The sequence below is a fragment of the Vigna unguiculata genome, chromosome 9 (assembly GCF_004118075.2).
Source record: "Vigna unguiculata cultivar IT97K-499-35 chromosome 9, ASM411807v1, whole genome shotgun sequence".
Classification (NCBI taxonomy): Eukaryota; Viridiplantae; Streptophyta; class Magnoliopsida; order Fabales; family Fabaceae; genus Vigna; species Vigna unguiculata.
In genome coordinates this window covers 6,093,824-6,165,264 of record NC_040287.1, presented here as the reverse complement: position 1 = coordinate 6,165,264, position 71,441 = coordinate 6,093,824, and the positions used below count along the sequence as shown (strand labels likewise).

The window sequence follows — 71,441 nt, the reverse complement described above, 5'->3', positions numbered from 1 at the left end:
ATTTGGTTTGTCATGAAATTTATTTGCATCTCCAATATATTTTTCATCTTATCATAACCTTTATGTAATTATTTTAAAATTATGTATGTCAATTAAAAAAATTTTATGTCTCATATTTGAATATTTCTACTATTTTTTAATATTTTAATTTATTGTATATTTTCCTTTCACATGAGAATGTTTAATACTCTCAATTTAAGTATTTAATAGCATAAACCTTTCATTTACTAGGTAATATAAAAAAATTACTTATTATTATTAATTTTTGTTTCATTTGAATAACTGTTTTGTTTTGTTAAAACAATTTTCGTTAGTTCTCAACCATTGAGTATATACGTTGATATTTGAAATGTTTTCTTAGATCTCTAAGGTATTTTTCATCTTAGCATACCCTTAATTATACATTTGTTTTCCTTTCTCTGATTTCTTTCAATAGTCTCTCAAATTATTTCAAAGACACACATTTGTAAATTTTTTAAAATTTTTATTTGTTGTTTATTTTTATCATGTAAAATACTATTTTGATATATTTTATTTAATTATTTTTTATTTTCTAACTTATTATCAATCATACTGTAATTTTTTCATATAATTGTATAAATAACTTTTATTTACTACAATATAAAAATTTAATGTAATCACCATGAATTTTTTTTATCACCATATATTGAAATTCAAAAGATACAAGATCTATGTCAAAATTTTATTATTATGTTTATTATTTGTTCGTTGCGTCATTTCGACCAAGTGATGTATTATAACTTTTATTAGTGTATAAAAAATAGATTCATTAGAATTTAAAAAATTGAAGTAAAAAAACATTTAAAATATATTTTAATTTGAATATTTGTTTTCGTTTTATATTTTTTTTATATTTTTAATTTTATCAACTAGGTTTCATTAATATTTACAAATTTAATAAATGTTTTAGTTCTCATGAAATTTTATTCGATATTCTAATATAAAATGTAAACAATTATAATTATTTTTGAAGTATTTGATATCGAAGAAATAACCATCCTTCTAATATTGAATATTTGATAACATTATGTTTCATTTACTATGATTTTTTATTATTTTATAAATATTAATTAAAATTAATATTGAAGTAGTAATAAAACGGGTATGAGTATAAGTACGAGATTATACCAGTTATCCGGTGGGGATGGGAAAAAATTTGATACCCGTTGGATTTATGTATGCGGATGGGGATGGATTTTTTGTATGGGGATGGGGATGGGTATGGGAGAGCGAAACTTGTCCCCGCCCCGCCCCGTTGCCATTCCTAAGGTATGGTACTCTTATTCACGAAAAACGCTATTTTTCGTATTTTTTGCAGAACAGGAATCGCCTGGCGCTAGCATAGTTCCGCCAGGCGCGACCTTCCTCACTTCTGGGCGCTAGGCGCCACCAATTTTTCTAGTTCGCGCAGTTTTCGTAAAATCACATTTCTCGGTTCTTTAACTGTCCGATTTAAGTGAAATTTTGACAGGTGGTTCATAACATGTGGTTCTTCATTTTGAATGGTGGAGATCTGAGTTGGATGTTAGGAGTTAGAGATATACGTTACTCAAGATTGCTGATTTTGGAGTTTTTAAAATACATGAATAAGCTCTTGATAATTCCAAGTAACTTATAATGAAGCATGATTGGGTTATGAGGTAAGTCTATATCAATTTAAATGTTCCTTTCAGTTTGTCACATGTGGAGAATTTGTTATTGATGAAGGCATGTGTATCAATATTAATTGCATTGGTGCATAGGATTATGTGTTTAAATCGTTAGAGTGTTGCTTCTTATATTTGTTTGATCATGCGTTATTCATAAGTTAGAAATGAATGCTAGCATGATTTAAAAGGGGGAATATATATATATATATATATATATATATATATATGAAATGTGAATGATTTGTTTTTACTTGTTCTGGGTGCTGAAAAACCAATACTGCACAAGTACTGGTATAGCACCTGACGGTGATGTTTGACCGCCAAGCGATGGCTACAAGACCAGTAGAGAATTGAAGCGTGTTGCGCCTGGCGATAAGGGTTGTCCCGCCAGGCGATACTTGTAGAAACGATAACATTATAGGCGCTTAGCGACTGGCGACACGTGTCCCCGGCCAGGCGGTTTGGAAGCCTTTTGCGCCTGGCGACTCGTGTGGAGCGCTAGGCAATTTTTGATGAAGCAGACGTTGTGTTTTCCTTGCTTTGGATGTGCGTGGTCTACGAGGCTTTGGGCGATATCTCAAGGGTCAGATGATGGAGTATTCCTGGAGTTGTGACTCAGAATGGAAGGTAACACGAGCACTCTTTGAATTGTGGCACGGAATAACGAGTGTTCCTGCATATGTTCTACAAGTGGTGGCTTGTAGGATGGACAATAAGGATAGCTTGAGATTATCAACCAAAGACGTAGAACATGGATTACATGGTGGTGGCCATGTGATATGAGATCTAAGGATGAGGATCCTTGGATTGTGTGTGTTTTGGTATATAAATTGATGCATATGTTTTAGTTTGTTAGCTCACCCTATCTGCTTGTGTTTAGCGATGATCGTGTACGCGGTACACGGGAGCAATCGATGTTGCAGGTGCATCTGGTGAGGCATAGAGCCAGAGCGAGGCTAGTTGGGAGAAGACTTTCTCAAAGCTTTATATTTTATGAGTTTTTAAAGAATTTGTAACATTTCATATTACTACCCATAGACATTATAATTGAACTTTAAATTTTATGGATTTGAGTTAACTTCGGATGTAATAAAAGATTTATATTCCCCATGTTTATGTTTTTTTAAATGGAGCTTAATAAATGAGTATTTAATATTAATATCTTGTTTTATTAAGTAAATTCGTAATATCCAGACAGGATGTTACATTTGGTATCAGAGCAATGGTTTTCAAAAGATTTTTGGGGTCTATAGGGAGTAAGCTTATCGTGTTCCACTTACGAGTCAGTGTGTTAATTCTTTTGTGTTAAACCTTTTGTTTGCATAGTCATGACTTAAATTGTGTGGTTTCATCCAGCTGAAATGTGGTGTGCACAAGCTTTGGCAAACAAGAGAAGAAGGGATAATACTGGGGCTGATGAGATTGCACATGCGATTCATTGAATGGTGGACGTGATGCAACCTAATGCAACGCAACCCAGAGCCAGAGTCGCACCTACTTATTCCGTGACTATGGAAGATTTCATGAGGCATAGACCAACTAAGTTCACTGGCAAGGCCACTCCGGACGAGGTAGGACCATGGTTGAGGGAGTGTGAGAAGATATGTCGAGTGATTCGGTGCACTGATGCACAGAAGTTGACTTTCATCACATTCCTTCTTGTGGCAGACGCTGAGTACTGGTGGGTGGGGATGCAGCCACTGATGCAGACCCATGAAGAGCGGGTGACTTGGGCTAACTTCAGGGCATGATTCTTTGAGAAATACTTTCCTGACAACGCCAGATATGAGAAGGAAGCGAAATTTCTTACTTTGCAGCAGGGGACTATGACGGTGCAGGCATATACTGATAGGTTTGAGTACTTTTCGAGGTTCTACTCGCAGGCTGTCACCGAAGAATGACACTGCAAAAAAATTGAGGGCGGTCTGAACCATGAGTTGCGTCGATTCCTTGTACCTCTAAGGATCCGAGAGTTCCCTATATTGGTGGAACAAGCAAAGATGGTGCAACAACTGAAGAAGGACCCAAGTCAGGTCATGAGGGCACATCCTAACAACAGTAGCATCAATGAAAAACGACAAGTGAAACCCTACACTAGACCTCAACGTGAAGGACATGGGACAGTGAAGTGTTTCGAGTGCGGGGGAGACCATTTTCGGTGAGTTTGTCCAGAATTTCCAGGAGCAAAGCCGGATGAGAAGAAGTGTTACAATTATCGCAAGCTGGGTTATTACGCCAAATCTTGCCCTGAACGGGGGAAGTCTGAAGTGCCACGACAACAACAAGGTAAAATCTGAATTGATTTTCTTTCTTTTCGGGTAGTGAAGCATGTTATGTTAGTTGTGTGATGTATGCCCGAAGTTCGTTTATCCCTTTAAAACCAAGTTGTACTTTTACTCAGAAAACTAGGGAGAGTCGAGTAAAAGGAGTTGCTATTTTACCTTAGGACTCTGGAAAGTCGGATAAAATGGAATTTTGGGTTACTGTAAGACTTTGATCTAAGATTAGTAACAATGTCCTTGCTGGGTTTTGTTGAGCAGGCAAGGAATGTTGCTTGGGAGGCTTAGGAAAAGTTATGCTCTTACCAGGTTTTGGTGAATAGGTAAGGGTGAGACTTTTGTCGGGTTTTGTTGAATAGATTAGAGTTGTGCTTGTGAGACTCAGGGGAAACAACACTCTTACTGGGTTTTAGTGAACATGTAAGTGGTGGGCTCTTACCGGGTTTTGATGAGCAAGCAAGGGTGGTTGTTGTGAGTCTGAGGGTAAGCAACATCCTTACCGGGTTTTGGTGAGCAGGTAAGGGTGATACTCTTGCTAGGTTTTGGTGAGCAGGCAAGAGTTGTTGCTTATGGGTCTTAGTGGAAGCAACCCTCTTACCGGGTTTTGGTGAGTAGGTAAGGGTGGTACTCTTGCTGGGTTTTGGTGAACGTGTAAGGGTGGTTGCACGTAAGACCTAAGTAAAAGTAATACTCTTATCGGGTTTTGGTGAACACGTAATGGTTGTGGCTCTTGTCGGGTTTTGTTGAGCAGACAAGAGTTTTTGTTTGTAAACCTCAAGGAAGCAATGCTCTTACTGGGTTTTGGTGAACAAGTAAAGATGGGACTCTTGTCAGGTTTTTTTGAACAGACAAGAGTTGTGTTTGAGAGACTCATGGGAAGCAACACTCTTACCGAGTTTTGGTGAACAGGTAAGTGGTGGGCTCTTGCCGAGTTTTGATGAGCAGACAATGGTTATTGTTTGTGAGTCTCAGGGTAGGCAACGCTCTTACCGGGTTTTGATGAGTAAACAAGAGTTGTTGCTTACGGGTCTTAGTAGAAGTAGCACTCTTACCAGGTTTTGGTGAGCAAGTAAGAGTGGTACTCTTGCTGAGTTTTGGTGAACAAACAAGGGTAGTTGCTTATAAGACCTAAGAAAGGTAATGCTCTTACTGGGTTTTGACGAACAGGTAATGGGTATTACTTGTCTTTCCCGATGCGTTGGTGCGCAAGGGGATATGTTCTTTCCATGAAGTGTTGGTGCACGAGAAAGGAACTTGTGAACTAGAAGTATTAAGAACAGAAAATGGCTTGGTAGAGTGATGAAGGTACACACTCATGACTATATCTAAGATAGTTTCCTTTCTTAATTCTAAAGTTTTTGGTAAAAGAGAGAAAATTTATAGGTTGAGTTGTCTCCTATACCTTTCTTGTTAGGTTTGCGTTTGTTTTGTGATATGTGTGTGTTATCTGTAGTGGCTGACTACATAATCAAGGTCAAACTTGATATGTTGTTTTGCAAGGGTTGGGTAGGACCTTTGAGAAAATCTCTTGAACGAAGATGCGAGTACACATAAAGATATCTCGGTGGGCAAGGGAAAATAAGTTGGTTTGTTTGAGCCTAAGAAGTGAAGTCGAAACTCAAGATCAATGTGTTTGGAAGAGGGATTTTCAAGAATAAGTTCTTGGGACTAATACTACAAGTTTGATAAGAGGAATTGAATTTAACAGTTAGAACAAGGAGAGGGTCAACGCAAGTATGTGTCGTAGCGTGGAAGAGTTAAATTGATACTACAACTTAATATAGGGCTAAGGTCGGAAGGAAAAAGTGGGGAAACATGAGGTGAAGGCTAAAATAAAAAGGTGGGGACCAGGAAGGGAAAATTTCAAGATAAAGGAAGTTGAGACAGTCCTATTTGCATTTTTGCTAGGTGAGCTCAATTTTCAAGGGCGAACAATTTATAAGGTGGGGGGAATGTAAGAACCGTGAAATTTAAATAATTAAATAAATAATTATTTAATAAATAGGGGTAGGGGAGCCTTTGTGGCATTTAATGGGGATTATTTTGACGTGAAAAAGTACTAGCTCAAATGGTTGAGAGTACTTGATTGTGTGAAAGGACTTAGGTTTGAGTACTATGTATGCCATTTATGTGTTATTTAATTGTTATTATTTTAATTATGTGCATGATCATGTTGAGTGATAATAAAACCTTAGAATTATAAGAATTATCACAAAACATGAATTGGTTGAATGGTTGTGCATTGATTTGACATTTGCATGATTATGAGTTTAAACCTTGGTAGAACCAAAGTAAACTTTCTTTTTGCTAAAATTAGTTTTGGCTTGAATGTGAAAGGGCAAAGGAAATCCTAGCTGAATGGGCAGCCAAGTAGCGGCTGGAAAACCATCTCATAATTGTGCTTGAATGGCAATTACCACCATCAATGAGATCATTTTCGTTTTGGCCATTAATCACCCTTAATACCTAATTAAAAAGTCAACTAAGGGAGAGAAAGAAGGTTTCTGAGGCTACCATTAGAGAGGACCTTGTGAGGAGCAAAATTTCAGAGAGAAAATTGTGATTCTGGTTTAAAAAGAAAAGCTGTTTTGGGAAGGAATCAAAGGGAGGGCATTGGTGCTCAAGGGAAGACTCATAATTTAAACTCTAAGCAAAGGAAATTCCAGGTTAGGGAAGCTGTTACTCGTTAATTTTATGTTTAAGGATAAATTGCATGATATATAGACATAATTATGCATGAATACCTGCTATTTGGGGTGATTTTTTGATTTCTGGAAATTTCCTAGAAACCACTTGGTGGGCAATGAACTACCACCAAGCAACACATGTATTTTTGCTTGGTTTCTGGGTTCCTACGAGGAACCACTTGGCGGCGAGTCTTGTGCCGCCAGGCGACGCGTACTGCTCAACTCAGTTTCTGGGTTTTGATGAACTGCCTGACGGTGATGAACAACCGCCAAGCGACGCGAACTAATATTGGTTCAATTTCGGTGTTTTGGGGTTCCTGAGTTAACTCTAGTTGGGGTAAAAGATAGTAATAATGATTGGTAAATGGTTGGAGATCAGATTTCGTGGGATTATATGTAGTTGAAGTTTAAATTTAATGAAAAACTATATGAACACTAATTTAGGGCTGATGATTTGAGGGTTTTTATAGTGGCACTAAATTAAGGGAAAAAGGTTAATGGAATTTCACTTATTGGAAGTTCTAGGAATGGATAGTGAACCTAAACATTGAGTACAACCTTTTGAGTTGTAAATTGAATGAAACCAGAACAGTTGGAGTTGAATGGATTGAGGTTTGCAGGTGCAGAGAAGAATGTTGGGGTTCCTGAAACAATAAGAACCACCTGGCGGCACGTTGGTTACCGCCAGGCGCTATACCAATGATGTGTGGTAGAGATGGCAAATAAACCCGTCCCCATGGGTATTGCCCGAACCCGTCCCCGTTTTGACGGGAAATCCCCGCATTGACTAAGTATGGGTATGGGTATGGGTATGGGGTATGGAGTTGAATGGATTGAGGTTCGTAGGTACAGAGAAGAATGTTGGGGTTCCTGAAACAGCAGGAACCGCCTGGCGGCAAGTTGGTTACCGCCATGCGCGATACCAGTGATGTGTGGTGCCTTGATTCACGAAAAACGTTATTTTTATTATTTTTCACGAAACAGGAGTCGCCTGGCGGGGCTATGCTAGCATAGTTCCGTCAGGCGCCACCTTCCTCACTTCTGGGTGCTAGACGCCACCAATTTTTCTGGTTCATGCAGTTTTTGTAAAACTGCATTTTCCGGTTCGTTAATCGTCTGATTTAGGTGACCTTTTGACAGGTTGTCCATAACATGTGGTTCTTCACTTTGAACGGTGGAGATTTGAGTTAGATGTTAAGAGTTAGAGATATACGTTACTCAAGTTGTTGATTTTGGAGTTCTTAAAATACATGAATAAGCTCTTGATAATTCCAAGTAACTTATAATGAAGCATGATTGGGTTATGAAGTAAGTCTATATCAACTTGAATGTTCCTTTGGGTTTGTCACATGTGGAGAATTGGTTATTGGTGAAGGCATGTGTGTCAATATTAATTGCATTGGTGCATATGATTATGTGCTTAAATCGTTAAAGTGTTGCTGCTTATATTTGTTTGAGCATGCATTATTCATAAGTTAGAATTGAATGTTAGCATGGTTTAAAAGGGGGAATATATATATATATATATATATATATATATATATATATATATATATATATATATATATATTGTGAATGGTTTGTTTTTACTTGTTTTGGGTGCTGAAAAACCAGTATTGCATAAGTACTGGTGTAGCGCTTGATGGTGGTGTTTGACCACCAAGCGATGGCTACAAAACCAGTAGAGAATTGAAGCGTGTTTCGCCTGGCGATAAGGGTTGTCCCGCCAAGCGATACTTGTGGAAACAATAATTGACTCCACTAAATTCGTCGACCGAGACCGACTTGATTGAATATGGTCAATTTTCGATCACAACCGACTAAGTTGAATATAGTCAAATTTCATTCGAAACTTAGTCGACCGAATACGGCTAAATTTGGGCAAATGCCGACTTGACCAAATTTTGGTCATAACCAACTCGACTGAATTTGGCCAAATTTAGGTTAGGACCGACTCGCCTAAATAAGAAACTATTATCTGAAAAAGGATAAACAGCAAAGAAGAACCTTAGCTATACTGCAACCAGTAAACCAAAGCACCATTATTTTATTGTGCAATAATGTGAGACGTGCTACGTGGGACGTGGAAGGTGAAACGTGGGACGTGGGACGCGAGACGTGATGCGTAGGACGTGAGACATGACATGTGGAACGTAGAACGTGAGACGTAGGACGTGAGATGTGATAGACGTGAGACGTGAGAAGTGAGAGACGTGCGACGTGCGACGTGCGACGTGCGACATCCGTAAACACTAAACCTTGAAATTTATATTCATAAACTTTAAACCTTACAATTTAATTGAAAATTTTAGAAGTTTAATAAAAGAATTGTTAATGTATCCATAACTTTGTACTAACAAATTTAAATTATACTCTTGTTAAAAAATGTATTAATAAAAAAATATTAAATACATATAACAGTGAAATGCAAGACGTGGGATGTGAGACGTGACAGACGTGAGAGACGTGCAACGTGCGACGTGAGACGTGAAACGTGAAACATGCGACGTGCGATGTGCGACGTCCGTAAACACTAAACCTTGAAATTTATATTCATAAACTTTAAACCTTATAATTTAATTGAAAATTTTAGAAGTTTAATAAAAGAATGGTTAGTGTATCCATTAATTTGTACTAACAAATTTAAATTATACTCTTGTTAAAAATGTATTAATAAAAAGAAATTAAATACATATAACAGTGAAAGAATAAAAATATGAGGGTAAAAGTAATAGTTAATGTTTATTTAACACATAAAAATAAAAAATTATGAGGATAATAACAATAATTTATATTTATTGAACTCTTAAATGAGCGGAAAGAAGCAGAAGATGATCTGAAAAGTTAAACTAAGGATGGGTAAAAAATCTAATTTTCATGATCCAATCCATTTTTGCTATGATTCAATCCATTTAATATTCATTTTATTGAAAATCCAATCCATTTTATTGGATTTGAATATCAATCTGATCTACATTTTATATATTTTATGGATTGTATATCCATACTCTAAATCTAGATTTTCAAAATGGATAATCCAAAATATCCAATCTAAATTTTTTAGTTTATATTTTTGGTTAGGTTAGGCTAAAGGTTGGGACGGACTAGCCCAAATTTAGTCGTATTTGATTAAGTTGGCGTGACCCTATACAAAATTTGGCTGAATTAGGCCAAATTCTGTCAAGTCGGTCCCGATCGAAATTTGGCCCAGTTGGTCCTGGACAAAATTTGGAAGTATTCGGTTGAGTTCACCCCGACCCAAATTTGATTGCATTGGGTTGTGTCGACCTAGACAAAATTTGACCGTATTCGGCTGAGACAACCGCGACCAAAATTTGGTTGTATTTAGCCTAGTTGGCTATAGTCAAAATTTGGTCGAATTCAATCGAGTTGGCCCCGATTGAGATTTGGCCGAGTCGACCCTAGCCCAAATTTGGTCGTATTCGGCTGAGACGATCTAGATGAAATTTGGTCGTATTCAAATGAGTCAGTCACGATCGAAATGTGGTCATATTCAACTGAGTCGACCATGACTGAAATTTGGCGAATTCAATCGAGTAAGCTCCGGTCAAAATTCGATCGTGTTGGCCTCAACCAAAATTTGACTGAGTTGGTCCTGGCCTAAATTTGGTCGTATTCGGCAGAGTCGATCGTGACCGAAATTTGGTCATATTTAGGCAAGTCGGTCCTGACCTAAATTTGGCCAAATTCAGTCGAGTTGGTCATGACCAAAATTTGGTCAAGTCGGCACTAGCCCAAATTTAACCGTATTCGATCGAGTAAGTCCCGAACGAAATTTGACTATATTCAACTTAGTCGGCTGTGATCGAAAATTGGTCATGTTCAGTCAAGTTGGTCCCAACCGATGAATTTAGTGGAGTCAACAGAAACTTGACTGATCAGGCCTTGGCCCAAATGTGGCCATATTTGGCCAAGTCGGCTCTGGCCAAAATTTGGTCGTATTAGGCAAAATCGGCCTTGGCCGAAATTCAGTCGAATCCACTCAAGTCGATCTCGACTGAAATTTTGTCAAATCGACCTTGGCCCAAATTTGGTCACGTCGTCCTCAACCGAAATTCGTTCGAAAGTCATCCAAGTTCATCCCATGCTGAAATTTGGTCTCATTGACTCCAACAAAAAATCTGTTAAATTCTATAATGTCAGCCCTATGGACACAAGTTTAAAAAAAATTAATTTGAATTTATTTTATGAAAGTTAAAATTGTTCAAAATACAAAAGATATGTTATGCCGGTGAATTTAATTTTTTAAAGTTAAAAAATATGTTTTATGTTTTTAATAAGTTTTTTAAATTAAAATTAATCTATACTAAATTAGCTCAGAAATTATATTATATAAAATCTTCTAAAATCTACTTTATAATTTACCTGAGTTGAATTCAAAAGTTTATTACATCTTTTATGTTTATTTTCTCTATAAAATCTCAAAAAAAGTTTAGCCAATGAAAAACTTCAATTATATGAACTAATTAATGTGTTACTATCATTTCATAAACATAATACAGGCATGAGTCCAAGTAAAGCTGAATTGGTGATTTGCAAGCAAATTCAAACAGATATCTCACCAAATGAAAAACAAAAATCACCTGAAAGCTACCAAGACAAGATAAATGAAAACAAGATTCCTCTATTGATGATAACCACAGGCCAAGAAAAAATATTAGAAGTTGGAAACTATAGTCAGCCTCTTAATATTTTTCTCCTAATGAATGAACAGTTTATAATGTCCAAAAACTTACTAGTTACAGACAAAAACTTGTAACACTATCTATACCTAAGGTAACAAATGGTCTTGCTCAACAATTTAAGATCAAGATATGTTGTCTAGGTAACAGTATATCCCACCAGTTAGCACGTTTGTCTCTATTAAACTGTTATGTGCATCTGCTGCAACCTTCATAAAAGGAATGTAAAATGCCAGAATTCAAGTTAATTTTTCTTGTTCACTTTGACCTTCTGTCCTTGGAGTTGTGCAATCATCTGTCACACCTGTATTCATAGGAAAATAACAATATGTCACACCTGTATTCATATACCAAGAACTGTGCTCAAACTCACAATATGTTATACAATAAAGTTTAAATGAAGTGATAACTATGCATTAATTGTTTGAAAATCTTAATTCAAAAACCATGTCATATCAGGTAAGTCTATCTATTGCAAGAGTTTAAATGTGGTATCCTGTAAACAAGACTATAAAACAAGATTAGTAACTACACAGTGCTGCAACAATGAGGTAATTGAGATTTCTTACCATCAGTAACAAAGTTAAGTGCTCCTCAAATAAGTAGTAGTAGCATCAAATAGATTTCATATTGACTAAATTTCTTACAATTTGTTTTAATAGAATCTCTTAAATTTTAATATATTAAAAATTTAATCCTGGTAATTTGATTAAAAACTGATACTGGAATCAACTGTGAGTTCACATGTACTCTGACAGTAAACATGTTTTCAGGGAAATGGATGGATTTTTTTTAACAAAGGAAATTTTACTCCATATTTTGAAGTTTTCTGCATTACAAGTGTTCATTTAACATTATAAAGACATCTGTCTGATGCTCAAATATATATTATCTCTGATACTTTCATGATTGCCTTTACGTTTAAACAGAAATTTGAATAAAACAAAAGGTTAATCATTCATGTTGCTTTCAAGTGCAAACATGATGACTTCTTTTAATAAGAGGTAGTTGTATAGGCAAAAACGCCATGATTGATGATCTCCCTCCCTATCCATTTATAAAACTAAATCTCTTTTATCCCAAAAGCATATTGGGACAGAGGTTCATTTTTTCTTTCTTTTTTGTAGTGGGAGGGAGATAGAAGCAACTGATCAATAGGAATATTTAGGTTTAACTCAAACTCACTTGAAAATGTTGCCATATGTGAGATAAAAAGGAAATGCCATTTCATTCAAAGAAATGCAAAAGACAAAATTCCAGAGGTTTTTTTCTTTCATTTTTGTAGGGTGAGGGGGATTGAAACAACTTAACAAGTGAATTCAGTTTTAACTCAAACTTGCATGAAAATGCATATGAAATGAAAAGGAGATGCTATTTTATGCAACGACATGCGAAAGACAAAAAAGGTCAAGCCAGAGAATCTTCACTAACTTCTCTCCATAGTTCCATACCTTGATTTGGTGGAGAAACAGAACTCTCAGCTGCTGCAGGTTTCAGGACATCAGCATTAGAGTTTGGCGCATCACTCGTTTGTCCTGAAATTTCACAATTGGAAACTGGCACATTTATGTCCTCTCCAATTTGCATTTCATCTTTGGAACTTGTCTCATTATTGGATCCATCGTTTTTCAAGCTCTCAATTAAGGGTTTTGGTGAGTCATTTTTCTCATTATCATTTTGATTCAAAGAAACAGCTTCAGGTTCTGGGTTGACAGAATCCTGCAGGATATTTATGGATGTGCATGTAAGAAAGAAACCTCATCAAAGACTCACGTTACATTCCCAGGGCATTAACTGGTAGGTGAATTTTCATTCACATCCACCACTAAAGCCAAGGTAATAGTCTCCCTTGTGTAGAAACTCTAAGAATGTTTATCTTGGGAGATCATTATCTAGAATTGAACATAATTTAACATACAGTAAAAAAGGAAAAAACACTAGTGTTGGTACAGACATCCACCAAGGTATTGAACAAAATAGATTATGACCAACTATATCTCAGGAAAGGTTATAGAAAAGGATTTCAGGATTCAACCCATAACAAATAGGAAACAAAAAAGGTTAATATTTAGTGGCAATCCATAGCTTTTCTTGCATGCACACAGAGGCTGGGGGTACACCACTAACAATCATGTGAAAGTCCCATGAATCTATGGGCATAGTGCCCACAGGCAAAACACCTATGGCAAACCAAGCACTGTACACATGAAAATTTTATTCACCAATTGAAAAATCTAGTACTGTCATAAACTTCACCTTGCAAACAGAATCTATAACTGTGTATATAAGATCACATTTATAGTTAACTTCCTTCCCATAACAAAACCGAAACTGTCAGTTTTAAATTTTTAATTATTCCCTGTTGGTGCCTCTGAATAAATTTTTAGTGCCACTAATCTGGCCCACATAGAATTCTATTCAACAGAAGTAAAAACAAAAAATAGTTGACCTTTAAGGATTCCGCAGCAGTTGTTGGGATACTTGACGCAGCAATAGTATCTGCTTCTTTATGGGGTTCAAGAAATTCTGAACTCTCTCCCCGTAATTCCGATTGATTTTCCATTTTCTCTTGCCTGAGCACTGTAGAAGTTGTTACATTGTCTGATTGCATAAGCATGTCATTTAAAGCAACATTTTCAATTTCACCAGCAGTCCTTTTCCTGTTTTGAGAATCAAGCACACTATGCTAAAACCAACTTTTTCAAAAGGGAGATTCAGGGTGGAGAAAAATTGTAAAGAGGACATACCTATTGGAAGAAGTGTTAGCAACTGGACTTTGAATGTTTGGCTTGTTTGAAAACAGAATTCCATGAAGTGGCTTTCCATCAATAACAGTTTCAATAGTGTATCCTGCTGAGATTTTTTCCGTAACTTTGGCATGAAACATTCTCTTTCCAGGAGGCATGGGTTGCCTTACTGGGATATTTAGTTTACCTGTAAACATGATGCTGGATACTTAGATTCACACTTTCAACGGAATAACCAAACATCATTTTTCATTCTTTTAATCCAGGCCCATAACCAAAGACCACAATTTTCCTTTTTTGGAACTTAAAGTACTTTACAAAATATCAACTTGCCATCTCAGAAGAAACACACAAACTCGTCAGAGAAACTAACTCTATTTAGGAGTGCAGCTAAGAACACTAATCCTCACTACCTTCTCATTATCAACTCAAAAAATGGCAAAAGACCAAAAAAATACATTACCAAGATAGCATGTAGTATGAGTAGTGATATACACAGGAGGGACTTCCAAAATCCAATATACAAAGAATGCAGGAAACACATATCACTTCAAGGAAAAACAAAAGATTTTGTTATATTCCTCAGGAAGTTCATATAAAAGCAGGTTCTCACTTTGTTGGCTATAGTTCAAGATTGTCATGGGATGATTACTGCCAGCATCCACTCCATATCCACACAGAACTGGGTTTTGGACAAGACTGAGATTCTGCTCTTGACATTTCAGCTTCAACTGCTTCCTTAAGGATAACTTCTCTGGTCTGAGTTCTCTTTCCTGTGTAATCCCTAAAAAGTCAGAAATATATTAGAAACACATTTCTGTCACAAACTTCTTAATTTGTAGAAATTCTATAATCAAAATGTTCCTCAGTATATTTAACAGGAAAAAATTTATTCTTTGCTCAACCTGTGTATAGGTAATACATATCATCCAGGGCCTCCAGACTTCTATTACAACCTCCCAAAAACAGAAGAACACCACCCACATGTGGATCTAAACAGTCACCAGCTACAGAAAATCTAGCAGAAGGACCAGTAGGTGTAGTTGCCACCTTCGTCCACACACCAGTCTCTGTTTCCAATTAGGAATGAAAAACAAGGGCACAAATTTAAAACATGAACAAACAGTAAATATTTACTACAAACTAGTACTGTAAAAAAGTTTGAGCTCCTGTTTAAGTGTTTATAAGACTTAGACACAAGTATCTATATTAGACATACCAATATCAAGCATATGCAGGTCGTTGTATAGGCATTGAGCTTCTGTAAAGCCCCCAAAAACAAACAAGCTGTTGCCCAAAGAAACTGTACAATGACCAGCTCGAGGTGGCAATGGTTGGCTAGACATACACATTTTGCTCCAGGTAAGAGTATCTGCATTTACAGAAGAGGCTAGTAAATTATACTCCGCTAAATACTCCCTTTCTTGCACAAATATTCAATAAGTGTAAAGTATAACAATTATATAAAAGGATACGAAAATACCAGTATCTAGGACATGAACATCAGACAGATAATAATCTTGTTCATCTTCACCACCGATCACAATAATTTTGTTTTTCCAAGATGAGCAAGTGTGGCTATCTCTAGGAGATGGTGGAGTGCCTGATGTTGTAGCACGGTGCCATGTATATGTTTCTACAGGTGAATAAGATGAAAAGAAATCATAAGTATAATTCTCATCTTATCCATTAATAAAAAACTGCAAATTACTAATGCAAATGGAATTATATAGAACATAGTAAATAGTAGATCAACTATTCACAACTAAAATTATAATGAACTTTAGAATCAAGACAAAAAGTGTAACAATTCCAAGTTCCACCATGTGTTAGAATATAAATTAAGAAATCCTTAACAATTTTGTCACACTATATCAACCTATGTGATTGTGTGAGGTCTCATGAATGTGAAGGGTAAAAATTGAGAAGTGAATTAGTTAGATAAACAAATGGTAGTGTGTGATAAAGAAAAGTCACCTGTATTTAATATGTAAAGGTCATTGTAGTACACATCATTAGTATTATTTGCAGATCTCCCACAACCACCAAACACATACAGTCGTTTGCCAATAACTGCAGCAGCATGACCCTCCCGTGCCTCTGGTGCTTCCCCTCTCACAGTTGGAAAAATCCATGTATGTGAAGCTGAGATAGTTTAACAACAGTGAGTGCCATGAAGTTAAACAATTACTGTACACTACAGGGTGTACATAATTAGATCACCCTAAACTCTTCCAAATGTATTATATCATAACTATGGTGTAAAAATTAGTCCAATAACATTCCCTTCCCACATTAAAAATTTCAGAATAATGACTCACAAGTGTCTAGAATATGCAAATCATTCAGCAGCCTGGTCCCATCTGTACCCCCAAACACAAAAAGACTATCACCAACAACCGAGCAACTATGGCTGTCCCTAGGAGTAGGTGGGGTCCCTTTAACTGCTGGTTCACTCCAACTCTGTCTCACTGCAAATCACCAACATCAGCCATAAAATAGCTGCAGATAACAGAATAAATGAATAGAAACACTTCAAAAATAATGCAAACAACCAAGGAAGCACAAAACAAAATTTACTGCATCATTCAACACATTAATTTACAACCCACTCAAAACAAATTATAATAAACAATGCACCTAACTTAAAAGATATAGGATGTCCCAAAATAGTGAACGCATCTGATCATAAAGATTCAGGAAGAACAAGGGACCCCACCCATATCAAAAATTAAAAGATGAAAGAACTGAACAAATAAAAAACTAACCATGCTTAGTGAACAGTAACAAGCAGAAAATGACAATGCAAACAAAGTTAAGAAAAAAAATCAATCTTAAAACTAAAAGCCATGTCAAGATTTAAAGAAACAAAAACAAAAATACTCAGACACAAGAAAAGAGAAAGATTGTGAAACTTACGAGTGTCGAATACGTGAACTTGGTTGGTCTGACAGTTAAATTTGCCGTAACCACCGAAGAGATAAAGAAGTCTGCCATCTCTAACAGCGTTACACGTGTGGCCCCACCTCCTCCCTGGTCCTTCTCCTCCTGTTCCCTTTACCTTTTCCCACCTCATTTTCCCCCTCTTCTTCAAAAATTGTTAAACAAAACAAAACGCACTACCCCACTAAAAAAGAATCAAACTTTTTTCGCTTCAAATTTTAATCTTCCCAAACCTGAGAGACAGGAGAAAGTGTGTGAATATTTAAAGAATAGAGAAAGAGGTTTTGGGATTTGTGATTATTTTCGTTCATGCAAAATAGAATAAATAAATAAAATGTGTATCACTGATATCACTGTCACAAGACAAAAATTGGAAAAAAAAAAAATGCATATAGTGCAACACTGGAAATGGGTTAAAGAAAACAAACCAGGAGGGGTAAAGAGTGAAGAGTGAGTTCTCCAGAATCTGATCAGAGAAAACACAAAGAGGGTAGAAAGAAGATATTGGAATTTTAATTTTGTTATTATTTTCTTCAATGTTATTTTTCTTACAAGGTTACATATTTGTTAATTGTAAATTATACTTCCTGTTATAGAAAAACTATATTCTAAGTGTAAAGGATTTTTCTTTTCTATAATTTTGTTATGTGGTGCTTTGAACGTTACACCCTGTTATTATAAGATTGCATTTATTAAGCCTTATTTTTTTTTGTAAATATCTTTGCCAAATTTATTCTATAGTTGTAATTTTAAGATTTTGGATAGTACCCTCAATAGTTCTTTTTGACTGTCCAGTTATTCATTGTATTCCCTTTGTATATTAAATGACTTAATTGAATTGTTTCTTTACATAATAAATAAATAGGACTGTTTCTATATTATAATAATAATAATAATAATAATAACTAGGGGAAATATATGTATATATGAGTGTCTTTTTTTATTATAAATCATTAATTTAATTTTAAAAAAATAACTGAATTTAAATATATAATAATTTAAACGAATAAAATAATCATTTAAAGAATTAAAAAAATATTATTATTTTAATTTAAAATAATCATTTAAAAAACAAAATTCATATATATATATATATATATATATATATATAAACACACACACACGAAAAAGAAGAATTCAAAAAAAATCTGTATAGATAATAGTAATAATTTTTAGTAATTGTTTTACGAAAAAAAAACAATTTAAATTAGGTGTAACTTTTTTTTTCAAAAAGGTGTTTTAAACATTTTCTATACAACACCTTGATTAGTCTTTTATAGGAATATAAGTGAGCTTCTTTCTAATTTCAGTTTTAAAATGGTTTGTGAAGAAGAAATATATTCAATCATTTTGAATTTGTTTAGTAAAATTGAATAAAAGATTAATATGTTCTTTTCATAAATTTCCTTAATCATTTAGAAACTTATTCAATCATGTTCCATTCATTCAATGGATTACTTTTGATCTATGATCCATTACACTAATATTTTAATTTGGTTTATGTGATATTTTAGGATACTTTACTAATATTATCATTAATCTAATTTATACAACAGTAATATTTTTATAATGACAATAATTTTTATTTTTCTATTTTAACAGCTTTAATACATATGATCCAAGTTCAGACTCATACAATAACCATCACATATTTATCTTTTTTTTTTAAAATTATTTTACATTTTTTAATAGACATATATTACGTATCGTATCCTAACATTTTGAATACATATAATTCAAATTCATATTCATACAATAACAAATCACATATTTATCTTATTTTTAAGAATTATTGTACATTTTTAATATGCATATATTATGTATCGTATCTTAATATTTTTAGAATAAATGTATCGACATATCAAATACGTGTCGTATCCGATGTACATGTATCGTATTCGTGCATAATAACTTTTAATGTATTTCAAAATTTCAATTTTAATCTTTTCAGCTATTTATTTAAATTTGAGATCGATGATTTTGATTATATATTGTATACTAAAAACATTTTTATATATTTAATTTTATTTTTTAAATAATTATTTTAGTGATAATAAATTAAATTTCATGTACATAACATTTTTTGTTTGTAATTTCGGTTAATATGATAACTTTTTTCTTTTATTATATTTTCTTTGTATATATGACTTTTTATTTTTTTTTTAGAAATTGAGATTGATTTATTGTATTTTTGTATGGGAATTTAAGTAGATTTGATATTTCTTGTTTTAACTTGAATTATTTTAATTGATCTTATGAATCTAATTAAAACTCATATTTAGGTTTATGTATACAATTAATGATAGTTTATGTATAACATATATGTGTTATAATCAAATGGAAGGAATTCATTTCTTTAGTTTTATAAATTGTCTTTTCTGATTCTTGTAATTCCATTTTCGAATGTTTCTTAATTTTTTTTCTTTTTTTTTTTATTTTCCTGTCCTTTATCTATACTTTTATACTATATACAGAGGAATGATTTTATGTTGTACACTTTTTTTTCAAGCTTACCATTTAATAAATAATTGTTTATTAATTTTATCCTTTAAGATCGTTTTTTAAAATATAGTTATTTGTTAAATTTTTAAAAATTAATCAGTTACCTCTACATATTTTCTATAATATCATGCATATTTAAAAAATGTACATATACAGGTGTGATAACGCCTATGTTCACGCTAGTTAAAAGAAAGTGAGTACACCCATATGTAATGCATGTATTTTCACTAGTTCATATTAGGAGTGCCAAAACGAGTTAGTCCCGCCCTTTAGGCTCACCCCACTTATGATCTATTAAAATCGGACCGAATCGGACTAATCCGATATAAGAAAACATATTGGAACATTGAACTCGTCCCGTCGCTAGCCAAGTTGGAGGGTTGGCCCGCTTGTTCTTCATCCTCTCACTAACTCACCCATCATCTTCGTTACCATCCATCCTTATCATAATCCATTTAGAATTTCCTTTCTTTCTGATTATCATCATCTTCATATTTGCAATGGGAGTCCATTTCAAACCACAAAAATCAAAATCTACAAAAATCTCAAACCAACAAAAAATCCCAATCTACAACATTTAGGGCATCCAAACATTTTAATCAAAGCTGAATGTGGCTCACCTTGTCGCTTTAGAGACTGCTTTCCTTATTTCATTCTCTCTTGCGTCACATAACGTGGTGTTGCTCGCCTCCTCTCGATCTCTCGTGGTGGTGGTTGTGTGCCTCCCTCGATCTCCTGTGGGGGTGGTCACTGCACCTCCTCTCGATCTCACGTGGTGGTGGTCATGCGCCTCCTTTTAATCTCGCGTGACGATGGTCTTGTGTGCCTCCTTTGGATCTCGCATGGTTGTGGTTGCTTGCCTCCTCTCAATCTCGCATGGTGGTGGTCGCACGTCTCCTTTCAATCTTGCGTGATGATGATCGCTCACGACTTGGTTGTGTGTGGTCATGGTAGCTTGCGAGTTGTGTGATGTTGTGTGGGTTGTAATTTGTGACTGTCTAATGTGTTATGTTTGTGGGAAGACGGGTTCTATGTGGTCTGTGGTGTGTTTGGATTGTTGATGTCTGAAGAACAAATGAACGAAGGAAGAAAGTAAAACCCTAATGTAAGATTTTAAATAAATTTATGCAAGGCATTTTACAAGCCAGACTACATCCAATTATTGTCAACTCAATCAAGTTTCACTAGCAAACTATTGGTTTAGGATACCGAACAAAATTTATTTAGACTTAACTATTTATGTTTAAACATCAAATATTATTTAGATCCAACTACTCCTACTTAGAGATGACAAATAAACCCGTTCCCGTGGGTATTGCCCGAACTCGTTCCCATTTTGACGGGGAATCCCCGCATCGACTGGATATGGGTATGGGTATGGGGAATCTCCGATTTTTTTATTGGGTATGGGGATGGGGATGAGGATGTGAATGAATATATCCCGCCATAATACCCGTCCCCGCCATATCTCCATCCTCGTTTAAATTATTAAAATATTCACAATTAATTAAGTAACCTATATATATATATTCTTTCTATTTTTTATTTCTTCTAAATATTTAGTTTTTTATAAAACTCATTCGCATCTTCAATATATATTTTATCTTATCATAACCTTTATGTAATTATGTTAAAATGATGTATGTCAATTAAAAAAAAAATGTCTAACATTTGGATATTTCTATTATTTTTTAAATTTTGATTTATTGTATATTTTCCTTTCAAATGAGAATGTTTAATACTCTCAATTTAAGTTTTTAATAGTATAAACATTTCATTTACTAGGTAATATAAAAAAAATTCTTTACTTATTATTATTAATTTTTGTTTCACTTGATGAACTCTTTTATTTCGCTAAAACAATTTTTGTTATTTCTCAACCATTGAATATATATGTTGATATTTGAAAAGTTTTCTTAGATCTCTAAGATATTTTTCGTCTTATCATACCTTTAATTATACATTTGTTTTTCTATGTGCAATTCCTTCCAATAGTTTCCAAATTGTTTATAAGACACAAATTTGTTAATTTGTTAATATTTTTATTTTTGTTTATTTTCATCATGTAGAATACTATTTCAATAAATTTCATCTAATTATTTTTTATTTTCTAACTCATTACAATCATACTTTACTTTTTTCACTATAACTGTATAAATAATTTTTATTTACTACAATATAAAAATTTAATGTAATTGCCATGAATATTTTTTTATCACCATCCAACATATATTGGAGTTTAAAATATACAAGATCTATGATAAAATTTTATTATGTTTATTATTTGTTCTTTGCGTCATTTTTTATCAACCATTGAGTATATATGTTGATATTTGAAAAGTTTTCTTAGATCTCTAAGATATTTTTCATCTTATCATACCCTTAATTATACATTTGTTTTCCTTTGTGTGATTCCTTCCAATAGTCTCCAAATTGTTTATAAGACACATATTTGTTAATTTGTTAATATTTTTATTTTTTGTTTATTTTCATCACGTAGAATACTATTTCGATAAATTTTATCTAATTATTTTTTATTTTCTAACTCATTACAATCATACTTTAATTTTTTCACTATAATTGTATAAATAATTTTTATTTACTACAATATAAAAATTTAATGTAATTGTCATGAATATTGTTTTACCACCATCCAACATATATTGTGGTTCAAAAGATACAAGATCTATGTTAAAATTTTATTATTATGTTTATTATTTGTTCTTTGCGTCGTTTTGATCAAGTGGTGTATTATAACTTTTATTAGTGTATAAAAAATAGATTCATTATAATTTAAAAAATTGAAGTAAACAAACATTTAAAATATATTTTAATTTAAATATTTTTTTAAAAATATTTGTTCCTTTTATATTTTTTTAAAATATTTTTAAATTTTATCAACTAGGTTTCAATAATGTTTGCAAATTTTGATAAATATTTTGGTTCTCATTAAATTTTATTTGGTATTATAATCTAAAATGTAAACAATTATAATTTATTTCAAAGTATTTGATATCGAAAAAACAACCATACTCCTAATATTGAATATTTGATAACATTATGTTTTCTTTACCGTAATTTTTTATTATTTTATAAAAAATTAATTAAAATTAATACTAAAGTAGTAAGAAAACGGGTACGGATATGAGTACGAGATTATACTCGTTACCCGGTGGGGATGGGAATGAGACAAAAGTTTTATACCTGTTGGGTTTGGGTATGGGGATGAGGATAAATTTTTTTTACGGAGATAAGTATGAGATAATGAAACTCGTCCCCCGCCCCACCTATTGCCATCCCTACTCCTACTTACATTTAAAACACAACCCACAAATACTTTTATTTAATGTTGTCACTTAAGTATATTTTATAATACAACTATGTATCGATAAAATTGAATATTATTTACAACATAATATTTTTAACTAAACATTTGAGTATTCTTTAAACCAAACCACACCTAATTAAACACTTTGTTTACATAAACGGATTGATATAAAGATCACAATTTTTCTAAAAATAAAATAAAATAATGTCTTAGGATGAACATAAGACAATAAACACTCTTTTAAGTTGCTATTGAATACAATAGTGTTCTTGTTCACAAAGTAAAAGATTAAGGATTTTTTGAAAACACAACCACAAGAGCTTCATCACAGTCATCCTCAACATTTTTTTTTTCACGGGATATTCTTTATATAAACGTCGAGATATTCTGTCTCGCGTTTGTCTACATATAAGCACATAAATACATTGATAGCTCTTCATACAACATCAAGTATATTTTTTTATACAACTTTTTTGTATTTGACACAACTTATCACATTTAAGCAACGTGATTTTTTTTTCGTAAAATAACCTACCTCTAAATTTAATAGTTTAAAATTACAATTACATAATAATACATTCTTTTATACTTTATATTTACAGACTAATTCATTAATTAATTTATAGATGCACTTTTTAATGAATTTATTAACTCGAAAATTATAAGTTGGTTTAATCGAATATACCCATAATATTAATTTTAGGGATCACCGGCTTTCGCAGCTCAACTAAAACACACAAGCGACCTATGCCTGGTCACTCTGGACAACCTTAACGAGGACAAAACACGCTTTGAGGGCACAGACAGAGCTTTTGGCAGCACATAGAATGACGTTGGGCGCGAAATATGCAAACGCGCGTTTCCTCGGAAGCACTTCCGCTTTCTCCCACTACAGAAAAAAAATCGCGGTGGCGAATCTATTCCAGAAGTACGGTTTCCCTCCTTCCCTCGTCTCCTTCTTCCTCTCTCGCAACCCTTCCATTCTCCACTCTCCTCTCCCTCAACTCCACCATTCGCTCACCACACTCTTCTCCCTCCGCATCCCCCAAAACGACATCGTTTCCCTCCTCACTACCAATCCTTCCCTCCTCCACCATTCCTTCCACGACGCCCTCCAATCCCGTCTCCCCCAACTCCAAACGCGCTTCCCCACACTCTCCCCTTCCACCCTCCTCAACCTCTTCCTCTCTTCCACAAAGTTACACCTCGACCCGCTCCACCTCTCCCCCAAACTCAACGCGCTCAAAACCGATTTCGCGTTTTCCGACGCCACCGTGGCTAGCGTTCTGGAAGGGTTCCCCGACGTGGTCGTCACGAGCGAGAACGAAATCGCGAGCGTGATAGATTTTCTTGCGGAGTTCGGAATTCCGCGGGACGAGATTGATCTCGTTGTCCGTTCCTTTCCTAGGGTTTTGGCGCTCGGTGTTGAGCAGAGGCTGAGGCCGTTGTTTCGGGAAATCAAGGAGCTAGGGTTTTCCAATCGTGAGATGAGGAGAGAGATCTCGCGGGACCCGAGGATTCTGGGGATGGAAATTGGAGAGCTTACGCGGTGTTTGAGGCTGATAGAGAGTTTGAAATGCAGGGAAAGTATCAAAGAGAGGGTTATTGATTCGGGTCTGATGAGAGCGTGTTTTGAGGTGAAATTAAGAGTGGATTGTTTGTGTGGGTATGGTTTGACTCGAAGGGATGCTCTGAAGATTATCTGGAAGGAGCCTCGGGTGATTTGTTACGAGGTTGGGGATATTGAGAGGAAGGTTGAGTTTCTGGTGCAGAGGATGAAGTGTAGTGTGGAGTGTTTGGCTGAGGTGCCTAAATACTTGGGTGTGAATTTTGAGAAGCAGATTGTGGCCAGGTACAGTGTGGTGGAGTGTTTGAGGGGGAAGGGTGCCATTGGGTTTGAGATTGGGTTGAAGGATTTGGTTATGCCTTCTAGGCTTAGGTTCTATAATCTTTATGTGAAGCCATACCCGGAGTGTGAAAAGATCTATGGAAGGTTTTCTGGGTGTGGTGTTCAAGTTAAGATGAAGCATCCCCCTGGACTGTGGAAACTTTTTAAACCGCAGAAGTTTGCTGAAAGGGATGAAGATGTGAAGAACGTGAGGTCATTCATGGAGTCTCTGGTTTAGTGGTCTGATCTTTGCGTATGGTGTTGGTTGGAACTTTGATTTTGGTGGGATGAATTTGAGTCGATGAATGACATAAAAATCGAGTTTTGACTTGAGTGGAGCAAGACTTGGAAGTTCATTCATTGGATTGCGAAGAAGCTAATTACTTGAAATCGGTGACAATATCACTTGCTCTCTTGAAAATTGCGTTTTGTTTACGGCAGCACTGCATCTGACATGAAAGTTCCTCGAAAAGCTTTTCGAATCATGAAACAAGATTCCTTTCGGAGCACAAAATGTGTAATATTCTTTGATAGTTTATACATTTCCCCGTTGTTTTGGACTGATCGGCTTAGTTTCTAGAATAGTTCCAGGTGTGCTTAGTTTTAGTACTGAAGGAAGGTTTGTTGCCACCGGAAGTACTGATACAATAATAAAGCTATTTGAGGTGCTGATATGTTATTTAGAATTTAGATGCTTTGCTCTTTATTTTACACGGTTTCTGAACTTAATCTTCTGCTTGTCTAACAGGGTTTGAAGATCAATCAGATGTAGCTACCAGAGGCAAAGGATGGTCCTGCGGTCAGTCATTCGAACATATTATGATCGTATATACAAGTGCCTTTGCGTTTTCTGATATACCTGTGACAGAATTTGTGTGGTTACTATTTTGAGATTATTGAGTTATGTTTAGATAGATTTTTCCATTTTTACTTATAATAAGAGAAGAAAAATAGATAAATTTATCTATTAAGCTAAAACTACTTAAACATAAATTGACTTAAGTTTTTTTAGATAAATTAAATAAGAAGTTTTGCAAACCACCTGTCCTTATGGAAATGGTATGGTGGTCACAAGGTTGAACCCAATAACAGTTTCAAGTGTAAGTTACTTAACCTTAGCATATGCAAGGAACATTTGGCACTAGGGTACGCTAGTTTTTTTCTTTTCTTATGTGCTCTTAGCCAAATTTATCCAAGCAGAGTCTCTTTTTCAGATTTAGTTCTCTGAAGCTAGGGATGTTCGTAGTTGTAATTATTTTTGGTTTGACAAATTTACTTGGTATATAAAGCATTATCTATCAACATGCCAATCTGAGTCTTCTTTAAGCTTTTTTCTTTGCAAATTGTTGTGATTATTAAGTGATCCTTGGAAATTGCTATTGTAATTTTTTTTGTTTTTCTTATATATATATAAACTGAAGTCAATAAATGATCTGGATTTTTTGTTAGACTCGATAATATGCATTTCATGTGTATTTTATTACCATGTTTCTGTCTTTTCTTTTGGAAACACTCTTACACAATCTGACATGCTGTGTAATATATTTTAGGATTTTTTGGGTTTCAATGCTTTGTTTTGAACACAGAAAATTCTTGAAAACTTTTATTCTAAAAGTGACGAAGAATTTTTTTTTTTCGGATTTCTGAGTAATCTAAGGTTTATAGGTCTATAAGTTTCTGTGGCTAAAATGATAATTTACATGACATTCAACAGCTATATAAGCTTGATAAGAAATTATTCGAATATAGTAGCCTACAAGAAATAAGAGCTAAACCAAGAACCAGCAAATTGTCTACGAGACTTGCCTCTTTTTTATATTTATAGAGTAACTACGATTTTAAAGAAATACAACGGCTAAAATGTTCTTATTTTTTTCTTAGTTCATAAATACTTGATAATCTCTTTTTGAAAAACTAAAAAAAATTATTCATAACATTAAATCTTAATTTGATTAAAAACCTGTTAGAGGTAAATTACGACTTTAGTTATGGAAACCGTTTAGTAAGTCTGGGTATAAAGTGCAGTAATTAAATATATATTTCCTTCAATTGTAAAATTGTTTATATTGATTTCATTATAACGTCATTCTATTATGTCATATGTATATATATATATATATATATATATTATTGGCAAAACAAGATGTATATTGTTGCAAGATTTTGATGATGATGTCACCTACGAGGAACTTCAAGTAAATATTTGAAGAATTGTCTCCTCCTGATTAAGCCTCTTGTAATAAGTTATAATTGATATCTAGTATTTAAGTTAGTTTAGAATTTCATAAAACAACAACTAGCACTTAACCACTCTTAGGGGATGTTTTTTACTTTTACAAAACACAATGTGATAATCTATTATTCTCAAATTTTGAAACGAAAATCAATTATCACCTTAAAATAATCGATTATCAGGCTATGTAGGATGATAACTTTTGAAAACTAGTCATTGTAACAACTAGATTTGCATTAAAATCTGCAGTGTAACCGTTGGAAACCCTCTAGTTATAAATATTGGCCTTAGAATTCGTATGTTCACTCATAAATTTCTTAGTTATCACTCATCCCTCTTGTCTGAATTCTAGACACCCTTCTAGCTCTTCAATCTCTAACATTTTCGTCCCCTTTCTCCACTTCCTATTCAATGTCTGATTCATCATGCAGAAAGATCCCAACCAGAAGAAGGAGTGCTCATCTCTCCACTCAACCTCTACCAAGAAATGCCTCTATTGAAGGATGAATTTCCAATGACGAAAGGAGATCATAGTTTCTCAATATATGGAAAGACAAACCTTTAGTTACACCAAAATTCATCAATTCTCAATGGCTCATTGCTCATGGTTTTCATTACCCAACTCTTATTGCAGAACAGGGCATCAAGTACTTTGCAGAAATGGAAACTTAGTAAGAGTATTTTACTATAATTTCAAATACAGGGATGGAGTAGCCTTCAACAAAGTCAAAGGCATCTATATTATTCCTGACAATTATATTTAGGAAAACGTAGCGAAATTTCCTAACAATGAAGATGTTATACCAATTCTGACTGGCATTAATGGGTTCAACAGGATTCTAGCATATTATTTCTAAGAAATCCCTAGCAGGTTGTAAGAAAAAAATTACTGGTAGGTGCACTCTAAGTAGATGAGTGACTCATTCAGTATCTAATTGTTTGGATATTGTGTCCCCGTGGCAAAATTCACGCTTAATGCACTTAAGCAGATCTCTTTATCATTTATGAATTGTTAAACCATATTTTTATTGACTGGTCAAGCCTGATCATTGATACAATGCTCAAAGCAAAGTGCTTTCTTGCATATGCTCTCCCATACTCACTACTCATCTCTAGGATCTATGAATATAAAGGTGTGAACACAATTGGTAAACAAGTTCAAATGATTAGTGATGCAAATGAAATTTTTGATGGTTCACTAAAACAGATGAAGTTTGTTCTCTTTCGAGATCAATGTATTCACATAGATGAAGTGCCCCAATATGACAATGATGACGAAGTCCCTGCTCCTGCTCTTGTACATGCTGTTCATGTTCATGTTGGCTCTTCAAGTGGTGTTGTTGGATCCTCCTCCTTGGAAGAAAACATCTCAAACATGAATAAAAGGATAGAAGAATTGCTTATTCTTTCAGGCGCCCGTCATGAAGAAGTGGTTGGTCTTTTTAGGGTATAGATGCTAGAGTTTCCAATCTAGAGGATATATTTTATAAGCATTTTGGAGTCAATGATGACAATGATATGAGTGAAGACTTTTACGGGCGAGCTTCTTGTATTATTATTTTTTTGAATTATTTACTTGCTATTGTACTGCTCTTTTTATCATTTAAATTGTAAATTCTAAGGGGAGTCTATATGTCACGTGTTCTTCTCATTTTGTATGTTCTTTGATTCAGGGAGAGATTCTCTCATATGCTCTTTTTGGCTAATGATAAAAAAGGGGAGAATAGTTTAAAGTAAATTAATTCAACAATTTTATTAATGTGTTCTATGTAAAAGATTGTAAGATGCAGGATATTACACACTTTAAACGCAAATGTTGATCATCATAAAAAAGAGAAAGAGAGAGATTGTTGGCAAAATAAGATGTATGTTGTTGCAAGATTTTGATCATGATGTCACCTATAGGGAACTTCAAGCAAATATTGGAAGACTTGTCTATTATTGTTTAAAGCTTTTTGTAATAAGTTATAGTTGATATTTACTATGTTTAAGTTAGCTTAGAATTTCATAAAACAATAGTTAGTACTTAACTATTCTGGGAATGTTTTAATTTTTACGAAATACATTGTGATGATCAATTATCACTTATGATTATCATAAGTATCTTTTTCTGTTTTTAAAAAAGTCTATGGAATAATTGATTATCTAAGTGAATAATCAATTATCAGTTATAATTGATGTTCTCTGAAACTGCTATGGAATAATCAATTATCATAAGTGATAATTGATTATCTCGGAACTTGCTTTTTTAACTTATTGACCTAGTTTTCAAAGTCTATTTATAAAGCTCTAACCAATTTCGAAAATAACCTTCTTGAGAATTAGAAATTTAATGTTGTGTTTGCAAAGAAACTGTTTGAGTGTTTTTGAAAAGGGGTTTTGAAAAACTTAATGTGGGTAGAGAAATAAATTGTTCATCCTCTATGTGATTCAAAGGAAGTGTTATTCATCTCTTGTGTCTTCAAGAAAGGTGTTCTCTAAACCCTTTATCTCTCTTATCTGATTGTATCGTGGTTTTATTTTAGTGATTAAATTAATCTTCTTGTTTAAGAGATTAACAACTGGACGTAGGTTTTTTCTGATCCGAATTAGTATAAATATTTGGTGTCAATCTTCTTACACACGCGCACACACACACTCCTCATTTTTTTTTTCTTTTCTTAAATTGATCTTTCTTTGACTTGAGATCACATCAAATGTTCCTTGAGTTTGGTTCATTTTTTGAGTACTTCACTAACTTCAAATCTAAATGGGACCTAGGTTAGAATTCTTGGCTCAACATCGGAAAGATTTCTTACGAGAAATTACTGATCAAATGCTTATCAAAGATCTTGAAGTTTGAAGACTTTGTTTATATTGTATTTTGATTATACAACAATGTGTATTGTTTATTTACAATTTTCATGGTTTAATGAGTGTAAAGCATGCATCTAGAAATGATTAATCTTATAATATGAATGATATTCAGCTTTAAGTCTTGAAAATTTAGTGTACATTATTTGGTGAACTAATAATAAATACATATGTCCTATTATTGTATACTTCTAACTAACATCTAACAAATTTGTAACCTTTTATAAGAGTAGCGTTACCTTGTAAAAAATGAAAGTTGTATATGTTAAAGTAAAAACCAAGTCCCTTATAAAGAAGCTATAAACAAGATGATTTTATTCGTGTAAATCTAGTTTTGTCATATCTTGTCGATGTAATTTGCAATCAGTGTTGTATTTTCTTGTTTTTTGTTCTTTTGGCTCATTTTGACACTATATGCGCAAATTATACCTCAAATATCATTCGAAAAGAACTAAGTTAAATCAAGTAAAGTAATTATATTTAAAGACTAAATATATAGATAGAAATAAGATCATCACATTGCAATATTTCTTTTATTAGCTTTTTTAAACATTAAATCATCTTGTTACATTGATGTATTGAATATTCTATTTTAAACACAATTACTCTTATTAATGCATATGTACCCGTGAAAGGATACATACATATATATATATATATATAAATCATGACTTCATATTTATTATCATCAAAAGTTTATATCCTGAGAGTCTTTTTCTTATGAAAACAATTACGATAACAAATATAATAACAAGTATGATAAATTTTGAATCGATTGTTTTATACTACATCAAAGCATAAAATATAAATATTTCGAGTAATCATAACAAATATAGCAGCTACCACAAGTATGAAGAATATAACATGTTTCAGAGAAATTATAGGATAGAAGATGCAACATGTATGAACGTTGATGATAGAAGTCGTGATAAACATACGACGATGTTTTATAGAATACTAGTAATTACAATTGGCCGTTGTAATACCTGTCAACAGTGCATGTCTTATACAAGTAAATTCAAAACCTTTTAAAAATATTCTTTTATTCTTCCTATGTAACCCATATCAATAATCCAATTACAATTGCTTGTGGATTTAAATTTTCTGGAAAAATTGAGTGGGCGGGATTTCATACCCAGCTTGTAAAGCACACGGTTTAAAGGTTTCGACCACAAACTATATAGGAAACCAGAGACCGTAAGCAAACCACAACCTGTTTCATCAAGTCCGCGATGTAACTCAAAATCTAACCTTTCTAGTTTCTATAAACTTATGCATTATTTAATAAATTGAGTATATTATCATTATGCAAATAAATTTCAAATGATACTAATGTATTTTAACTTGTGCAGACCAACCCATTAGTTTCACGGGGCAAATGTTTATAAAGAAATAAGGTACATCAGTCTAGGATGCGGATTATACAGACTTATAACATCCTAAAGCGAAAGGCCATGAGTATACCCAGCTCCAAGACATAATGACCCGTCAAGGTTTATCCAAACCAACTTTAAGGTACTTTGATGAAAATATGAAACAGTTAGAGTCGGTCTAAAATTTGAGAAGATCGCATAGGTAGAGACAGGTAATCTTATGATTCCAAGTGTTGAAAGCATTAACTATTCTGTAGGGCAAGGCTAGTGATAACAAAAATTAAACAATGATAAAGTGAAATTCCATGAGTTAACTTCTAATCAATGATAACTTTAATAGTGCCTGTAAATGCATTCAGCCTCCTCCCCTTTATTATACAGTCTCCTTCCAGAACCGAATTGACCTATCAGTTCCACAGGAAATAAAAGCTGACTCAACTGGTGAGTGTTCAAGCCAGCGGGGTGCACCAACATGATTAGAAGGCCACTTTGCAACTTTTTCTGTTGTCATTGCATCCCAGATAACGATCTGCAATGTACTACCGGATGTCTCAAATCAAATCAATCCAATTAATAAAACTAACATCACCACAGGCAAACATGGAGAGAATGAAAGTGGATGAACAAACCTCATTGCTCAGTTCATCTATGAATATAATAAATTCTTCTGTCTGATTAAAAATAGCCTGCAGCAGAGAGTGCACACAAAGGTAACTATCAGAATGTGGATAAAAATATCACCTGGACTAACGGCTAGGTGACTAGAGGTTTTGGATAGAGGTCCTGCTGTGATAAACTGTTCTTCCAAATGTACCCAACAAAACAATAATTACCTGTGTATTGTGATGGTGAACAATAAATTATGAGAAGCAATTTTAAAACTGATAGGCTGAATTATCTCTTAGTGCAAAGTAAAAATACAAGCGTCTGCAGTTTTGCATGACTATGAATCCACCAAGATTAATTGACCGAATAGAACTATTATGTATCTATCAATTATGTACCTGACACCTTAGCTGGGTATGTATAGCTCCAAGATATTGTCTGACTAATCTTCCAGAGCCAACTTCCCAAAGCTTTACGGTAGAATCCTTCCCGCAGGAGAGAACAAACCTAGAAATCAGACAGTTAAATCACTACATGTCTACAAGATCTAAGCTTATTAAGAACTTCAGGAAAGTGTCACAAGTTGGTCTTGATGGGCATCAATAGCTATATCCTTGCATCAAAAAGCAACAGACAAGTAAAAAATGCAACAACTTTTGTCCTATGGCTCTTTTTTTTTTTTGGTTGGTGATTTTTTTATTACAGCTAAGCAAAAATTGCATTCATTTAAATAAACAAAAGCTCAGTAGTAAACAGGAATTTCATTGAAGATTTCAAATTTTGATGTTGATACCATTTGGAACAAAGGAAACACCTACTTCAAAGTCAACAATACTATTGCCAAGGTTCAAAATCAACACTAGGATCACATTTCCAGGCATAGATCATGATGTAGAAGGTAGTGACTGCTGACAGTATCACTCATGGATTTTGCTGTGTCCAATATTTGCACAAAAATGTATTTATACCTTTGATCTTTGGTAAAAATTGCACTGGTAGCCTCAGCTGTTCCGTGTGCTGCAGTTATTGACCGCACACAATTGGCTGTGATGCCATCCCATAACCTAATAGCACCATCTTTAGATGCTGTAACATACATGGCACCTGTACAAGAATATCTGACCTACGAATCAGACAAAGAAATAATCAGCATCACTGTAGTGTTAGGTAATTCACAGTTGGTGATACTGATGAAAAGATAATTACATGCCTGGTTTATGGCTCCACTAGGGCTGGTCTCTGGGATATTTGATGACAGATAACACTGAAAGGTATTTATATCATACAAATGTGGAATTGCATGATCAGTTCCTGTCAGAAATTTATATCTATCATCACTGATTTTTTGTGCAAAAAAACAAGAAAGATGTGATAAAATAAATACCTGCCAGTAAAAAGTCCCCAGAAGGATGGAAAGATACAGATCGAACATTGTGTGTGTCCTGCATATTTAATTAGGGAGTTTATACGTAAATCTTATATTTGCTTACTAATTGCTAATGCCTAAAGGTAGGGCAAAACAACCTGGATAACTCTATATGCTCTCTTTGCATTCGTTTTTGAAATATCAAAAAACCTAAAAAATATAAAACTCAGTATGTCAGATTGTAAGAGAATTTTCAAATAAAAGACAGAAATATGGGAATAAAATGCATATTATGGAGCAAAAACATACTTTATTGTTTGATCTTTGGCTCCAGAAATCAGGATAGTACCTTGTGGATGAAAATCCAGATCATTTATTGGCTGCATTATACATGTTTATATAAGAAAAATAAATACATTTTACAATTTTAATTTCCAAGGATCATTTCATAAACTCAAATTTGGAAAGTAAAGCTTAATAAAATCAGAAAAGAAGCATCCTACAAACTCGCTAGTATTAGACTAGTATTAGAGTCAAAAAGATCCACCACAGCCAAGACACAAATTGACATTTTGATACATAGTGCTTTAGACTAAGTAAATTTGTCAAGCCAAAAATAATCACAACTTCGAACTTCCACAGGATCAGTGGAATAAATATGAAAAAGAGGCTCTGTTTGGATAAACTTCGCTATAAGCACATGTAAGAGAAGAAAACAAACTAGCATAATCTAGCTTCAAAAGGTTCCTTGCTATGCAAAGGTATAGAGGAGGGTCATTGTACGTAAACTTATACTTGCATATACGAAGAAACTGTTTACAGGTCGAACTTATGACCAACTACTCGCCATATCTACTCAGTAGGCTAAAATAAGAAGATAAAATGAAATAATTTCTATAAGTTAAAATTAGGCCATGCATGGCTGATTTGTGGACACTCTCGTATTTAACTTCTCTAACAAACTTAACTTTTTTTTATAAAATTTAAGTTAGGCATCACTATGTATTTTGGTTTCTCTGCAATGCTGACACCCCAAAAGAAATTTATCATTGTCTAACAAACTTATCTTAAATTATGTATAACTAATTTTAGCTTATGAGGAAAGTTTATTTATTTTTTCTTCTCTTATAAGTACTTAAGGAAAAATTTATCTAAGCATCACCCAATAATCTCATAAAAATAACCACATAAATTCTGTTAGTGGTATATTAGGAAGTTCAAACACACTTGTATATGATCATAATATGTGCGAATGACAGGCCGCACAGGACCATCCTTTGCCTCTGGCAGCAACATCTGCTTGATCTTTGAAACCTGCAAGACAAGCAGAAGATCAAGTTCACATAATGTGTCAAATAAAAGACAAAGCTTCCAAATACTAAACAAAAAAAATCAGCACCTCAAATAGCTTTATTGAAGTATCAGCACTTCCAGTGGCAACAAACCTTCCATCAGCACTAAACCTAGCACATCTGGCAATATTCTAGAAACTAAGCCTATCAGTCCAAAACAACACTGCATTTTTGTATTACATCGAATTATTATTGCAGGAAATGTACAATATCAAACTATATTGCACACCTTGTGTTCCGAAAGGTGCCGCGTTTCATGCTTCGGGAAGCTCTTTGAGGAACCTTTCATATCAGGCGCAGTGCTACCATAAACAAAACGCAATTTTCAAGAGAGCATGAGATATTGTCACCTATGGCTGACTTAAGATTTCAAATAAATAACTTATTCGCTACACTAAAATGAATGAACTTCTAAGTCTTGCTCGAAATTAAATACAACAAATTATGTTTGATAGTCAGTAGAAATGTAGTTTTGGAAGTTGTTTTGCCTGAAATCAATAGCTGCTGTGTGAGACAGGGGCAGTGAGGCAGAGAAATCAGTGCCTCTTGTGATGTCGCCCTTTTCCGCTGCAAGACCCTGTTATTATTTTCTTAGAGCAAAAAGAAAGAATCATACTGCACAGAAAAAAAGTATATCCCTTCTAAACAAATTTCCGTCTAAACACTTAACAGAAAAAAAAAAAAAACGTAAAATAAGTTGTACTCATCCCACAAACAAAAATCAGCTTATACACTTCAGTTTAATAAAAACTTCCATTCAACTTTTTGAAAATTAACATAAGTTGATTTTAGCTCATAAAGGCGCAAAGCATTTCATTTTCCTGAAAGTGTTTAGGAGAAATTTATCCAGCAAAAGCTGAAGTGAAATAAGATATAACCTTAGCAACCAGGTCGAGAAGCCTGTTAGGTGGGGCTTCCGCATTCAGTGGAGTCATGGTTGCTGAAGCAACAACACTTGCAGCCTGAAGAAAAATTCGCAAGCATTTTATTTACTTTTTAAATAAAAATGAAAATTGGTTTCTAAGATAAATAAATGCATTCATTGAACATGTTAGGTTACGTTTGAAGAAAGATTGGGCTTGCCTGGGTGAGATTGTTGTCCCGAAGATGCGCGACGATGAGAGAATTGAGGTGTCTGTAGAGTTTGCCATCAAGCACGGCCTGTTCCGAGTTACTGCTATCCATTCCTGCATAGAGAAAATGTCCCTAATTCGACGGAACGAAGAACCCTAGAAACTGATCTTTTGGTTAGTTCCCAAATCGGAGGAGGAAGAGCTTAGCCATGCTTACTTTGCTGCCGCCACTTTCAAAGTGTCTTCAAAATTAAAAGAAAATCAAATTATTTGCAAATTTCGTTTTTTTTTTCACATAAAAACGTGTAAAGTGGGATGAAACGAAGAAAGAAATGATCACACAAGAAACATAGAAATTAAACAAAAAAAGTTGAGAAATTTTATACCTGTTTAGTTAGTTGAGTCGGAGAAAAGTGGCCAAATTTTGCATAAAATACTTTAATACGAATTTGAAAAAGGTAAATTAGTTAAAGCAATTAAATATTCAATACTTTTTTAACAAAATATTATTCATTATTCAAAAAATTTATAATAAAAAACTTGTTTGACTTTCTAAAACGTTAAAAGAATGAAGAGATATCGTTCTCACTAGATACATGTATTTAGTATTTTTTTTTTTAATTCTAATTAGACATTATTATGAATTATGATATTTCATTTAAGTTGATATCGTATAATTTACCTATATGTTATCATATGAATTAATCTATTCAAATTGGTAGATTCTGCCATGAATATCTTCTTATTCTAGTGAGTGGGATTCATTCACTTTAATAATAGATTTGTGTCAATAAAAATTACATTTCCTTTATCTTAATTTCTGTAAAAATTAAAAAATTAAGATCTTTGTCGAATGTTAAATAACGAAGATTTGAATCTACACTCGCATCGTAAATTTGTTTAGACTTAAATATGTATTTGGTTTTTATTTTCGTTTTGTAATCAATTTGGTTCTTATTTTTGTAAAATTGGAATCAATCATGTTCTTTTAGCAAACAGTGTTGAAATTTTTAACAACACAGTGACAACGTGAAACTGTTTGGGGGGACATGACTCGTTATGCATTCAGTAAGGGACCAAATTGAACAATTTAAACGAAAATAGGGACTTAATTAAACATATTTAAACCAAAATATGGACCAAAGCGAACAACAGAAACAAAAATAAAGATTCATATTCATTCATCCAAAACAAAATAAAGATTGCCCAAGCCTCTTGTTCGTCCAAAACACAAAAAAGCTTCATAACTTCATTCATAAATTACAAAGCAGAACCAGGCATTGGTTTTTTAACATTCATAACTTCATCAATATCCTCACCTAAACACATTGTTTTTTTAACATTACTAGAACCATGACTATATTGATTACAAGAATAACAATAATCAATCCTAAGGACACTTTGATCGTTTTCTTCATAACCCTAACTGAAGTCTCCAGTTTATAAATCTTCATCTTTTGCTGGGTTATAGTACTATCTCTTTCATCATATAATTCTTCATCACACCACTTGAAGTAGTTACACCACACCACATTACTAGAAGCAACATTCTGTTATTGAACACAAAATTATCAAAGCATAAATTTTGTCTTATCAATCTATACGAAGGTCAAATGACAATGAATTTTTTAAGGCACATCAATCTAACCTTGTATTTAGGACAATCCCAAAATTGCCTACCATTATTCCTTGAAGTTCTTGCCACTTTGCAAATGGGGGTTAAACCCATATCCTTGGAACCACGAATATGAGACCCAGTGCAACTTAGCTGCCCCCAACTATTTCAGCAAGAGGAGGAAGACGAATGGTGATGAGACATACCTCACAAACATGAATTCAAACTCACCAAGTGGATTGTGCAAAATATGTTCTTGTTGGCTACATATTCCACTCCTGCAAACCCTAATTCAATTTCTTCCCCAATTGGATTTCAATAAGTTTTAAATCTACAAGGGCATACAAATGAATAACGAGTCACGTCAATGCATGAATTTGCCACCTCCCCAAACAGTTCCACGTTGTCACTGTGCTGTTAAAAATTTTAACGTCGTTTGTTAAAATGACTTGATTGATTACAATTTTACAAAAATGAAGACCAAATTGACCACAAAAAAAAAGGAACCAAATTGAATAATTTTGACGAAAATAGAGACTAAATATACATTTAAGCCATTTGTTTATTGGTTCTCCAAAACTTCAAACAATAGAGCCTGAAGGTTAAAGAAACAATTAACAATTCAACCGTAATAAATATATAGATTCACCCAAAAAAACTAAACGTAGAACATTTAGCTAAACGAATACATTCCCTATACATGAATTAATTTTAAGCTCAGGGTTAATGTCTTACCTAGGAAATTTGTAGAGCAAGTAATGCCTATACAGAGTTTTCAATGAGACTGGTATGCGAGGGAAACAAAAGTGACACTTGTGCTATTAAATTGTATCAATGACACAACCATAATGATTCATGAAAATCAGCGTGTGAAATTAAATTATGTTTGGGTTCCTAAAACATCATTTTGAAATGTTACAGTCTCAAAAGTAACACCATTTTGGCTTAGGTCTAGGCCATTCTTAGCTTCAAGTGTCTCATCTTCATAACTTAAGACAAGAAAATAATATATTATATGATTTCATGTTCGTTATTAGTATTTTGTTAATGAAAAATGTTGGAACTACAATCTTTTTTATCCTTTATTTTTGAAACTTACTATTCTTCCTTCTAATTTTTCAACTTTATTATTACATCAACCTTGTAAATTCTAAATTAATGATCCACTTTCACAATCAAATTATATTATTTATAAATCTATAAATGATAATTAACCCTAAATGCACTCAGAGTGGGATCACACCTCCTCAGCATTAACTTCAAACAATGAACCTTGATTGATATAACCTTTTCCAATAAGTCTTATTATTCAAAAAAATAAAAGAAAAGAAAGGAAGTTGACATTATTAGGACTTTTACCTTAAACAAAATCTCTCCAACATAAATAAAAAAAATTAAGAAAAATATCTAATTCTAAAACCAAAATATTTCTCATTTTCACATTTTGCAGTTACTACTAAGATGATGAATATAAATCTTACGTATCCTAGGAGCTATATGCAAATTAAAAAGAAACATGTAGTTGTCACAACTTCACAGTGTAGACAACTAAACTATTAACTATAATCAAAGAGTGTTATAAAAAAAACGTGGTTCGTACAAAAGTGGTATTGTATCATTGCTTCACACGAGATGGGGTCTCAAATAATGTTCACAAGAAACAAAAACATAGCTAAGTGGTATCTAATCAATCAATGACTTAGTAATCTCATGTAGTTTTCTGGTCCTGTGAGGGATGGATCTACCTTGAGAGCAAGTTGTAGAGTTACTACGTAAAACATTGTAGCAAACATCTCACCGACAAGTTTAAGGAAAATTTTCAACTTTTTCTTTTAATTTATTTAAACCCATGCACCTGTCTTTCCTTCACATGTTCCTCTGGCTGTCGGTATCTTTTGTTATTCCCATAATATCCCTAAGTAGGGTACAACAATGACCTCAATATTCAGCTGGGACCAAGAAAAGTTTTCAAATTTAAGTGCCACGGACAAAAAAACAACATCTTGGTTGGAAAATTTAACAGTTAAAATTTCAATAAAAACAAAAGTATTTGTATATTAAATAATAAAATTAGTACTTTTTATTTAAGTAATTTTTGAGTGACAAATATAACTGTGCATAAATCAACAAAGCCTACCGTAAATAAAAAAGACACTACCTAACTCTGTAAAAAATTAACCTTGTTGGTTCAATAGATTAACTGTCATTAAAGGGCAAAATTGGTATTTGGTGATGCTGTTTGTATCAGATCTTCTAAATAGTTTTGTTACAGTTATGCAATAAAGACAGTGATTACATGAAGTTTCATGACAGACTCGGTTCATTTCGAAACCAAAGCTTCTGCTTTGTGATGGAACTAGAGAGCTGAGAGGTCTACTCCTCTGTTTGCTCTCTCTCCCTTTTTTGGTGCAGATCTTGAACTTGAGCAACATTGTCATAGAAAATCTGCATCAAGAAATGGAACAAAAAGTGTTACATGGCATTGGATCTCTTGTCCCTCGTGGTGCTTTTGCAGTCTTGCTCCTGCTACTGTTCTTTTTCTCCTCATTCACTTCTACAGGTATTGGCTTCCTCTCATTGTTTACATGGAGCTCAAATTTGGTTCCTACATGTGCATTGATAATTTGGTTTCTGATTCTATTTCCATTTGAGTTACCGAGTTCCCATTTTCTCAAAAGTTTATCCCTTTTGCTAGAACTGTGATTGAGGAAGTTGAAGGGCATTTGATTGCATTGATCTGTATATTAGTTGTGTCGGTTCATAGTTCTTGCAGTCAATTTGGTTTCTCACTTCTTTCTTTGTGTCGGTTCATAGTTTTGTGTTTGGCACTTTAACTAATCAAAGACAGTGAAAGATGGAATCAATATATTTCTTTTTAAATGCATTTTCTTTTACGTTTTAAGCTCTTAGCTGTTGTTGCATATTAGTGATCTGGTGTCTACTAATAGAACTATAGATTAGTACAGTTACACCCATCTGATAACTACTTTAGATAAGTAGACTGTTTCTTTATTGAACTTGGAGAAAGTGAGGTTGCTCATGGATACAAATTACACTTTTATCTATTTTTTCTTTTAGACTTTTTCTATATCTGTTAAACAATTGATTGAGATGTATTTTGTTGGAAAAGTTTTCAGATTACTTTAAAATTCATCAATATTTCTTGCTTGTTCATTTACAGAAGCCTATGACCCGCTTGATCCAACTGGCAATATAACAATCAAATGGGATGTCATTAGCTGGACTCCAGATGGCTATCTTGTAAGTGACCACAGATTTTTGAATGCATATTAAATACTCAGTATAACTCGTACCTTGGAAATTTTTCTAAAATCAATGAGAACTGTGTAAGGCTGGACTTATTTGTAGCTTGATGGATCTTCTCAATCGCCACAGGACTTAAAAGTTTGTCTGAGTCGCTAAATTTTAAGGTTAAATATGTTTTTAGTCCTGAATTTTGACACATAATTGTAATTTGTTCTTTCCAAAACTTTGACACATTTTCTTTCCCAAATTTTAAAAATGAAAGGATATAGTCCTTTTAACCCAATTACACAATTAAATTTTTTGACGTGTCGAACGTGATTCATACAAAAACATTTCAATTGTTTACATCCTTTGACACGTTCTCATTTCAATGTCAGCCATGAAAACGTGTTTGACATGTAAATTTTTTTAACATAATTGGGTTTAGAGGACTAAATCCATTTATTTTTAAAGTTTGAAAACCAAAATATACCAAAGTTTCAGAAGGACGAATTACAATTTCGCATCAAAGTTCGAGGGCTAAAAACATACTTAACCCTAAATTTTACTATGGTTAATTGGTTATTACTCTTTTGACATTTTGTATTCACCTTTAACTGCATTGAGATCATGAATAACTTCACATGTCAAAGAATCAGCAACCAATATTTTTAGATTGATTGTGAGTGAAATTAGGCTTCTATGATCTGTTTCTGGTTCTTAAAAGATATTGAACCTTGTTGTATGGCTTGAGCAGGCTGTTGTTACAATGTACAACTTTCAACAATATCGTCACATTCAGTCCCCTGGATGGTCATTAGGGTGGACATGGGCTAAAAAAGAAGTAATTTGGAACATGATGGGAAGCCAAACCACAGAGCAAGGGGACTGTTCAAAGTTCAAAGCAGGTATTCCTCATTGTTGTAAGAAGGACCCAACAGTGGTGGACTTACTGCCAGGGACTCCTTACAACCAGCAGATTGCAAATTGTTGCAAAGGGGGTGTCCTAAATTCATGGGGTCAGGACCCTAGTAGTGCAGTAAGTTCTTTCCAGATTAGTGTTGGCTCTGCTGGAACCACAAACAAAACGGTCAAACTGCCTAAAAATTTTACCCTCAAAGCACCGGGACCTGGCTACACTTGTGGTCCTGCAAAGGTTGTGAAACCAACTACATTTATTACCAGTGACAAGAGGAGAACCACCCAAGCCATGAGTAAGTTAGTTGAAACTTACACTGTCTTTTCTATACTTTCTTCTAAAACCAGCTTCTAGCTAGATATAAGATATGTACATACAGGCCCTTGCTATATTGAAGTTTCTTTTGAACTTTTATTATTACTTTTAGTCATGGCAGTTCATTCTATCCATGTTTTTCACTTTCAAAGTTTCATTTTCATTTTTTATGTTAGCATCATTGGTAGTGATGTACTGAATAATAATAATTTATGCTTTGTACATTGTTCAGAAGAGTTCAGAGTAAGAAATCTAAATTCTCACTTCTCTTCAACTAAACTTGAGTATTTTTGTGGCAGTGACTTGGAATATTACCTGCACTTATTCTCAATTCCTGGCTCAAAAGACTCCAAGTTGTTGTGTTTCCCTCTCATCCTTCTATAATGACACAGTAGTAAACTGCCCAACCTGCACCTGTGGCTGCCAAAACAAAACAGAATCTGGCAGCTGTGTGGAGTAAGTACACAATTTATCTATTCCTACATATTTGAAACCTTCCTTTCTTGTGTCTGGTAGGTAATTTTTTTCATCATTCTTATGATTTATTTTTCTGATTGTCTTACAGACCAAATTCACCACATTTAGCTTCAGTTGTATCATCATCATCAGCAAAAGGTGCAAACACACCCCTAGTTCAGTGCACCAGCCACATGTGTCCTATTCGAGTGCATTGGCATGTGAAGCTCAATTACAAAGAGTACTGGAGGGTCAAGATCACAATTACTAATTTCAATTACAGAATGAACTACTCACAGTGGAACCTTGTTGTGCAGCATCCCAATTTAGATAATATTACCCAGCTCTTCAGTTTTCAGTACAAGTCACTTACACCCTATGAGGGCTTGAGTAAGTTCTCTCTTTCATAGCCATATTTCTAGATGATCTTGTGAAGAAAACATCCCAGTCTTATGTTACTGATTTGGGATATGGTTTTTCAGATGATACAAGTATGCTGTGGGGAATCAAGTTCTACAATGATTTTCTTTCTTCAGCTGGACCTCTTGGTAACGTTCAATCAGAAATCTTACTTAGAAAAGACAAATCAACCTTCACATTTGATAAGGGATGGGCATTCCCTAGAAGGATTTATTTCAACGGGGATAACTGTGTTATGCCTCCTCCAGATGCCTACCCTTGGCTGCCAAATGCAAGTTCTAAACTAGTTTTCTCTGTGCTATGTACACTCATAGCCACTTTAGCTTCTTTGTTAAGTGTTATTTAATCAATCATAGAGAATATAGAGGATATCATCTACTCTCTTGGAGCATTGTATCTCTCTCTTCTGCACCAGCTTGTTAAAGATAAAGTCCTTCCCATTGTCAAAAATGCATAGAAGCTGCTACCAAGGCAATAAAAAGTATCACAGATGCATGAGTGCTTGCTACAAGAATTCTGTCCTTTATTGCATTTTACTCAGTATAAGTAACACATCTTTTTAGCTTTTCATTTGTATAATTATTGTAAGTTACTTGGTTGGATGATGATTATTTTTTTCAGATTATAGAATATCCAATTTATTTTTACTGTTGAGATGATGATTCCAAGCTGAAATTATAGGTATCACTTCCTCCGTTTTCTGATGTCATTTGTTATATTATATACTCATTTTCACATTTCTACAATCCCAAAACATATGCAGATGGGTTTATATTGTACGTAAAAAGTACTATGCAAAAAAGAACAGATCTTATCCTTATTCTTCTAACTAAAGAATGACTAACAATCCGAAGAGAAAATGTCACCTTATGAGTGAATATATTAATTTGATATATGTATAAGAGTTCACAAAAATTTCCATTTTGCATATCTGTAAGTTAACTCATCTCTCTAAGCTGGAAGCTTTAAACTAAAAAGAGCCTCTCTTATACTTCAAAAAAGTGTTGCAACCAAATGAAAAAATAATGTGAAAACCACATAGGTTGCCATCAATGTAATAGTTGTTGGTGTTTTGTGGGCAGAGTTTGGCAACATAGGATATGAATCAGGAGGTGGCAGCATGCATTCATCACCATTAAAGTAGACTCTCCTAGGAAATGCCCATCCCTGCTTCAGAGTAAATGTGTTCTTGTCCTTCTTCATGAGCACCTCAGACTGAACATTCCCTTTAGGCCCAGCTTCCATCAACAGATCATTGTAATATTTCAAACCATAGAACATGCCTGTGTCATCTGCATATAAAAATCAGAAAGCAGAGTATTAAGGAAACCTCTTCTAAAGCACTAATGCAGAAAAGACTCAACCATTTGCTGTCCATTTCTAAGAACTCACTTATGGATTCATAGGGAAGAAGTGGCATGTATTCAAAGCTATAGACTTGGGTTACATTATTGAGATTGGGGTGCTGCACAACAAGAGACCAGTCAGTGAAATTCAATCGATAGTTGAAGTTGATAATGGCAATCTTGACACGCCAATAGTCCTGATAGTTGTCTTTCAAATGCCAGTGCACCCGGACATGACACAGGTGGTGTGTGCATTGTAACAATGGTTTTGGTGTGATGTCTGATTTTCGATGAGTTGAGGTGACATTCTCTTGCAGGATCTTTGAGTCTTTCCTGCATGCCCATCATAGTAAGATACAAAAATTGTGTGCGTTACTAATTAGAAGGAGAAAAGACTAAAGTAAAATTTCAAGGGTGGCTTACGTGACACATGTATCGTTATTCTGGCAACCACAAGCACAAGGTGGACAACCTGTGATTTTGTCACTGTAGAAAGATGACAAAGAAACACAACAGCTTGGGTTCTTGGAGGCAAGAAACTGTGAATAAGTGCATGTCACATTCCAAGACACTGCATAGAAAACCATAAGATAGAATCATTGAAGCATTCAATTAGAATTAATATATGTATAAAGCATTCTCACGCCGATTCATATACATCTTGAGTGTGGAACAATAAACCCAACAAACAAAAAATTTCGTTAAGATAGACTTTGATTCATGACTTTTATACTATGTTAAGAGGTGAATTTTTAAGTCTAACTTAATCTCATAAAATCAACTTATAAGATGAGGTTTGCACCCATATATATATATATATTGTATATTAGCCTTATCTCTGGTCGATATAAGACTTCTAGCAAGTCATATCTGATCATAGATTGTCATGAATGATAAGATTGTTAGTTTTTTAATACTTTAATGTCATATACAGACTGATTTAGTTGGGTGTAAATTTTTTTAAGCTGTGTATGAAAATTAAACTCATTGGTAATAATAGCAATGCATCAGTAATCACAGAGAAATATAGTGAATGAAGGGAATTAGTAATGTATGCACATACTCAATGCCTGCATTTTTCGCCTTCGATCATCTGTGAGGATTGCAGTGGATGGAACAACCTTAGCAGGGCCACATGAATATCCTGGTCCAGGTCCCAGCAATTTGAAGTTCTTAGGCAATTTGACTGTCTTGTTGGAGGTGCCAGAGAGCCCTACACCTATCTGAAATGAAGAGACTGCACCTGAAGGGTTCTGTCCCCAAGATGTAAGCACACCACCCCTGCAGCAATTGGTGAACTGCATGTTGAAAGGAGCTCCAGGTAGCAAGTCAACCACTTCAGGGTTCCTCTTGCAGCTATGAGGAATCTTCAACTTGAACTTGGCACAGTTTCCTTGCTCTGTGGCTTGAGCCCCCACCATGGCCCAGATTATTTCCTTCTTTGCCCATGTCCACCCCAGAGTCCACCCAGGATTCATAATATTGCGGTACAATTGGAAGTTAAACAATGTCACAGTGGCCTACCAAAATTTAACATAACTGATCAGTTTGTGCATGATTTTTGCATTCTTCTGGAGACCTTTTCATATTCATAAACATAGAATCCATGCATATTATGATAGAATGATCAGAAGTTACCAAATATCCATCTGATGTCCAGGACATGATATCCCATCTTATTGTCACATTCCCAGTTGGATCCAATGGATCAAATGATTCTACAATCACAGCAAGGTATATAATTTATAATGAATCCCTCAGCAACAAAACTATATACATAAGGTTGATTTGGAGGGTCTGGAAAGAAAAGCGAGAGAGATTGTCGGTTCAACTCCCTCCACTAACAAATACTAACAACTAACATCATCGATAAAAACAAACAAAACCAAACCATATATATAGTTTGTAATTTACCTGCTGGAGAAATTAAAACAAAGCATAGAGCGATTAAGGCAACCAACTTGAAGCATCCAAAGGTGCTCTTTTGCTGCCGTTTACCACTGTCAGATTCCATGTCTGAAGTTCACAGAATCACTAGTTCTGGTGTGGCACACAACTTGCTAAGAGTGCAGATGTATCAGTGCATTTATAACAACATATATTGAACTGATTTGCAGAATATGTTATCATATCACCTAGTGGTTGTTAGGTCCATGTGATATCACATTCAGAAGAAACGTTATGTCTGCGTCTCTCTTATCAATTTTTGCATGCAACAATCTCTCCTCCAATATCAACTTTTAAGTTTTTGTTTATTCTCTGGGATTATTAACATTACATCTTGAAATAGTTGTTTATCTGGATATAGTTTGTGTCTGGAGCTAAACATCAACATCTATGAATATAAGTTGTTCATGTTTACAGAACAAATAGCTATATCATCTGTTTTCACTATTATAAAATATGGTATAGAGTTACCATCTTGGGATGGATTGAAAACAAATATAATGTGCACAACAGAACCATCCTAATGGTCGAAAAATGATGCAACGCAACATATTTAAAATCAACTGATACATTGAACAAATCAAATGTAGCACATGTGTCTCAATTCAAGTTATTGGGCCTTTGTCTTCGAACCCTATTATCTATCACTCAATTCATACAGGGCAGCTTCTTCCTGCACCTCCATATATATTGTTTTGCACCCCTATATAAAAACTTTCTGGTCTTGCCCTTGCTGGATTGTGCAATAGAAAAGTCACTTTTTCTTAAAAAAAAAGAAAAAAGAAAACCCTTCTAAGTTTCATAATCCGGAAGCTGAAAATGATTTATGGATTATGCTGTAAACCAAATTACTTCCAAATTGTGTAATCTGGAATTATTTTTTTCTTAAACTTCTCCAACCTCTGAAAGTAATTTTTGGCTTTCCAATTGTGCAATACTTAAGTTATTTTTTAATTCCAGATTGGGTAAACAATATAAAAAAATAATATGGATTTTTTTTTTTATATGGAGGTCAACAAGCAACTTCTATGCATAGGGCTTTAATTTATTTTAAAAAATAAATGATAAAATTACTATTATTATTATTATTATTATTATTATTATTATTATTATTATTATTATTATTGATGAATTGGTTGAAACACTAGAGAAAATATTAAAATATTATCAATAGAACACAATTTATCAATGAATTTTAAAAACTTAATTATTGATAGAATCCATCGATGACAAATTTGTTGATAGAACACAATTAAACTTTTTATTATTGACGAAAATATTTGTTAGAAATGAAATGAATCTACCAGTAATGAATTTGTCGGTATCATTCATCTATAATTTATAAGGTTTATTATCAACAAATATTTTCGTCGATAAATTTCATCGATAAAGAGAGTACTAAACTTCCTACTTTAATCTTTGACATGATCATGATAAATTTATCTATAAATCTGCTGATAATTTCATTTTTTTTAAATCAATCAATAATTGAAAATTTTAAAAATTTGTTGGTAATTCATTTTTTTTTTAAAATTCACTCATAAATTCATCAATAATTCATAATTTTTATTATCAATGAATATTTTTATTGGTAAATTTTGTCGATAGAATGAGCGTCAAAATTTCTCCTTTGGACTTTGACCATGTCATGATAAAATTATCGATATATCACTCGATCATTGTTTATTTTTAAAATGTATCTATAAATACATTGGTTATAGAATGTATTTAAAATACATTATAATTAATTTTTTTAAATTAATCTATAAATCCATTGGTAATTAAATTGTTTTAAGTTCATTGGTAAATTTGTCAATCATTGTAAATTTTAAAATTTTTGTCGATACTTTTATTGGTAAATCATCAGTAAAATGGGTGTCAATTTTCTTGCTAAATCCGATGAAATATTTGTTTGAAATTAATTGGAGATGAGTGAGGAGAAGAGAAGAAGAAAGCAGAGGTGGAGGAAGAGACGATAGTTGTGGAGGGGGAGCGACACTTATGAAGGAGGAGGAGGCAATGGTGAAGACGATAAAGATTGGGGAGTGATGAGGTGATTTATTGGTAAAATGGAAGGGAAGAGAGGGAAAGGTTGTGGAAGGTGACAATGATGATGATGTTTAGTTCCTAAACTTTGACACCAAATTGAAATTCGTCCCTTCAAAACTTTGATACATTTTGATCCTCAAACTTTAAAAATGAATGAATATACATTTTAACCCAATTACGTTAATTTTTTTTCGTGTTAAACATGTTTCATGCCAGCATTTGAGTTGTTTACATCGTTTGACACGTCAACAAATTTAACGCAATTGAATTAAAAGGACTATATCCATTTATTTTAAAGTTTGTGGACAAAAATGTATCAAAGTTTCAAATAAGGATGAATTCCAATTTTACGTCAAAGTTTAGGGATTAACAACATAATTAATCCAAAAATAAAATCGTTATGTAAATTTTGTATGAAAGGGAAGTCTTCCCTCACATACGGATTTTACATATAGAAAAGTGGATAACTACTACTTTGCTATTACATCCGAACAAAATTCGTACCTTATGCAATTTTACATGAGTCCAAATCCATATGTAAAATTTAACTTACCTATGAATTATAATCCATATGTAATTATACGTATATAAATCTCACTATTTTTGTAGTGTTAATGGACACATGGAAAATTCATGCATTTAGAAAAGCCACATGAAGAGTTTCTTATTAGAAGTCTCATATCGACTAGAGATAAAATAATTTCATAGTATATAAGTGGGGTGCAAACCTCACCTTATAAGCTCATTTTGTGGAGTTGAGTTAGACTTAAACTCTACTACTTAACATTATATTAGAACCATTGAGTGAATTTGAAAGTGAATTATGTCCTTTTTTTTTAAGGAATTTAGAGGTAATTATGAGTAGATTTGGATGTAAATTTTGTGAAAGTTTGTGATAAATTTGATTGATATGATAGATTAAAAAATATGTTTTGATATAAGTATTGGTTAAATTACCATTTTTCCGTTTATGTAATAAGTAATATAATTTGATATTTGTATAAGTAAATTTATTTTGTTAATTTTTTTAACCACTAAAATAGAAAAAAAAACCAAGTGATGTGGGATCGGATCCAAGTGACGTGGGATCAGATTCAAGCAATGTGGGATCAGATCTCTTCTCTCAAGCCATGCTTGGATCGGTCCCAACTATGGCAGGATCGAATCCCTTCTTCAATAAATGTGTATTTGCTCAATATTTCATAAAAGGTAAACATGTATTTTCCCAATTAATCATCTCAAATTACCTCCCATTATACGAGATGGTAAAAGTGATATATGTTGCTATCACTCGCTCTTAATTAACTACAAACCAACATAAAACTCACTTCATAATCCATCTTTCCAATTTCTTTTTTCCCTCAAACAAATATAGCCTAAATGTTTGTTACAAAACTCAATTTAAATGGTATTGATTCTAAGTAAATTTATCTTCAAGAATTAATTCTCCGTGAATTAAAAAAATACAAATAAGAGAAGACGGACATGTAGTTAGAAGATGAGAAACTGAGAGAAGTAAAGAATCTCTAAAATTAAAAACTAATCAAATAATTGTTGTCCATCTATTTAAATCATAGTGTATATATGTATGTTCTCTAATTAGCTGCAAAACGTGGACTCTAATTAACTTCACAATTATAAATATTCAAGCTAGTACAAGAAAGTCAAATAAATTTATTTTTTTCTCAAAAATTCAAAAATTCTACCTCAATTTTAAACAACCGTAAAAAATAACATACATTTCCATCAAATCAGATATTCATTTCAAAACGCTAAAAATGGAGAATCTAATGTAACTAAAATTAATATATAAAAAAATTATAATCAAAATAATAAACAAATGCCAAATTAGTTAAAATTATATAATTAAAACAATTATGCACATTGAATCCATGATTAAAAAGAAACAATTTAAAAAATGAAAATAAAACATATAAAAAGAGATTTCACTTTATAAAATATTTATTTTTTAACAAGAAATTCTAATTAACCATCTTTAGTAAATATTTATTAATTGAATTTTCTTTATCTATAATATTCAAATTAGAAAACCTATTTATGTGTCACTTATGCAATTTTTAAGACTTTCTTATTTTTCTAGTACATCACCACTAATTAATCACCTATCTCATCTTATAATTAAACAAAATATTTATAACTGAAACTAATATTGTAGAACCCTCCCAACAACAATAATAATTTAAACGTAATAAACACACAACTTTATTTAGAAGATGAAAGAATAGTTCTTTAGGTTAGTCATTAACTCCATAAAAAACATTTATGGTGCAAGGAGTTAATTTACTTTTAGGATACTAATTCATATTAGTTTTGGTATGAAACAGAGATGTAATAATACTCGAAGCTTGGAATTACATTATACTAATCATCTATTAAACATTTTACTTTTGTAAATAATTTCTATACGTATTAATATATTTATAATCCTCAAGAGTTTACAAAATTTTCAAACTAAATTTACATTATAGAAATATGTTGCTAAAACGAACATAGGCACACGTCTTATGATCACAAGCTAGCTGATGAACACTAACGTTAATTGGTTTCTCCTAGACAATGTTGACATTGTGAAATGACGTATACCACAAGGAATTCTTCTCGTAATTATAACTAATTAGCAAGTAAATTATTTAATTAAAGGGATATTTCCTTTTATATAAAATATATTTAGTTTTGGTCTACAAAAACCCCTCGAAGCTTACACCAACGCATTAGAAACAAAGACCACCACTCCGAAACAACGTTGTGGTTTATCGGAAAGATGTCGGAAACAGGAGCGACGGCGATTCTGAAGGAGGAGGTGGACATAGTTATCCCCACAATTAGGAACCTTGAGTTCTTGGAGAAGTGGAGAGCGTTCTTTGAACCTTACCACCTCATAATAGTGCAGGACGGTGACCCTTCTAAGGTCATCAAGGTCCCCGAAGGCTTCGATTACGAACTCTACAACCGTAACGACATTAACCGCATTCTGGGCCCCAAGGCCCACTGCATTTCCTTCAAGGACTCTGCATGCCGCTGCTTCGGCTTCTTGCTCTCCAAGAAGAAGTACATCTTCACCATCGACGATGATTGCTTTGTCAGTACAGTATCACCTTTGCTTTTTCTTAGATTGTTTGTTCATCATGGTCGCAGTATCACACTTTGTTCTTTGTTTTTTGTTTTTGTTTTTCAGGTTGCAAAAGATCCATCTGGAAAAGAAATTAACGCCCTGGAACAGCATCTGAAGAACCTTCTGACTCCATCAACCCCGTTTTTTTTCAACACCCTCTATGATCCATTCAGAGAGGGTACAGATTTTGTCCGTGGATATCCGTTTAGTCTGCGTGAAGGTGTTCCTACAGCAGCTTCTCATGGCCTCTGGCTCAACGTTCCTGATTATGATGCCCCAACTCAGCTTGTCAAACCCCTGGAGAGGAACACCAGGTACGATGAATATTTATTTGACCCGACAAAAAGTGAGTTTAGTGATACACGGACATATTGTCTTTCTGAATATATATACAAGGTTAAATATGTTTGTGTACGTATTAGTCTATCTTCAAAATTTTTACCAGAAAATTTAGTTCTTTTAACTAATTTTTATTAAGTTTATCTAATATTTCAAACGCATCTCATGATAATATTTGAATTATTTATATTGTTTTACATATTTTTGTTTCAATGTTAACTCAAATATTATCATAAAATGTCAAATAAATTTAACAAAAATTTGATAAATAGGACTACATCCACGCATTTCCAAAAATGAATGAATAAATTGGTATAAAATTTCGAAAAGGAACCAATTTCAAATTTTACTGAAACTTGAGAGATAAAAACATATTTAACCTTATATAATATTAGTCTTACACATATAAATTATCTAACGTTACTTTTATCCCAAAATCTTAAAACAATGATTTTATAAATCTTTATTTTTGTCCAATGTGTGATTTGGACTCACAATTTATTTCCAACAATGTATGATACACTTTTGTTAGGTATGTGGATGCAGTAATGACGATACCAAAGGGAACCCTGTTTCCCATGTGTGGTATGAATCTGGCATTCAACCGTGAATTAATCGGTCCTGCAATGTACTTTGGACTGATGGGGGAAGGTCAACCTATTGGACGCTATGATGACATGTGGGCTGGCTGGTGCATGAAGGTATTGTATTCAAAACATCATGTGTAAAAAGGAAACATTTTTGTTTGAAAAAATGAGCAGTGATTTATGATGTTGTTGTAGGTGATAAGTGACCACCTGGGACTGGGGGTGAAGACAGGTTTGCCTTACATCTGGCACAGCAAAGCCAGCAACCCATTCGTAAACCTGAAGAAGGAGTACAAAGGAATTTACTGGCAAGAAGAGCTGATTCCGTTTTTCCAATCTGTTTCTCTTCCCAAGGAATGCACAACTGCTCAGAAATGCTACGTTGAACTGTCGAAGCAAGTGAGGGCAAAACTTGGGAAGGTCGATGAGTATTTCAACAAGCTTGCAGATACCATGGTTACATGGATTGAAGCTTGGGAAGAACTAAACCCTTCTGGCCCACCAAAATCTGATGCATTGCCCAATGGCTCTGCCAAGTAACTTCTTCTTCTTCATCATCACTAGGATTTTTCTTTTCTCTTTTCACACAACAAATAAAATTTCATCGGTGCCATATATTTTTTTTAACGTTTTCTTCATCAGTTTCAAATGTAGCTTCTTACTAAACTCTGAAATTTGACAGCGACATTGTTATTGCTCTTGCTAATGTCTTCTAATTCCTGCCATTTGCACTTTCCTTGTTTTCTCCACTCTTTTTTCTATTATTATTATTTTTTAACGTTTTCTCCACTCTTTTTTAGCGTTATTTTAGGTTGGTATTTAAATTATATATTTCACTATTACATATGTGGACTTTCTTTATAAACATTTCTAAAAGAGAAAAAAATTGAATTAACTTTTCTATATAAAACTAAAATTACCTTTTATACAAATTACTTTATGAAAATTCTATTATATGATTTTTTAAAAATCTTAATTTTACCTTTTATATAATATGATAGCGTTATGTTTGGAGCGTTGGAGTGAACGTGAACGTGACATTGTTATAGTTTTTCTTGTTTTTGTTATAATTTCAGTTTTATTTTTTATTTTTTTGGCGTTTTCAACGTTTCCATGCATGTTCCTTGTGCCGTCGAATACCATGACGAGAAACTCGGCCGAAACCAACATTTTAAACTGAAATTTCTTATAAAATATATTATATTTCATATGTATTTTGTTTTAACATGTTTAATTAATGAGTCACTTCAATATCTTGTAATCTACTTTTTGTTAATGATGAGTCTTTTAAGAAAAAAATCACCGAAAAGATAACACATAGACCTGAGTCCAACCTCTGTAAAGAATTAAAAACATATATTTTAAAATCATAAATAAATTAGAAAAATATTCTATTTAATGCTATGAAACGATAGATAAAAGGAATTGTTATTTGAAAGATTGTTCACTATGGCCGTTGTTTTTGTGCGGGGCCTTCTTTCTTTTTATTTTGGGCTTTAGCTTACACTTTAGGTAAAGCCCAGCAATTATGGGCCGTCAGTAGTACCGAAGTCTCTTACAGAATTTGGTGAAAAGAAAACCAGAGAAATGCGGACAAAAAAGATAACGCCGTTGCCGGGGATCGAACCCGGGTCACCCGCGTGACAGGCGGGAATACTCACCACTATACTACAACGACTTATACATTTAATTAAGATATAAAAATAATTATTTTGAAAAACCTTTGTGAATAAAAATAGAGGGTCAAAATTACGGTAATATAATAAAATTTATTTCTGTTTTTAAAATGACTCACAATGCAATGCAGACGGACCTCGTAGCCAAATATCTAGAAGCTTAGATTATATAGCGGAAAGGAATAAAATAACTAAAAGTTTTATTATTTTCATAAAACTTTCGTATTTTTTTAGTAGAGATAGTGTAGCATTATTTTCATAAATGTTTTGAGTACAAACTTCATTAAAAAAAAAGCAATAGATAAATGTTGAAAAAGTAGAAAATATGAGGGAATCAATGTCATGTTGAATGTAAGGCTAAAATTATAAGCATACTGAAATAGAATTATGTTGAAATGAATGTAACGGAAATAAATTAGTTTGACAGAGTCTATGCTGAATAAAAATATATCAGTGTAACTTTTATCAGTTATTATATTATGGAATAACTTTAGTTGAATAAGGTGCCACCATCGTATTTTAGATACAACAATTCTTTAGGGTGTGGTATGAATACCCTAACAATATATTTTTGAAGGGTGTGAGTTTTGAATTTAAATTATACCTTGTTTTGAATAATACAACGTTATTTTCCTAAAAACGCAAAAGTAAAATAACGTTGATAGTTGAGAAAAACATGTTGCCCCCATTTTCAAACTTGTCTTGTACCTACCGCATGCAAATCATGGAATTCTGAGGAGCCTGCTTCATACGAAGACAAAAAGTTATCATCCACTATATTATGGGTAAACCCAAGAAATTATGTGAGAAGCAAGAAAAGTGTGAAAATTTCCCCTCCCACCAACCCCTTCTTTCAAATATTCAAAATAACAAAGGAATTGTTTTAACAAACATTTCCATAAACACAACACAAAAATAAAATAAATTAATATTTCTTTGTATTTAACTTGAATATAATCTAATTTATAAACATTTTCTCATATATATTTTTTTGTAACTTTCTGTTTTTTACTCCACTACTAAAAAAACTCATATTTCATGTCAATTTTTTTTTCAGTATACTTACAAATTATGTTATGAAAAAAAAAATTGTTGTCAATTTTTTGCAAAATATTTTGTATAAAACACTTTTTGTAACAAATTTATTAAGAAATACTTACCAATTTTATAATTTTGTAGGAAATAATTACTAACAAAGAAATTATCTGACAATTAAGATTTTTAGAAAAAATAGTAGGAAAAAACTTTTTCTTGCAAATTATTTTAACAAATTTGTAAAAAAAAATCTCATGTAATATAAGAATTTTTAGTAGTGCTCATACATAAACTAATTTCAACTCATATAAAGGTTAATTTCACTTTATCTCTTTTAATTTTTTTTTCTCTTATAAAAAGACTTACGAAAGTTTTTGTCTAAACAAACTCTTCTATGAAAACTTTTTAGATGGAAAAATATGAAAATAATGAAATAAACCTTTATACGAATTTTATAATTTTGTAGGAAATAATTAATTATGAAGAAATTACCTGTCAATTAAGTTTTTTTAAAAAAATAACAGGATTTTTTTTATAAATTATTTTAACAAATTTGTAAGAAAATTCTCATGTAATATAAGAATTTTTAGTAGTGCTGGAAGATTAACTAATTTCAACTCATATAAAGGTTAATTTCACTTCATCTCTTTTTATTTTTATTTTTCTCGTATAAAAGGACTTACGAAAGTTTTTGTCTAAACAAACTCTTCTATGAAAACTTTTTAGATGGAAAAATATGAAAATAATGAAATAAAATTTTTCAAAAGTGTAAATTAGTCTATACACATATTACAAAAAAAAAAATCAAAATCTTAAAAAATAATTAATATGAGAGAACTTCTAAAAAGTTCGTATAAACTAATTTTAATTTTTAGAGATATTTACTGTATTTTTTTTTCTTTCCCATAAATTATTACACAAAATTTCACTAAAACAAAGTGGAAAAGGATTCCTCGTTTTGGATATCATAAACTTTATGCTTTCATTTAATGGAGAGTGATGCAGTCAAAATCAAACCTTATCTTCAATGCCCTAGCTAATCAAAAATCATTTTTTGTAAACATCGGCTATAATTAAGACAGATGTTAATCTCTTTAACCTCTCTCTCATTCAACTTGTTCTCTGAGATACTAACATGAAGAACATGGCTTCAACTTGATCATAACTATAAGGGGACAAACCCTAATAATAAAATATGCAGAAATGATGAACATTTTTCCCTGTTATGATAGATCTTGGATGAGACACAAGGAATCTATCATGCAAATAGAAAATGTGTATTAGGAAGCAATGACAGAATCGAGATGATGAGGTTAATTAGATCCGACCAAGCGAAACATCATCAACAATTTTTGGAATTAGATACGAATATTTTATTGGATATAAGTACTTTCTTATCACTGGGTGCAAGCATAATTCATAAGAAAACATCATCATATTTATCACTTTTTTCAGAAAACAATTGTTGTTCGACACGACTGCATGTAGGAGACAATAATTTCCGAGTTCAACTCATGTTTTCGTAAAGGAAAATTTGCATGGTCTTAATTATTGCTGACATGAGATAAACAACAGGTAACTTTCTTTATTTCAAGATAAAAGAAACAAAAACAAGTGACTCCAGATAAAAAGAGCTCATAAGTCTCTTATGAAAGGGACACTAGGTTTTTTTTTCTACCCTTCTTCTTTATTCTATACAAAGTGTAAACGATAGAAGATAGAACGGTATTGTGGTCAAAGATGCAAAGGGATGATAGTGGTTGAGTTGAGAGTGGATTTTTATCATATTTTAAAGTAAAATTTTATTTTTATTTTATATATAGTGAAGATGAAAATTTCTTTTCTTCTTCTTTTTATCGAAAAACTATCCGACTTCATGTTCTTTTAGTGTTTTAAATGTTAATTAAATGATTCTTTATGAAAAATAAAAATCATATCAAATAAAACATTATATTGCCAAATATTAAACATTAAAATGATACATACTTTTTTAATGTTAAATATCAAAGAATTTATGACTAAAAAAATATCAAATAACAATATTAAATAATAATAAAATTTAAATAATTATATAAAAAGAGTAAAAATAAATAAATGTGTGTTCTAAAATAAATTATTAAGAAAATATATTTAAATTTTTAGATTACTTAATAATATTAAATGTGTTTTAATAATTTAAAACATGAACGTTATAATAATGGAGACAAGTATTATAATGAATATGATAATGAAATAAAATCGATATGTACATTCTCGTGTTCATACCTAATTTAAAAATTATATATATTATATATACTCATATTCATATTTAGTTAATGTAAAAATTCTCATCAAAATTAAAATAAATTCAAATAATACTCGAGATATTCATTTGTTTTTTTAATTATGATAGAAGACAATAAATTAAAAACTTATTACTTCTATTAACCAAAAAAGATTGTGATAAGATGTTACATGTAAACGAAAAATATCCTTGATACTTTTCTAACCTAATTTTATCATCTTGTGATTAAATTTAAATTAAAATATACTTTTATGAAAAATATTTTTATACTAATGATTAATCATTAATATGATAAAATTATTAATATTTGTATATTGATCTTTGTAATATTTATCAAGTGCCCTTAAAATTTGAGTGTTAGAAAAGTTTTTTCCATATATGGAAACTTCTTAAAGTTAATTTTTGTTCACCTTTAATTTGTCTCTGGATGAAATAAAATTCCCCAGTGATGTCTTTTCTTCTTTTACACGCTTTTTGACATAAGGTACATTTGAATGATTTTTTTTTTTAATTTCTCAAAAACATCCAAGCCTATTTTATTTATCAAAGTAGACATATTTATTATTAATTATTAGAATTTCGTTTTTAGGGGTGAAATTGTGTTCTTCCTTGGTATCATCATAGTCGAAAAACAGGTTTAAATTTATTAATTTTTCAGGAATCAAGTTCAGACCTGTGATTTGTTTTAAAAGAATAAGAAAATAAATAATTTAGTGAAGAATTTATAAAAATGAAATAAATAACCAAAAATACTTAGACATTTTCTTTGAGTTTTTAAATAATAAAAATTAAATTAAAAATAACTTAAATAATAAAATAAAACAATTTAATGCCTGAAACTAATTTAAAGAAATTAAGAATAAAAATGTTATATAACAATAGTAATTTAAAAAATGATCCAACATAAAACTATTACATATTTAAATAAATTATTCAGGGTAGTTTAAAAAATAAAAATATATCAATGAAAATAATAATATATTATTAACTGAATAACTAAGAACAATATAAATAGTTTCATATGATAAAAATAAAAATATATTTTAAAATTGAATAAATGAATATTAATTTTAAATTGATTAACATTTTTATATTATATTATTAATATAAATTAAAAATAAAATTAATATGTAATTAATAAATTGTGAATAATATATAATATGTGCTGTGAAAGTAAATAAATATAAATTCTAGTGTTGAAATAAAATGTAAATATTATATAAGGTAATTGTGGTAGACATTATAATTTTATTAAATAAAATGAAACTCATGTTTAATTTTTTTTTATAACTCATGTTAGATATCACTATTTACCATGACATTTTATCTATGCTAAAATAAAATAGTAATATCAAAACATTGTAGAGGATCAAACGAAACTCGTGTACAATAAAATACATAGCACATTTTCTTCGAAAAAATAGCTAAAGAACTTTAAACATAGGAAGTTTATACTTGTTATAAAAAATCAAGAACAAGCCAAGATGACATAGCCTAGATGACATAATATAATACCATTTACAATAAATTTTATTTTCTAATCTTAAAGAAGTTAACTTATAGAGCATGATGATTCCCTTTCCTAAAATTATGAGAACACTTAACATCATGTTATATTTGTAAGAGTTGTAATTTCTATAATGATGTTTAATACTACAATAAAAATGATGTCTATTACATGTCAAATTTGTTCGTTGTTGTTATTCTTTAAGTAGTGGTTGTTGTTGGAAATTAGTATGAAAATGAAAAAAATCGTATGAATTTTGCACACTCATATGATGATACACATTGTAATTTGGAAAGGGAGTAAAGGATATGGTAGGTTGATGAAGTCCTTAAAGTAAAGGGATTACATACATAAGCCAAATTTGAACTCTAAAATTTTATTACAAATAAATTTGACATCATACATGTGAAAACATAAGTTATGATTGAATAGTGTTTTTTGAAATCTTTTCACAAATGTTTATAAGATAGGAATGAACAAACAAAATTTATACTTGACAAACAACTTGTCAAGTAATTTTCTTAAGAATATCAACTAATGAAGATCATCAGATACACCTTTAAGTTTGTCACAGGTACTATAAAAAATGCTTCTCAAAACTTGTTTTTCTTAAGACTCTCCTTCTGAAGTTAGATGAAGATCAATAACATGTTATGTAAAAAGATAAAGGATAAGAAACATTTTCCCAAGTTATTTAATATTGGTTTGTTTATAAATAACATACTACATCCAATTTTTGATCATTTGATTGAGCTCCACTAAGAAGACTAATGATACATAAATACAAGTGAGTTTTATTTTCACCTTAACCACTACTAGCTAAACCAATATAAGTATTATTTGAACATGCAATCACTACTAGCTAAAACTAGAGTATTGTTTGAAATGCAACCATTTATGGCTAAAAGCTTAAGTATTATTTGAATATCAACTACCCTTACTTAACCCACTGAGTATTGTTCAAACCCATTACGTATTGTTCGAAGTACAGACAATTTTGGCTAAAACCAAGTATTCTTTAGAATATAGGAATACAACCACACCTTTAGCTAAAATTGCACCATTCTTAGCTAAAATCAAGTATCATTTGAACAACAACCACTCATGGCTAAAAACACTAAGTATTCTTTGGACCACAACCACTCATAGCTAAACATGACAATTGTTTGAAAAGCAATTACTCCTAGCTAAAGGTTTGTTGAATAAGGGAGTGATATAAAATATCACAAAATTTTGATACCTAGATAAAGAGAGGTAGCATCTTACGATGTATACAAGGTTTAAGCACTTTATAAGTCTTCTATTTGAACCTGGATTGTTCTTGTGGACATCTGGGCACTAAAAGATTTGAGCAATGAAATTGACAATATTTTAGAAATTTTTGATTACTTATTATGTTTTCTTCAACTCAGAAGGTTTAGTTAAATACAAAATGTAGAAAATAGTTGTTGTGAATCTTTTTATTCACATTGAGTTTCTCTACTTCAATTCTTCTTGTTTAGAGTCTTGTTTGTTCAACATGAACATAAAGATGAATCAAATGTGCTTCAAGAAACATTAAATGTTTTCCTCTTATTTAAGCAACATCGTGATATATAAGATGACTTATCATGCCTCATTAGAAAACTTTCAACTAAATTGAAGAAAATAAGAAGACCATACAAAGTATATAGTCCTTCCATAGTTGACATAGGAAGTTCAGAATGAGCATTGGTGTGAAACAACTTTAGCTCATTCTTTAAAAGATGTTTAACATTGACTTGGGCTTTGTTCTTGGTACATATGAAGATGAGAACATTCTTCTAAACAACTCATATTTTTTTTGTTAGTTGCAATGTTAGCTTAAAAGACCATGTGCATGCATAGAATCTAATAAGTATTTTGCTTATTAAATGAAGCAAAGAGAAAATGTATGGCCCATCAAACCAATTATATTGGTCTCAGATGATTTGTTGTATATAAATCTTGTATTTTATAGTCGAAACATATTCATGCTTTATACTTTTATGTTTAATGACACTTGATAAAAAGAAATAAGGCCTGATGGTTTCCTTTTCTAACAATATCATCTTTTCTAGTTGATGCTTAACAATAAAGTTTAAATACATGTTTTCATAAAGAGAGTCAACATATCAAGTTTTCACAAAACAAATTTTGGAAAAACTCAAATTTAACAAACACTTATTGTAAGATACAAGTTTTACGAAATTTCAAACGTTTCAACACATTGAATTTCATTAGATCAAATCGTATCAAGGAGATATAATCTTAATATGTTTGAGAACAAATACAATGTTTGAAAAAAAATAACAAGAATTAGACTATATAAACCAACCTTTTATATATATTGTATAAAATGAACTTAAACCTTGTTATGGTATCGTAGCATGCGGAAGCACAAGATCGTGATAATTGGAAATTAAAGAGAAGTAAGTAAAAGAGCAAGAGAAATAACACACAAGGATTTACGTGGAAAACCTCTTTTGAATGTAAGAGGAAAAACCACGAGACGATAATGAACAAAGTTCCACTATGAAAAAAAGAGTACAAAACTCTTGAATGGGAACAAGAATCCTCACTAAAATACACTCAGGTGTATATTACAAAGTGTGTCTCTGTAAATGTTTTTTATATTTTTTCAAGTCATGGAGATGTTATTTATAGGCTTCAAAGTTGAACCAGTCAATAAGCCATATGAAGAGTCTTCAGAAACTGCACTAGTAAATAGGCCATATGAAGAGTCTTCAAAACTGAACCAGTAAATAAGCCATATGAAGAGTCTTCAAAACTTAAGCAGTAAATAATTAATAATTAGTGCTTAAGTAACGTGTGGTATTAAGAATTAAATGAGAACCACATATTCTAACAATCTCCACCTTGGTTCGAATTCTACAAGTGTTTCATCGTCCGATAAAGCCCCAAAGGGCATTCAAGTGCTGTATAGACCAACCAAGTCCAAAAAATGTTCAAACTTGGTAATTGGAAGCGGCTTGGTAAGCATGTCTGCTGGATTCTCAGAGGTGTGAATCTTTTCAACCATAATTTCTCCAACAACAACAACATCTCTAATAAAGTGATGTTTTATATTGATGTGTTTGGTCTTGTCGTGATAACGATTATTCTTGGTTAAATGAATAGCACTTTGGCTATCACAAAACACAGTAAGAACTTTCTGTGTTAGACCAAGTTCATTTACCAAACCTCGGAGCCAAATAGCCTCTTTCACTCCCTCTGTGGCTGAAATATACTTTGCTTCGGTTGTAGATAATGCAACAATAGATTGAAGTGTTGCTTTCCAACTGATAACACTATTACAGAGGGTAAAGATGTAACCTGATAGAGATCTTCTTCTATCAAGATCACCAGCATAATCTGAGTCAACATATCCTACAAAATTATCAGTTGTGGCCAATTTTTTGTCAAATACCAAGCCAACATGAGAAGTACCTTTTAGATACCGAAAAATCCATTTTACAGAACTCCAGTGTTTCTTGTCGGGATTATGCATATACCGGCTTACCATGCTAACAGCATATGCAAGGTCTGGCCTGGTGTATATCATGGCATACATAAGACTGCCAATAACATTAGCATAAGGAACATGTGACATGTACTTCATATCTTCCTTTGTATCTGGGCAAAGATCTGAGGATAACTTGAAATGTGCAGCAAGTGGAGTAGAAACAGGTTTACAATCATTCATATTAAACATATCAAGTACTTTCTCAATATACCTTTGTTGAGATAAAAACAATTTACCAGCTTGACGGTCCCTGCGAATCTCCATACCAAGAATTTTCTTTGATGCACTAATTCTTTCATTTCAAACTCATTGCATAGTTGAGTTTTTAATTTCCTGATAGAAAACTTGTCACGTGATGCAATTAACATATCATCAACATATAGTAACAAGTATATGAAAGATCCATCTTGGAATGTTTGAAAATAAATATAGTCATCAAATTGACTCCTGCAGTAACCTTGCCCAATCATGAAAGAATCAAACCTCTTGTACCATTGCCTAGGTGCTTGTTTGAGGCCATATAAGGATTTCTTCAAACGACAAACAAAATGCTCCTTTCCAGGAACAATAAATCCCTCTGGTTGTTCCATGTAAATTTCTTCTTCCAGCTCTCCATGTAAAAAAGCTGTCTTTACATCTAGCTACTCTAACTCCAAATCAAACAGAGCAACAAAAGCAAGCAAAACACGAATGGAAGTATGACGAACAACAGGTGAGAATGTCTCATTAAAGTCAATACCTTCCTTTTGATTAAAGCCTTTAACGACTAGTCGTGCTTTGCATCTTGCATTTTCAACCCCGGGAATGCCATCTTTCTTCTTATAGATCCATTTACACTTTAATGGTCGCTTGTCTTTAGGCAGTTCTGTCAGAGTCCAAGTATTATTTTTATAAAGACTCTGAATTTCTTCATTCATAGCCCCTAGCCACTGAGAAGACTCAGCACAAGAAACAACTTCAGTGTAGCTGACAGGCTCAACACCATCATTTACCTCTTGCGCAATTGATAATGCATAGGTAGTTAAATAATCATTAGTGTATCTGGCTGACTTTCTGATTTGTCTTCTAGCTCTATCCCGAGCAATAGAATAATCATCTCCTTGTTGTTGAATAGGAGAAGTGGTTCTATCATCACATTCACCATCATCATGATGATCATTATTGGATTCATTTGTAGAGGAAGATGGGACATCAATACCAGGAACTGCAGATTTGAATTCAAACTCCACCTTCTCATTAGAACCCTGTATATTACCTGTATTGGTAGAAGAAGACACAAAAGACTGTTTTCCAGAAGATAATAATGCATCCTCATTAAAAATTACATCTCTGCTAAGAATTAGCTTTCGAGACTTTGATTCAGAGCACCATAAACCTAGAAATATGCACTCAATAGCTCTTGGAGATAATTTGCCATTATTAATGTGCATATGCAGGACATCCGAAAATTCTTAAATTAGAATAATCAACAGGATTACCTGACCAAATCTCTTCTGGAACTTTGAAGTCGAGTGCTAAATGTGGAGAACGGTTGACCAAGTAGCATGCAGTAGATACTGCCTCGGTCGAAAGATCATGTCGATCCCATAGCCCAGCATTTGAGAGCATACAACGAGCTCTCTCAAGTATAGTCCTGTTCATTCGTTCTGCAACACCATTTTGTTAGGGATTCCTTGGAATGGTTTTGTGTCTAGCAATACCATGATTTGTGCAGAACTCATTAAAGTCACCACTACAAAACTCTAATCCATTATCTGTTCTGAGCTTTTTTACTTTCTTCCCTGTCTGAGTTTCAACAAGAGTTTTCCACTTCTTGAATGTGGGGAAAGTCTCATTTTTATGTCGCAAAAAATAGACCCAGACCTTACGGGAAAAGTCATCAATGATAGTCATCATATAACGACGTCCTCCATAAGAAGGAACTTTAGAAGGCCCCCAAAGATCAGAGTGAATATAATCAAGAATACCTTTTGTATTGTGAGTTGCTGTAGAGAAACTAACCTTTTTTTGTTTCCCAAAAGCACAATGTTTGCAAAACTCCAACTTACCAATGACATGCTTACCAAGATATCCTTGCTTGCTTAGAAGATGCATGCCTTTTTCACTCATATGGCCTAGGCGCATGTGCCATAATTTAGTGACATCATTTTCAGTCATAGAAGATGATACAACTACTGAACCTGTCACAACAGTCCCTTGCAAGACATATAAGCTTCCAATTCGGTTAGCTTTCAAGAGAACAAGAGAACCTTTTGATACCTTTAGAACTCCACCTTCAGCTGAGTACTTGCACCCGAGAGATTCAAGAGTGCCAAGTGAAATTAAGTTTCGCTTTAATTCGGGTATATAGCGAACATCAGACAAAGTCTTGACGACACCATCATTAGTCTTGATCTGAATTGTACCTATTCCTGCAATCTTGCATTGGGCATCATTACCCATCAAGACAACACCACAATCAACAGATTCAAAAGTAGTGAATAAGTCCTTATAGGGACACATATGAAAAGTACATCTAGAATCAAGGATCCACTATGTTTTACTCCTCTTATTAGAAGAGACAACAGACAAAGTAATGTCACCGTCAGAGTCAGCTTCAATATTGGCAGATTCAGGGGATTGTGTGGCTTTTCCTTTTTCTTGTTTTTCTTGTTTTTTCTTCAAGATAAAACAATCAGAAATCTCGTGTCCAAGTTTCTTGCAATAGCGACATAATTTGTTGGATTTGCGTCCCCTATACTTGGATCTGAACTTTTTGTCACTTGTACTCCTTCTTTCTTGAGTTCTACCTCTGACACTTAAACCCTCACCCTTGTCCACAAAATGAACTTCAAGATCAAATTTTTCTTTGGACAATAAATTAGATTTAACATCTTCAAAGGATAAGGTATCATTATTTCCATACAACATAATTTCTTTGAAGTGTTTATAGGTAGAAGGTAGAGAGACAACCAACAAAACAGCTTTATCTTCATCATCAATTTTAATATCAATATTTTCCAGATCCAAGAGGATAGAATTAAACTCATTAATATGAGATTGAATAGGAGTACCTTCAACCATTCTAATGGTATATAAGCGTTCTTTGAGACGAAGCTTGTTTGCAAGGCTCTTGGTCATGTATAAAGACTCTAACTTTAGCCATAATGCAGCAGTGGTTGTTTCATTTGCTACTTCACGGAGAACCTCCTTTGATAAAGAGAGTTGGATTGATGATAGCGCCTTTTCATCCAACTCCTCCCATTGCTAATCAGTCATGGAAGCTGGCTTATTTTCTATTCCATCTAAAGCCTTCTTTAACCCACTCTGGGTTAAAACGGCTCTCATTTGGACTCGCCAAATAGAAAAACTAATCTTGCCATCAAACTTCTCAATGTCAAATTTTGCAGACATTTTGGAATTTCCAACTAAGAGCTCTGATACCACTTGTTATGGTATCGTAGCATGCGGAAGCACAAGATCGTGATAATTGGAAATTAAAGAGAAGTAAAAGAGCAAGAGAAATAACACACAAGGATTTACGTGGAAAACCTCTTTTAAATGTAAGAGGAAAAACCATGGGACGATAATGAACAAAGTTCCACTATGAAAAGAAGAGTACAAAGCTCTTGGATGGGAACAAGAATCCTCACCAAAATACACTCAGGTGTATATTACAAAGTGTGTCTCTGTAAATGTTTTTTATATTTTTTCAAGTCATGGAGATGTTATTTATAGGCTTCAAAGTTGAACCAGTCAATAAACCATATGAAAAGTCTTCAGAAATTGCACTAGTAAATAGGCCATATGAAGAGTCTTCAAAACTGAACTAGTAAATATGTCATATGAAGAGTCTTCAAAACTGAACCAGTAAATAGGCCATATGAAGAGTCTTCAAAACTTAAGCAGTAAATAATTAATAATTAGTGCTTAAATAACGTGTGGTATCAGGAATTGAATGAGAACCACATATTCTAACAAACCTCTTCAAGTATTCCTTTGTATTATTCTCTTTCTTCTTCATTTCCTCCCCTTTAACACAATCTCCCTCTTAGCGTACAATTTAGGGTTTAGGTTCTCAACCTGCAAACCAGAGACCTTAGTTGTAGAGTATGGGTAGAACACAAAGGTACAAGTGGATAAAGTCACTGTAAACATTGTCGAATGCACCTCTATCATAGTTCTTAACTTATAGTTGGAGGAAAGATATTTTCTATTCATAAAAAAGAGGTGTGACGACTCATTTGCATTTTGGGGGATTTCTCTTTTGGTATAAGTCCACTAGTATGAGCAATAAAGGATTTGTTTGTCAAATAGATGGAAGTAATACAATATCCACTTCTCTAGATCTTTCCCTATAAGAATTTTTAGCATTGAAGGGATAAGAGCATTCATTTTTATAAGGTTGAATAAATTCTTTACCTTTATATGCATTTCAAGTAAAGTAAATGACATACTTGTTAAGTTTACGACAATGATTATTTTAATGATGTGCGTTTGAATGTAGGCACAATCTTAAAGATCTAAGAGAAAGAATTATACACATGCGAGAATTTTTCCGTTCTTATCCATGATTTAATTTGATTGTAACTCATTTTTTTTTTATATTTTGAAATAGATATCTTATTGTTTTTGTGTTTTTAACACTTTGAATGTGTGATTTAGTTTCTCTTTTACTCACAACATTTTCCTTTCGGGGGATCCATAGAGAAGTTTGTTTACATGTTTCCACCATAGTTTTCTTTTGCTTAGAAGTGAAAAAGCTTAAATGAGGTGAAATGTGACCACTCATATTTTGTACATATATTTATAGTTTTATTGTACATTGAAAACATATATTAAATGTTTTACTTTTATTTTTTAACTCATTTCTTTTTAATAGTTGCAATTCAATATATATATATATATATATATATATATATATATATATATATATATATATATATATATATATATATATTCAGCTAATATGGCTTTTGTTTACTGGTTCAAGATTGGATTTTACATTTTAAGGATTTGAAAATAGATATATGATTTTTATGTTATTTTCAATATTTTTTAGAAAATAAAATAGGTTTATTGAATTTTGTAAAGAAAATTTTCCTTAATTTTTGTAATTGAACTTATGATTCTAATTGGAGTCCACCTTTGCCATGTATATTTCAGATTTCATGGTATATAAATAGTTTAAATGTGAAAAAAAAAGTATTTAGTTTTCGGTCTCCGAAATTTTCCCTTAATTTTTTTTTCTTTTTTTTCCACTTAATTGTCGGAATTGCCTATTCCTCTTCTTCTCTTATGTCCCCATAGCAAGATCCCCACCCATTCACAAACACCATTTCATAATTTTTTTTTGCTTACTTTGTCTTTGTTTTTTTTTTAATTGTTTTGAATATTCTTTTTTGGGATTTGGTTGATAACCAAGATTTTTGCCTTTTTTCTTTTTACCCTTTAATTTTGATACCGAATTTGGCGAATCAAAGTGGTGAATGTTGAAATGAAAAAGACGTGACACCTAATTTGTCATTATGGAGTGTAGCTACTCAGCCATGTATGTACCTATGCGTCAATGAATACAGAGGCTCAACGATATTATTACCTTAACTTGTTCTTGTTGGAAAATATTGCACTATCGAGCTGCAATCACAGTAAAGAAAACTACGAGTCATTAAAATAATGCAACACCTTTCTCTCCATGTCTTCACTCTTCTTGTGTCTATGTTGGTGTTTGTTTATGGGTTGCTGTAAGAGCCTTTGCCTCTTTTCGACACGACAACTTCTCCGTACATGTGTACTCCTAGGAGCCGCAGCGCTCTGTGTCTTTTATGCATTAAGGAAAACAATACCACCCGTGATATTTGGAGATTTAATGCTTTCTCAATAACTGTTATTAAATTTAATATTTGTAAATATTAATAAATTTATTTATTTATATTTATTTTTAGTGTTAGGCATCGACTAAAAATATTACTAATAAGAATTAAAAGAGATCTAATTTTTTTAGTTTACAATTCTGGGAAAAAAGAATTTAAAGTCTTCTAACAGAGTAAGAAAAGAAGATGGAAGAAATCAAGGTCAAATCCATGAATTTAAGAAACAATTAAACAAGTTAGTCACTGAGGGGAAAAAAAGGCTTGAAGCATCTAAATGTTCATTTAGAGAAGCAAAAGATCGATTACTCACTAAATTTAAACAAAATGGCCTTGGATCATTCTGAAAAATGATCTCGGTTATCTATCATCAACTTTCATCTAAATGCAACAAAGTCGACGAGGACTAAGAAACAATATCAAGATTTAGTTATTCAAAATTTTACAGATTTAATTTTTTTTTATTTTGACATTCTCCACTTTCTTTACTTCTTTTTTGTAATTTTGAATTAATTTGGTGCATTTATGGTTTATATCTCTTTCTTTAAATATTGTTGTGAGTGTGATATTTTACCTGAAATGACGCTCCAAAGTTCAATAATGACATGTCATTGCATGAAACAATTTATTAGAAACTAACATAAAAACAAAAACATGGGTGTACCAAACCAAATAGACACTAAAAACCTTATAAAGAAAACCTCCTTAAAAGAGAATTAAACAAAATGAAAATTGAGTTAAATATATTTTTTTCCTCAACAATAATGAAAAATTGTAATTAGTTTCTATTTAAAACTTTGATTTTGTTTGGTTCCTTATTTTTTAAAACAATGAATTTAGTCACTCATTTTCAACGACGTTAAATTTTGTGCCACGTGAAAGAAAATGTTCCACATAAACATCTACATTGTATAAATTGTTTATACGTGTAGTAACAACCACGTGTTGAATTTTATTTTATTTTTGAATAAAAATGGAATTTTTCTAAAACATTGAGTTGTACAAGAGGGTACTTGACCACCATCTTCTATGCTTACCAGTGTTACGGGTTATTGTGGATTTCTCCTCTAATGGAAGAATTGGTGGAGATGAAATTATTTTTGTGATGGTATATTTTGTGTGGGTGTTGGTTATGTAGAAGAAGATGAGGAAGATGAAGATAGGTTGAGAAGGAGCTGAGAAATTATGGAGATGGTGCAGAAATTGTAAAGGGAAGAAGTTGCCATATGTGTGCCCTCCCATACAACTCCATGTTTTTAGAAAACTTTAATTTTTATTAAAAATAAATAAAAGTCAAGATGTGGCTGCCGCGTGCCAAACACATATAAACAATGTAGATGTTTACGTGCAACGTTGTTTGCCACGTGGGACAAAATTTTACATAGTTGGAAAGGAGGAACTAAATTCATTGTTTTAGAGAGTAAGGGGACCAAATAAAATCAAAATTTCAAGTAGGGATCAAAAACATATTTAACCTAAATTAAAAATAAAAGTTAATATCTACTATAAAAAAAATCTAGACTTATAGCCGAAGGAAAAAAAAAATATCAAACCAACGATATTCTAGTCTTTCATTGATAAGCTTATAAGTACTTAGTATTTTTGTTGTAGTTTTCATCCCAGAAGTGCCCTTGATCGAAGTTTCAAGTTTCCCTGCATTTTCACACAAAGATCTATCTCATTTCGTTTCATTCTCGACACTTAACCAATCCAAAAATTGTCTACTCGTGGGTGAGTCTAATTTCTCGCTAGGCGAGAATTACGTTAAAAATCAAGTCCAATTGCTTAGACAACTTTGAAGTCTTCCCTAATCTTCCATTTTCCTATACAATAACTTAATAAAAAGAAAAAAATCCTAACTAAACAAAACACATAACACTTAATGACTTCCAACAAAATAACACAAAACATATGAAATAAAAATAAATAAGAGAGCTTAATAAGCTTAAATACTAAGTATTTATCAAGCTTATCATTCATCAATCCCAAATTCGTAAGCTTATTTGCACAATGATTTCCTTCATGAAAAATATGAGTAACTTTAAACTTCATAGCATCACAACTCTTTATTTATTTTCTCCATGTACCTCTAAAAAATCATGGAACAATTTGATAAAAAGAAAAGACTTAACACACCAACACACACTTATATCCATCGGTCCAGGAGATATTGATAGCCAAAATCGCACCTATAATTTCAGCATATAAAGAATTTTGAACACTTAAATATGAAGAGAAACTGCCAGCCTCAAACCCCTTTAAAAAGGCCTTCATAAGCAGCATGACTTGGAAAACCTTTAGCCATTTCATCCATGTTAATTTTTATCCACTCCTCATTAGGAATCTTCCATAGAACTTATATAGTAAATGAATATGATTAACTAGAGTACTACCTCTGGATTTAATAAATTGAATACGATCAACAAAAGAGGAGAATGGTCTACCAAGAAAAGCTTTGTTGCAACCAATAACATATTTGCATGGCAATATTACATTCAAGGAAAATGTGGAAAATGCTATAGTCCTTGAGGATCAATTCATGGAATCAAAATCAAATAAGTTGAATTGAGTTTCAAACCATTTATTTATTAGCTTTGAGTTTATTCTTATCTTCTAAGATGGCAAATGAACACATCCTATTTTGATAGAAAATTCCTACATTGATTGGTACAAATATGAAAATGAGGTAATACCCATTTTTTTAATTGAGTATGAGGATGAAGATGTGTATGAATCTATTTGCCTCATTGCCCTTTTCATATCCATCCTAATACTTAATCTCATTCTTATGACCGTCCCCTTTTAAACTAATAAAATACTCATAGTGTATTAGATAGCCTAATGTGTTTGTGTATATTATTCTCTTAGGTTTTAGTTTTGTAACTTTTTTATTTTCTTTTCACTATACACTTTTACCTTTTCTTTTATAGTTGTTTGAATTGTTCTATATCCATAAAATTCATACACATCTTCAAGGTACTTTTCCTTTTATTACATCCTTGATTACACTTTTTTTTTGTATGGTTATGTTCAAATAGTGTATTATTAATTTCAGTGAATTAAATAATTTTTAAATCTTACATTTAATTATTTCTACTTTTTTCTTAATATTTTTGTTTATTATTTATTTTTTTCAAATAAAATATTTAACTTTTAATTTCAAGTGTTGAATCGCATCGTCTCTTCATTTATTAGTTATAATATAAAATAATTATTTTTTTATTTTTTTATTTGTAAATAAATTACTTTTTACTGACGAATTTTATTCATAAATAAATTTGGTTTTTTAATAGTCTAACAACGTAAAGTTAACCATTGCATTCAATATATATATATATATATATATATATATATATATATATATATATATATATATATATATATATATATAATAAAAAAACAATAAATATTTTTCCCAATGAGAATGCCAATTATTTTAAGAAAAACAAAATGGATTCTTAATCATGTCTAGCAATTCTGACGGATTTTAGCTTTTACTTAGTACTAAACAATTATTTCAGTACTAAACAATTATTTCTTAAATAGTGTAAATATATAAATTTAAACAAATAATTAATATACTTGTGTAAAC

The 71,441-nt window shown here is 32.3% G+C and overlaps 6 protein-coding genes and 1 non-coding gene across 13 annotated transcripts; 3 read left to right on the top strand and 4 right to left on the bottom strand.

Annotated features, from left to right (window-relative positions):
* Positions 1 to 11,203: 11,203 nt before the first annotated feature.
* Positions 11,204 to 17,530, bottom strand: LOC114162968 (rho GTPase-activating protein gacHH-like). 3 transcript variants are annotated; one of them, XM_028046990.1, is made up of 12 exons: positions 17,458 to 17,530; positions 17,006 to 17,262; positions 16,408 to 16,557; positions 16,064 to 16,231; positions 15,570 to 15,722; positions 15,306 to 15,458; positions 14,992 to 15,156; positions 14,700 to 14,870; positions 14,087 to 14,273; positions 13,789 to 13,999; positions 12,791 to 13,058; positions 11,204 to 11,643 (listed from the first exon to the last, which is right to left on the bottom strand). In XM_028046990.1, the coding sequence occupies exons 2-12, from the start codon at positions 17,160 to 17,162 to the stop codon at positions 11,579 to 11,581; spliced, it is 1,848 nt and encodes a 615-aa protein (XP_027902791.1). In that variant the 5' UTR covers positions 17,163 to 17,262; positions 17,458 to 17,530; the 3' UTR covers positions 11,204 to 11,578. The 3 variants fall into 3 exon arrangements, with proteins under 3 accessions (XP_027902791.1, XP_027902792.1, XP_027902793.1); XM_028046992.1 differs by having other exon boundaries at positions 11,540 to 11,643; positions 12,791 to 12,874; XM_028046991.1 differs by lacking the exon at positions 17,458 to 17,530 and having other exon boundaries at positions 17,006 to 17,393.
* Positions 17,531 to 23,600: 6,070 nt separating this feature from the next.
* LOC114162540 (transcription termination factor MTERF15, mitochondrial) lies at positions 23,601 to 28,618 on the top strand. 2 transcript variants are annotated; one of them, XM_028046463.1, is made up of 3 exons: positions 23,601 to 25,412; positions 25,496 to 25,546; positions 27,412 to 28,618. In XM_028046463.1, exon 1 carries the CDS (start codon positions 23,687 to 23,689, stop codon positions 24,983 to 24,985), a length of 1,299 nt encoding a protein of 432 aa, XP_027902264.1. In that variant the 5' UTR covers positions 23,601 to 23,686; the 3' UTR covers positions 24,986 to 25,412; positions 25,496 to 25,546; positions 27,412 to 28,618. The 2 variants fall into 2 exon arrangements, with proteins under 2 accessions (XP_027902264.1, XP_027902263.1); XM_028046462.1 differs by having other exon boundaries at positions 25,496 to 28,618.
* A 2,537-nt stretch (positions 28,619 to 31,155) lies between these two features.
* On the bottom strand, positions 31,156 to 36,007 carry LOC114164311 (cleavage stimulation factor subunit 50). 4 transcript variants are annotated; one of them, XM_028048934.1, is made up of 15 exons: positions 35,990 to 36,007; positions 35,614 to 35,845; positions 35,409 to 35,492; positions 35,019 to 35,107; positions 34,760 to 34,832; positions 34,578 to 34,661; positions 34,406 to 34,492; positions 33,488 to 33,558; positions 33,337 to 33,388; positions 33,197 to 33,254; positions 33,023 to 33,123; positions 32,781 to 32,935; positions 32,211 to 32,319; positions 31,836 to 31,892; positions 31,156 to 31,735 (listed from the first exon to the last, which is right to left on the bottom strand). In XM_028048934.1, exons 2-15 carry the CDS (start codon positions 35,713 to 35,715, stop codon positions 31,580 to 31,582), a joined length of 1,278 nt encoding a protein of 425 aa, XP_027904735.1. In that variant the 5' UTR covers positions 35,716 to 35,845; positions 35,990 to 36,007; the 3' UTR covers positions 31,156 to 31,579. The 4 variants fall into 4 exon arrangements, 3 of the variants coding, with proteins under 3 accessions (XP_027904735.1, XP_027904736.1, XP_027904738.1); XM_028048935.1 differs by lacking the exon at positions 35,990 to 36,007 and having other exon boundaries at positions 35,614 to 35,717; positions 35,821 to 35,946; XR_003599532.1 differs by lacking the exon at positions 35,990 to 36,007 and having other exon boundaries at positions 31,199 to 31,735; positions 31,836 to 32,039; positions 35,614 to 35,949.
* A 3,483-nt stretch (positions 36,008 to 39,490) lies between these two features.
* Positions 39,491 to 43,228, top strand: LOC114163383 (protein COBRA-like). The gene is made up of 6 exons (XM_028047691.1): positions 39,491 to 39,778; positions 40,400 to 40,479; positions 41,222 to 41,678; positions 41,998 to 42,154; positions 42,264 to 42,544; positions 42,637 to 43,228. Exons 1-6 carry the CDS (start codon positions 39,676 to 39,678, stop codon positions 42,918 to 42,920), a joined length of 1,362 nt encoding a protein of 453 aa, XP_027903492.1. The 5' UTR covers positions 39,491 to 39,675; the 3' UTR covers positions 42,921 to 43,228.
* Positions 43,229 to 43,425: 197 nt separating this feature from the next.
* Positions 43,426 to 45,995, bottom strand: LOC114163382 (COBRA-like protein 4). The gene is made up of 6 exons (XM_028047690.1): positions 45,835 to 45,995; positions 45,559 to 45,638; positions 44,984 to 45,440; positions 44,344 to 44,491; positions 43,967 to 44,253; positions 43,426 to 43,866 (listed from the first exon to the last, which is right to left on the bottom strand). Exons 1-6 carry the CDS (start codon positions 45,932 to 45,934, stop codon positions 43,568 to 43,570), a joined length of 1,371 nt encoding a protein of 456 aa, XP_027903491.1. The 5' UTR covers positions 45,935 to 45,995; the 3' UTR covers positions 43,426 to 43,567.
* Positions 45,996 to 50,698: 4,703 nt separating this feature from the next.
* LOC114163384 (UDP-arabinopyranose mutase 3-like) lies at positions 50,699 to 52,515 on the top strand. The gene is made up of 4 exons (XM_028047692.1): positions 50,699 to 51,016; positions 51,113 to 51,363; positions 51,921 to 52,089; positions 52,171 to 52,515. Exons 1-4 carry the CDS (start codon positions 50,699 to 50,701, stop codon positions 52,513 to 52,515), a joined length of 1,083 nt encoding a protein of 360 aa, XP_027903493.1.
* A 1,066-nt stretch (positions 52,516 to 53,581) lies between these two features.
* Positions 53,582 to 53,653, bottom strand: TRNAD-GUC. The gene has a single exon. It is a non-coding gene; the product is annotated as a tRNA-Asp (tRNA).
* Between the last annotated feature and the right edge of the window lie 17,788 nt (positions 53,654 to 71,441).

Coding starts and splice junctions, on each gene's coding strand:
- LOC114164311 (XM_028048934.1), bottom strand. CDS start 35,715: ATGGATAGCAGTAACTCGGAACAGGCCGTGCTTGATGGCAAACTCTAC. Junction 35,108..35,408: donor TTCTCGACCTGGTTGCTAAG/GTTATATCTTAT, acceptor AAATAATAACAG/GGTCTTGCAGCGGAAAAGGG. Junction 33,255..33,336: donor GAGCATATAGAGTTATCCAG/GTTGTTTTGCCC, acceptor TTAAATATGCAG/GACACACACAATGTTCGATC.
- LOC114162968 (XM_028046990.1), bottom strand. CDS start 17,162: ATGAGGTGGGAAAAGGTAAAGGGAACAGGAGGAGAAGGACCAGGGAGG. Junction 15,723..16,063: donor CCTTTACATATTAAATACAG/GTGACTTTTCTT, acceptor ATTCACCTGTAG/AAACATATACATGGCACCGT. Junction 14,000..14,086: donor GCTAACACTTCTTCCAATAG/GTATGTCCTCTT, acceptor TTCTCAAAACAG/GAAAAGGACTGCTGGTGAAA.
- LOC114163382 (XM_028047690.1), bottom strand. CDS start 45,934: ATGGAATCTGACAGTGGTAAACGGCAGCAAAAGAGCACCTTTGGATGC. Junction 45,441..45,558: donor GGACATCAGATGGATATTTG/GTAACTTCTGAT, acceptor AAATTTTGGTAG/GCCACTGTGACATTGTTTAA. Junction 44,254..44,343: donor AATAACGATACATGTGTCAC/GTAAGCCACCCT, acceptor ATGGGCATGCAG/GAAAGACTCAAAGATCCTGC.
- LOC114163384 (XM_028047692.1), top strand. CDS start 50,699: ATGTCGGAAACAGGAGCGACGGCGATTCTGAAGGAGGAGGTGGACATA. Junction 51,364..51,920: donor CCCCTGGAGAGGAACACCAG/GTACGATGAATA, acceptor CACTTTTGTTAG/GTATGTGGATGCAGTAATGA. Junction 52,090..52,170: donor GGGCTGGCTGGTGCATGAAG/GTATTGTATTCA, acceptor ATGTTGTTGTAG/GTGATAAGTGACCACCTGGG.
- LOC114162540 (XM_028046463.1), top strand. CDS start 23,687: ATGACGTTGGGCGCGAAATATGCAAACGCGCGTTTCCTCGGAAGCACT.
- LOC114163383 (XM_028047691.1), top strand. CDS start 39,676: ATGGAACAAAAAGTGTTACATGGCATTGGATCTCTTGTCCCTCGTGGT. Junction 39,779..40,399: donor CTCCTCATTCACTTCTACAG/GTATTGGCTTCC, acceptor GTTCATTTACAG/AAGCCTATGACCCGCTTGAT. Junction 41,679..41,997: donor GAGAACCACCCAAGCCATGA/GTAAGTTAGTTG, acceptor TTTTTGTGGCAG/TGACTTGGAATATTACCTGC.